The sequence below is a fragment of the Gossypium hirsutum genome, chromosome A05, assembly GCF_007990345.1.
Source record: "Gossypium hirsutum isolate 1008001.06 chromosome A05, Gossypium_hirsutum_v2.1, whole genome shotgun sequence".
Classification (NCBI taxonomy): domain Eukaryota; kingdom Viridiplantae; phylum Streptophyta; class Magnoliopsida; order Malvales; family Malvaceae; genus Gossypium; species Gossypium hirsutum.
In genome coordinates, this window is record NC_053428.1 from 44473212 (window position 1) to 44545300 (window position 72089).

At 33.5% G+C, this 72089-nt stretch overlaps 1 protein-coding gene across 2 annotated transcripts; it reads left to right on the forward strand.

Annotated features, from left to right (window-relative positions):
• The first annotated feature begins 31311 nt into the window (after positions 1–31311).
• LOC107957349 (F-box/kelch-repeat protein SKIP11) lies at positions 31312–34158 on the forward strand. Of its 2 annotated transcripts, none has more exons than XM_016892856.2 (2): positions 31312–31719; positions 32235–34158. In XM_016892856.2, exon 2 carries the CDS (start codon positions 32393–32395, stop codon positions 33641–33643), a length of 1251 nt encoding a protein of 416 aa, XP_016748345.1. In that variant the 5' UTR covers positions 31312–31719; positions 32235–32392; the 3' UTR covers positions 33644–34158. The 2 variants fall into 2 exon arrangements, with proteins under 2 accessions (XP_016748345.1, XP_016748346.1); XM_016892857.2 differs by having other exon boundaries at positions 32257–34158.
• The last annotated feature ends 37931 nt before the right edge of the window (positions 34159–72089 follow it).

Sequence of the window (72089 nt, forward strand, 5' to 3'; positions counted from 1 at the left end):
TTCATGGTTTCCATGATTCAACTAGCCCTTTTAGCATAAATAGCACAAATTATGATAGTGATTAACCATTCCCATGGCCAATCCTTGTTAAGCATATCCATACCAAATGAGTATAACATTATGCTCAAACATATATAAGCCATTTTCGCATGGCTATCCAAAATTATACAAATCCAAAGGGTCCATGACCCACAACAAAAGGGTAGTCCTATACATGCCATTTCGAAGTTCAACCAAAATTGTACCAAAAGGGGGCTTTGATAGTGTGGGTGACTTCGACTTCAAAATCCCGAGTCCGATAGCTGAAGAACCAAAATCTATAAAACAGAGAATCAAAGAAACGGAGTAAGCATTAAATGCTTAGTAAGTTTTGAGCAAAGAATTTAGACACAACCAAAGTATAGCATTCATGTAGCTAAACGGATAATTTCATATGCACAAATTTTCAATATCATACTTACTTCACATTACCAACCCTTTTTATTCATATACAAAGATCAACTTAGCCAAAGGCCGGTAGCTCATTTATCAACTGAGCGAATACTTATTTGTAAGGGCTCAACTAATTCAAAGCACATACGAAACATACCTCAATGTTGAGATGTTACAAGCGTATTAACTGAAATTTTTACAGCAAGATCATTCATTCCCAAATCACGTACCTTCGGAATTTAACCGGATATAGCTACTCGTTCAAATGCCTTCGGGACATAGCCCGGTTATAGTAACTCGCACAAATGCCTTCGGGACTTAACCCGGATTTAGTAACTCGCACAAATGCCTTCGGGACTTAACCGGATTTAGTAACTCGCACCAATGCCTTCGGGCTTAGCCCGGAATTAGTATCTCGCACAAATGTCTTCGGATCTTAGTCCGGATATGGTCACTTAGCACAAAGCCTTCGGGACTTAGCCCGGACATCATTCGAATAACCATGCACATTTAACAATAAATCATGGCACATTCGTATTTCATTTTCATTAGCAAAACTCAAACACAAGACACTTATCACTCTTGCAATTTCGGCTCAATAGCCACACACAAGGAGCATGATTTTGATTTGCTTAAAACATGATCTAATCAAATCATAATTTAAGCTCTATTACTCAAGAACTTACCTCGGATGTTGTCGAACGGTTTCGACGGCTATTCGACCACTTTTTCCTTCCCTTTATCGGATTTAGTTCCCCTTTGCTCTTGAGCTTAATTCAAACAAATTTAACTCATTAAAGTCTCATTTTGCTAGCTTATGGCCGAATATGACAAGGAGTTTGATAGGTCATATGGCCACCTTTTAGCTCAAATACACAATGGTCATACGCATTTTTAATCACATCAAGCAATTTAATACAATTCATTCGAACATCAAAAGAGAAGCTCAAGGTACTTAGCCCATATATACATTAGACACTAGAGTCACATATGTACGAAATCACGAATCGAATTCAACATACTAGCTAATATTTCCCCTTAGCCGAATTTTCTAAGTCAAGCTAAAGCCATCAATAGGCTACCTATGGTCGAACATATACATAACTTATGTACTTATTCATGTGGCCAAACACACATGTCTATGTTGGGGCCGATTGCATCACAACACCATACCATTTCAATTTTTGGTCATGGTTAAACAAAGAACTTAATGTCTCACTCAAAATGCTAAAAAGAAGATTCAAGAATCATCAATCCACCATCACATGCACCATTACAAAGCTTCACTTTTAGCATGCAAATGATATCAACACCAATCCACCTTGGCCGAATATCATCTCATGACATAGTAAAGATTTGAACCATGGGCTATTTAGAACTCAAGCTAACTACTAAAACATGCATGCATCTCATGGAACATCATCAAACATACCTTAGTCTATCAAACCACCATAGCCGATTTCCTCAAAGCTCTTTTTCCTTCTTTTTCTTTCTCCTATTCGGCCAAGAACAACATGAGAGCTTTTCTCTTCTTTTTTTTTTTGGTCATGCATGAGAATGATGAACACATTTTTTTCTCTTTGTTTTCTTCCTTCAATTTCTTATTAGTTTATTGCCCATGCTTCTTATTTTATTCTTCCATTAACACAACATGTTTCATGACATGTTTTGCCCATGCTTCTTATTTTATTCTTCCATTAACACAATATGTTTCATGACATGTTTTGCCCATGCTTCTTATTTTATTTTTCCATTAACACAACATGTTTCATGACATGTTTTGCCCATCATCCCTTGTCATGGCCGGCCACTAGTACTTAAATGGGGGGAAATTGACATGCAAGTCCACCCCTTTGATTACATGCACTATTAGGCCACTTGCATTTGCCTAGCACATTTCTAAATTTTCTCACATAATTTCTATCAACTAAATTCACATGCAATTAACTAAATCGAAGCTTAAAACTTTCACACATTTATATTCACATATTTTAGGCAATAATTATCACATTCAAATAATTTGGTGACTCGGTCTAGCGGTCCCGAGACCGCTTTTCGACTAGGGTCACTTTAGGGCTGTCACAATAACGGCTTTTAAGATTTTTGCTGTGAATTATGTTTTGGTTAATGAACAAATTAAAGTTGGTTTCAGTAATGAATACGAAAATGAATAACTTTTGCAAAACTCAGACTCTTCTTAACAAGTTTCTATACAAGGTTTTCACCAAAGTGACATTGTTTCTAAACCCTTCTTCGTAACACTCCCTGATTTGGCCATAACGTTTAGGCCAGGTTTGGGATGTTACATTTAGTGGTATCAGAGTCAGGTTACAAAACTCGAGCTGTAAATTTTGGATTCTAAAATTGTTTTTGAAAAATGACTGGTTTGTAAACAAAATTTGCTTCTTTTTTTAGTAAGTATGTGGTACACTGAGTATCCAACGCCGATCCTATATGTACTTCTAAACTTAGAAATATTGTAGCTAGAATTGTCTAAAACTATATTGATTTAGTTAGAAACTGAGACTTTTGAAATATTTCTGAAACTTTTGGTAAATATCTGAAGCATAAAACATTTGGTAATAAATACTGAAACTGATACATAAAATTTCATAATGTAGATAAACTTGAAAAACGATGAGCGCTTGTGGAACTCGCGGTCCTAGTATTCGTGGGCGAGATAGGCGCCATAAGGGGACTTGAGCTGAGTCTTCTTCTTTGGGCGGTATGCCAAATTTGGATATGAGCGAGACACCGATTTCACCTGCTATCGAGATTAGGTCTCAAAGCCGCTCGGCTAAGGATGGCTCATTGTCTCAAGCCATGCTGAGAGTTTTGGAGAACGTCACTAGATCCCATTCTAGATTTGGGGTTCGTGGGTCCGTAACTGAACGACTTCGGCCCAATGGGGGTCCATAACTGAACGACTTCGGCCCAATAAAGTTGAACTGTTAAGGGGCATTACTGGAGTCGGCTCTACTGTGGTTGAATACTGGTTAGAGCCCACAGTTTCTCTGCTTCACAATGAGGCATATCAGTGGCTGTTGTCGATTGAGGAGGGTACTCAGTTGGATAGGGTCAATTGGGAATATTTTAAGACTGTTTTTAGTGGAAGTATGTGGGAGCAAGTTATGTGATGCTTGTAGACGTAAGTTCATAAATCTCACGCAAGGTGATAGGACTGTGGCCAAGTATGAAGCTGAGTTTTTGAGATTGAGTCTCTATGCTTGAGGCATTGTTGGATCTGAATACGAGAAATGTGTCCGTTTTGAGGATGGTTTAAAGGACAGTCTGGGGGTTTTGATTACTCCAGGGAAAGAGCAAGAGTTTGCTGTTTTGGTGGACAATGCGAAGATTGCCGAAAAAGCTAAGCGCGTTGAGAGCCAAAACAGAGATCATAAAAGAGGCAAGAATAAAAGGGAATCAGAGTCCTCTAGTTTTGTTCAGATGCCTAAGAAACGGGCCAGACCTAATGGGCCTATTAGAGTTGGGGTTCTGGTTACTTCTACTTGGGTTTAGCGATACGGTGATTGTGGTAGGCGTCATCCACGCTAGTGTTGGAGAAGATTAGGGGTATGTTTGCGTTGTGGGTTGATATATCATTGAATTAGAGAGTGCCCACAGTGTTTTGATCATATACAAGCTCCGGGTTTGAGTTTTGTTCAGCCTTAAAGGGTAGTACAGCAACCATCTAGGGGTTGTGGTCTGGTTAGGGGTGGTGATGGTTTGGATAGAGGGCAGAGAGCATCGGGCAAAGGTGCTAATCAAACTGAGGTGAGGCAGATTGTACTGGTTTATGCTGCTCAACACCGTGAGGGAAGAGATGCCCCTGATGTGATTATGGGTACATTCGTTATTTATGATATTCCGTATGTTGCATTGATAGATATAGGGCCAACACACTCATACATAGTTAGTTTTGTTTTTGAAAACCTAGGGATTGTGGTTGAAAGTACTTCAGGTGAGATTTCTGTACTAAGCCCGTTTGGTCAATCTATTTAGGTTAATAGACTGTATATGAATGTGCCATTAGAAGTACAAGGGGTTGTGTTTCCGATAAATCTGATAGAGCTACTATTTGAAGAGTTCGACTTGATTCTGGGTATGGAATGGTTAATGGAGCACTGAGTCAATTTAGATTGCGCGATTAAGAGGGTCATTTTCAGAACTAAGGATAATGCGGAGGTGGTTGTGATCGATAAGCGTCGAGATTACTTATCTAATATGATCTCACTCTAATAGCCAAAAAACTAGTTCGGAAAGGGTGTGAAGCGTATTTGGCTTTTGTAAGTGTTTTAGTTTTTAGGGACTCTTCTGTCAATAACATTAAAACAATGAGGTAATTTCTAAATGTATTTCCTCATGAGCTACCGGGTTTACCTCCAAATCGAGAAGTTGAGTTTAGCATTGAGCTTGTACCAGGTACAGCTCCGGTGTTCATCGTTCCATATCAAATGGCACTGAAAGAGCTTACGGAGCTTAAGGCTTAGCTTCAAGAGCTTCTAGATCGTGGATTCATCCATCCTAGTGTGTCTCCATTAGAGGCTTCGATTTTGTTTGTAAAGAAAAAGGATGGTACCATGAGGATGTGAATCGACTACCGGCAGTTGAATAAATTAACTGTGAAGAATAAGTACCCACTTCCTAGGACCGATGACTTATTCGATTAGTTTAGTGGGGATTCGGTATTCTTGAAGATAAATCTCCACTTTGGTATCATCATCTTAGGGTTAAGGAGGTTGATATTCATAAGACGGCTTTTAAGACTCGTTGTGGGCACTACGAGTTCCTAGTTATTCCCTTTGGTTTGATAAATGCTCTGGTTGCATTCATGGGTTTGATGAACCAAATTTTTCAAACATATTTAGATTGGTTCATTGTAGTCTTTATCGACGATATTCTGGTGTACTCTAAGACCGAGGATGAGCATCTTAAAGTAGTGCTTCAAATACTTCGAGGGAAACATCTTTACGCTAAGTTGAGCAAGTGTGAATTCTGGTTGAGAGAAGTAACGTGTCTGGAGCAAGTGATTTCTGCTGAGGGGATCCGAGTTTATCCTAGAATGATTGAGGTTGTTCTTGATTGGAAATAGCCTAAGAATGTTTCTGAGATTCATAATTTTCTAGGTCTTGCAGGTTACTATCGGAGATTTGTTGAGGGGTTCTCGTTGATTGTAACTCCTCTCACTAAGCTTCTACGTAAGAATGTTCCTTTTGTTTAGACTGATGTGCAATAATTGAGCTTTGAGAAGCTCAAATCTATTTTAACTCAGGCTCCTGTTCTGATACAACCTGAATCTGGTAAGGAGTTCGTGATTTATAGTGATACGTCACACATCAATTTTGATTGTTTACTGATGCAGGATAGTAAGGTTGTGGCTTATGCGTCCCGACAGTTTAAGTTACACGAGGGGAACTATCAGACACATGATCTTGAGTTAGCTATCGTGGTGTTTGCTTTAAAGATCTGAAGGTGTTATTTGCATGGTGAGATGTGTATTATCTACACCAATCACAAGATCCTCAAGTACCTCCTTACTCAAAAGGAATTGAATATTAGGTAACGTAGATGGATTGAGCTGCTTAAGGACTATTACTGTACGACAGAGTATCATCCCGATAAGGCTAATGTGGTGGCCGATGCTCTCAGTCGTAGAGTGATGTTTGATCTGAGAGTGATGTTTGCTCGTCTTAGTTTGTTTGAAGATAGAATTCTACTAGCCGAGTTGTAAGTTAAGTGGATTTGGATTGATCAGATTCGGGATAAGCTGTTAAGGGATAATTATCTAGTTTTGTATTTTCGTCAGGTTAAGAGTGGTAGTACATCTGATTTTGGGAAGAATAGTGATGGGGTTCTGTGTTTCCAAGGACTGGTTTGTGTTTCGGATGATTCTGATTTGAGGCAGTCTATTATGAGAGAAGCACATAATAACCCTTATACTATGAATCCTGGTGGAGATAAGATGTATCGGGATCTCCGTGAACTGTATTGGTGGTCGAGTTTGAAGTAAAAGGTAACAGATTGCATTACTCGTTGTCTAACGTACTAGCAAATTAAGGTTAAGCACCAGTTGCCTTCGGGTTTGCTCCAACCCATTAAGATTCCCTTGTAGAAATAGGAATGTGTTACGATGGACTTCTTTAGTAGGTTGCCTTTAACACCTACTAAGAAGGATTTTGTGCGGGTTATCATGGATCGGTTGACCAAGTCAGCCTATTTTATTTCGATTCGGGTGGATTATTCTCTATAGAAGTTGGCTAAGCTCTACATTTCCGAGATTGTGAGACTTCATCGAATTCCAATTTCGATAAATTCTGACAGGGATTCTCGTTTCACTTCTCGATTTTAAAGAAACTCCATGAAGCTCTGGGTTTGAGATTAGGCTTTAGTACTGCGTTCCATCCTTAGACCGATGGTTAATATGAGAGGGTGATTCAAATACTAAAAGATGCTTCGAAGTTGTGTTTTTGACTTTCGAGGGAGTTAGAGGATTTTCTGCCTTTAACTGAGTTCGCCTACAACAACAGTTTTTAGTCGAGTATCCAGATGGCACCTTACAAGGCTTTGTATGGTCGTAAGTGTCGCACTTCACTGTGTTGGACTGAGTTGGGTGAACGATAGATTTTTGGTCCTGCGTTGGTTTCTGAGACTGAAGACAAAGTTAAACTTGTATGGGATCATCTTAAGGCAACTTCTGATAGACAGAAGTCTATGTAGATTTGAAAAGTAGGGATATTGAGTACTCTATAGGTGACTCCGTGTTTCTTAAGGTATCTCCGTGGAAGAAGGTTCTGCGGTTCAAACATAAGGGCAAGTTGAGCCCTAGGTTCATTGGGCAGTATTAGATTCTAAAACATGTAGGACAGGTCACTTATCAGTTAAACTGAATCCATGATGTGTTTCAAGTCTCAATGTTGAAGTGGTATTGGTCTGATCCATCTCACGTTTTCCCTGTTAAGGAGATCGAGATTAGACCGGATTTGACATTTAAGGAGAAGCTAGTTAAGATATTAGACTGAGATGTTAAGGTTCTGAGGAAGAAGGTTATTTCGTTAGTTAAGGTTCTGCGGCAGAATCATGACATTGAGGAAGCCACGTGGTAACTTGAGGACTCGATGCATCATTAGTATCCTCACCCATTCAGATCAGATAAATTTCAAAGTCAAAATTCCTTTTTTGGGGTAGAGTTGTAACGCCCTAAATTTCTTAACTTGGTTTCTGTGAATTCTGTCACAAATTAGTGGATAAGTGATTTGTTTATGTGTTTGAGGTCTTAGGTTCAAGTCCCACTTTTTTGGAAACTTCTGTTATTTTTTATCCTAGTCTTATCTATGTTAGGTGGGCTTATATTATATTTTTGGTAAACTCATATCAAAATGAGTCTGTTGGTTCGAGTGGTAAGGTGTTAGCTTGCCCTAAGATCTCGAATTTGATTCCTCGTGTGAGTGTGAATGATATATTTTTGTTGCAATCGTTTGATAGAGGTGTGGTGGAGTTGAAAGTTTGTGTTAGTGGATGAGTGAGTGGGTAGTTAGGATTAGTTGGAGTGTGAGGTCATGCCTTAATTTGGGGGATTTAATTTGAATTTAAATTTTATTTTATTTTATTTTTTATTTTCTCTCTCTTCCCAAACTTTGCTTCTAACGTTAGTTCATTCTCTTCTCTGTAACTTTTCTTCTTCTTTTTCATTTTCCTGCAATTCTGTCCATCACTTGTTGTTCATATCGTTGTATTTCAAAATTTTCAATGTTCATCGTGCGATTTTGGTAAGTGAGGTTTTACTTGTCTGTGAGTTTCGGTTTTTGTAAGCTGTTTGGGATTCTTTCTTTTTGTTTGAATTTTATTAATGGTGTGACGTAAGGGGATTTAATCTCTGTGAATATGTGTTGCGTAAGAGAAGACATTGAACTAGCGAATTGAGTTCCAACAACCTGATTCGTGTTAGAGGTCATTTCCGTCACCGATTCTGGTGGTTTCAAGATTGCTTTCACATAAAAAAATAAGCCAGGTGTGTGTAACAAAAACACGAAAAATTGATGTTCGACGAAAGCCAAAAAAGTGGATTGTCAATGCCATAGGGGCGTGTGTCTAGCCGTGTGCGATACACGGCTGTGGAACAGGCAAGTGTGGCTGTATGGGCCATACAGGCTAGGTTGATGGACGTTTAGGCCACACGGGCATGTGGCTATTCACGAATGTACCACACGAACGTATGGGCTATGGGCCAGACTGTGTGGGCCCAAAATTCTAAAAATTTCTCTAGAATTACACGTGTTGTTCCAATTGACTCTGAGCCTTTCGTGAGGTCGGTAAGGGCTAACCAAACTTTAATGCATAAGACCTGTTAATTTGATTGACTGATTGAGTGTAGGAAAATCGATGTGTATGTCTGATTAATTTGCACAAGTATATATGATATATGTATACGAGTATGTTAATTCTATTTTTTTGTATATCTAGATTTTGTATCTGTGGAGGTTTGTATATGTGGAGGAAGTGTTCTGTAAGGCGATATATCACCGATATACTGACAGCTTAGGTAATCGACCAAACCTCAAAGCAATTAGGACCAAACTAAACCCTAATATTCTCACAATGAAAATTAGATCTTTAACAAGGAAGTTGTGGACAATTCTCCTAACAAAGAAAAGGTTGCTCCTTAATCTAATCCGGAATAATATGACTTGGATCTGTCGCATCACTTTAATAACGTCTAAGAAATAAGACAACTCAATACAAGTACTTTTTATCCAATATATATTTTGTTATTATATTATATTTGTCCAGAAAACATTTATTTTGTCTGACAATTTGCTAATGTCGTATATATATACCATACAATTGTATTAGCTATAAATTATTGAAGTTAACAAATTTTTTTATACCTCATTATAGTTTATCATTTAACATGTTTTCTTAAGTTGAAAATTCGTTTTAATTTATTTATTTTGAAGATGTTAAATAGTAGAAATTTGTGAATGTAAAAACAATAATCCTATTCTTGCAAAAATAGAAAAATACATCAACAATAGTTATACAGGAATGAAGCTACTACTCTGCATAAGATGGCAAATGGTAACAAAATGAAGAGTTGAGGCAAAGTGTGCAAAAGCAAAAATGAATGGGAAGATCAAGTCAAAGAGAATACTACTACGAAATCAGATATTAAAAAGTTATATTACTTGAATCTTTTTACTTTTCATTTTTTGTTTTTCTTTTAATCATTTTGTATTTGTTTCTAATAAAACATGTATTATGCAAATCATTATTCAAAATTAATTAAATCAGTAATTGATATTTCTTCCACCCTATACCAAGTTACATTCAAGTAAACTATATACAAAAAAGAATCTCAATTACGGCACTAAATATTATACATGCTTAATTTATAAATGCAACATTAATACTCACCATTATTTCAACCATTGACATATAACAAATTAATTAATTACAAGCATATAAAACAATATACATAAATTGTGGAACATTAAAATCGATCTAATAATTAGAATTAAAAACGAATGAAAGCATAATTATAGAGTAAATGATGAAAAATTCTCTGAATTTTGAGGCCAATAACTCTCTGTCGGAATTTGAAGTTGGTAGTGGTTCTCCTGTGGATGTTGATCGAAACACCAAGAAAGTTCGCTTTAATTAGGGAAATGAAGAGGAAAGCACTGATATGCCGGTGGAATTGGGATCCAGTCCTAAGATTTCTTGGAAGGATAAACTTCTGGGGGTTAATACTAGGGCATCGGAGATGATAAGGACGGACTTTTCTGGTGCTAATGCGAATAAAGACCTAGAATTTTTGGAAGGAGATATTCAAAGATCTATTGTTAACGGTATTCCTACTATTGATTTTTCTGAGAGAATTCAAAAAATTTTGTTCAAAGAGATGGAGCTTACGGTTGTTTTGAAATTGCTCGGAAGGAATATTAGGTATGGGGCTCTTTATAGCCGAATCAATAGTCTATGGAATCCTTCCAAACCCTTTCATCTCACGATATTAAGAATGGATATTATCTGGCTAGGTTTCAGTCTAATGAAGATTATATCAAAGTTCTGTCACAAGGGCAATGTTTGATCTACGGTCAATACCTGACTATACAACCCTGGACCAAAAATTTTAACCCCCTTCAACCTCATCCAGGCATAGTGCTGGCTTGGATTAGATTACCAGGTCTACCAGGGTATCTTTACAAAAGGAAGATACTCGAAGAAATAGGAGGGATTATCGGTAAAGTGGTTTGGCTGGATTTTAAGACCGACAGCAGAATAAGAGGTAGATTTGCCAGGATGGTCGTCTATGTTAATCTTGACAATCCTCTGATTGCACAAGTCCTTATGAATGGTGTAGAGCAGAAAGTTGAATATGAAGCTTTACCCATAATCTACTTTACCTGTGGGAAATACGGCCACACCAAAGAGTTGTGTGCTTCGCTGTAACAGGAGACCACATCGGAGAAGACCCAAGACGGTGCGGTTCAGGAAAAGCAGACTAGCGGAGGAGACGGCAGCATTTACGATCCTTGGATAGTGGTCGAAAAGAAATCCAGGCACAATCACAGGAATACTGATTTTAGTAGAACGGATTCTAGGGAAAGAATAAAATTGGGGTCCCGATTTGAAGCTTTGACGAACATGGTAACCTTTGATTTGGAAGATGGACCAAATAAGGGAAGAGATGAGTAGTCGGTTGAATTCAAAGAAACCTTGAAGGCTGGGGAATTTGTTGAAAATTGAGGCTCTAAAATTGGGGAATCCTTAAATTTAAGAGAAGTAAGCAGATAGAGGGAGATATAGGGGATGTCGGGCCTTTACAACTACAAGCTACTAATCCGAATGTGGGTGGGTCAGTGGGCTGGTCTCTTGATGGACCTGCTTTGGTTATTAAAGCGGCTAGCCTTATTCCTTCTAAGGTTTCCATTGACCCATCAAGCAGTGCCTTGAATCATTCCACAAGGCGTGATAAACACGTCTCACATAAGGCCTAGTCATCAAAACAAAGAATCAGGGGGTCCTTCGAATCATTCGAGAAAATTTGTTAATCTAGAATTGCCTAGTGCAAAGAATTTTGATTTACTTTCTAACTTATCACCTATGAAAATTTCTTGTTTTAATCCGATCTTTGTTGGACAGGAGGCAAGTAAAGAAAATGATGCGGTTATGTGGACAAAATCTGTCTTGTTGGTGCCAGAACCGATTGAAGTTCAGGATGCTGACTCACCTGGTAGGTTAAATCCTAATAGGCACACTGCTGTCTCCTTTAAGGAGAAAGGTCCAGCCGAAGGTGAAAATTCTAGGAGGATGCATGCGCCAATCTCTGGTAGCACCAAGATTCGGAGCATGGGGAAAATGTTGGGAGGAAAAGATGGGGTTTTTGAGCTACAAAAAGATTAATAAAATCATGCATAGGAAAGGGAATAATTTTAAAAATAAAAATTCTTCTAAAATTCCTTTAAGTGATTCTATGACTAGGTTGGCTCAGACCGTTTCCACATTAAGGAGTGCTGACTCGTAAATATTGTCTTAGAACTTGGTAAAAAATTCTTGAATGATTTTTTATGGTTAGGAAGGTAAGGTTGTTTTTTCTGTGGATATTATTATCAGTATTTTATTGATTATTTTTATAGATTTAAATTTATCAATATTTTCTTGGAACTGTCAAGGTTATACGAGTAGTAAATTTCTTCGGGCTTTTTGCGAATATAATTTTGAGCATAAACCGAACATTGTATGTCTTTTGGACCGAGAGTTAGCGGTAAAAAAGAAAATGATATCATTGATAAACCAGGTTTTGATTTTTCTCATCATATTGAATCTATTGGTTTTTCAGGTGGCATCTGGGTTGGTTGGAAGGATAATATTTGTATAAACGTTATTCATAATCATCTTCAATTCATGCTTCTTCATGTTTAGGGCAATAATGTTTTTAAAATTTTTTTTATCTTTTTAGTGTAATGTAGCCCTGACAGAGTTAAGAGGAAAACTCTTTGGAATGATTTAATGCAAGTTGTAACTTTTGATCCTGCACCTTGGATGATTTTGGGGGATTTTAATGCTATCCTCTCTCTTAAAGATTAAAAAATGATCGTTCCACGGGTAAGAGATGTAATTTATTTAAAAATTTTGTTGATTTTTGTAATTTGTAGGATCTTGGATTCATAGGACCTTCTTTTACCTGGCAAAGAGGGAATACGCTTGAACAGATTGATCAGGCCTTAGCAAATGATCCTTGGATTTCAACCTTCCCGCAAACTTTAGTTTATCATCTTCCACGCATTAAGTCAGACCACAGACCAATTCTTATTAAAACTAATCCTGCGCTCAGTTTTCCGAAAGGGGGACCGTTTCATTTCCTCGTAGGATGGACAAAGCATGTGAATTTTAAAGATTTGGTCGCTAATAAATGGAGTTTTTCAGGTAACATGGCTATCTCTTTGTCTGAATTTACCTCACATGTCAAAGATTGGAACAAGTCCGTTTATGGCTTTATAGGATCACGCAAGAGACAACTTTTGAGATCGCTTAGGAGTATTCAAAAGGCCATGGACTAGTTTTCTTCTAGTACGTTTTTTGAAATGGAAATGGAGGTTCGTAGTGAACTGGAAACGGTGCTCAATCATGAGAAACTATTTTGGAGGCAAAAGGCTAGGGGTGATTGGCTTCAGTTTGGGGATCGTAACACCAAGGAATTTCATAGTCGTACGATGCAAAGAATGAAATTTAATCGAATTATGGCTTTACGTTTAAATAGTGGGGAGTGGTGCTCGGATCAGAATATTCTCAGTGATGAGGCAACTAGGTTTTTTGAGAATTTGTATGGTGAGATCCCTAATCCCATGAATCCACCTCCCATGAATGTTTTTCCTCTACTTTCAGAGCAAGATATTGATTTTCTTAAAAAGCCAATTTTGAATGATGAGATAAAGAAGGCTCTTTTTGACATGGCCGTGCTAAAGGCTTCCAGAAGTGATGGGTATCATGCGCTTTTCTTTCAAAGTTAGTGGGAATTAGTTAGAGGAGCGGTTTGTGAGTGGGTTCAGAGAATCTTTGTCGGCAATAAAATTGAGAAAGATCTTAACAATACGTTAATCGAGCTTATTCCTAAGAAGAATCGTCCGGAGGATTTCAGCCAATTCCGACCAATTAGCCTCTGTTCAGTAATGTATAAGTTGGTGATGAAGGTGATTGCCAACAGATTCAAAGTAGTGTTCCCTAATTATATAACACCCGAGCAAGTGGGGTTCATTGCCGGCCGCAACATTTTTGACAATATCATTATTGCGCAAGAAGTCATCCATTCAATGCGTAGTAGGAAAGCGGGTAGGAATTGGATGGCTATTAAGTTGGATTTGGAGAAAGCTTATGACAGGATTAGCTGGGAGCTTATTGATGTGTCCTTAGTTGCTACAGGGATCCTCGAGTTTCTCAGAAAGGTTATTATGGATGATATTTCTTCATCTACTATGCAAATCCTATGGAATAGGGTTCCGTTTCAGTCTTTTAAGCCGGTAAGAGGGATTAGACAGGGATGCCCTTTATCGCCTTATTTGTTTGTTCTTTGTATGAATGGTTAGGGCACTTAATTCGTTCTGAAATCACAATTAGGAGGTGGAATCTGATTCGGTTATTAAGATCGGGACCGTCTTTATCTCATCTGTTTTTTGCTGATGATCTTGTCATTTTTGGTAAGGTAGAGATGAATCAAGCCCTTTTGTTAAAAGAAATCCTTAAAACGGTTCTATGATTTTTTTGGACACAAGATCAATGCAAGAAAGAGCAATATGTATTTCTCCAAAGGTGTTGATACCAGCTCACGTGACCAGATTAGTTAGCTTTTTGTATTTCGGGAGGTTCTTAATATTAGAACTTATTTGGGGGTGCCTCTCCTTCATAATCGAGTTACTAAAAGTACCCTGAATTTTGTAGTTGAAAAAGTGAGATGTACACTACATAATTGGGAAGCCATAAAGCTCTCCTTTGCAGGAGGTGTCACCCTTGCTCAATCAGTCCTTCTAGCTATTCCAAGTTATTTTATGTAGTCTTTGTTAGTTCCAAAAGGGGTATGTGATGAGATTGAAAAGATTGTAAGATAGTTTATCTGGGGAGGCTCTATTGGGCATCATAAAATTACTTTGGTAGGATGGGAGTCCATTTGTCAGCCTAAATATCATGGAGGCCTTGGGTTTCGGCATCTTCAAGATCAGAATAATTCTTTTCTTATGAAAATTGGGCTTAATCTTGTCTCCAGAAAGGATGCCTTATGGGTTTGTGTTCTTCGTTCGAAATATGGTTGGAAGAGCCAGATTCCTTATTCCATTCAGAGAAGCAACTGTTCTCACCTTTGGCGATCCCTTTTTAAGGTGTGGCCCTCTTTTTGCAAGAATCTCATATGGTTTGTAGGGGACGGCTCCACAATCTAAGCATGGAAAGATTTTGGGTTCTTGACGTTGGCCCCCTTTCTTTGTATGTTGCAACTCATTCTGGATTTGATTTAGAAAGTCATTTGAAAGATTGGGTGCTCCCTAATGGTTCTTGGAATGTGGAATTGATTAGTGTGTGGCTGCCTGATGTTATCATTAAGCGAATTGTAAGGATTCCCTCACCACATCCAACTGGGGGAGTAGATAGGATCATTTGTGCTCGTACTAGTTTAAGGTCATTTTCTATTTGAAACACTTATTGGGTATTAAAAGAAAATTCCTAGAATCCTAATGATGATGCTTGGAAGTCAGTTTGGAAATACCAAGGTCTACAGAGAATTCGTCTTTTTCTTTGGCTTGCAGTCAAACAGAGGCTTCTTACTAATTATGAACGGGCTAGGAGAGGGATTGGACAAAGTAGTACGTGTCCTTTATGAGGGCATGACACTGAGGATCTTTTGCATGTTTTACGTGATTGTTTGACAACTAAAGAAGCTTGGATGCTCGTTGTCCCTACAGAGAAACTATCTAGGTTTTTTTTTTACTCCTTTCAAATTTGGTTTTCCTCTAATTTTTGTTGTCATGATATGGTGCAGGATAAAAGAATTACTTGGTCGTGCTTATTTGGGATAATTGCTTAGAGGATTTGGAAGAATAGGAATTTGTTCATTTTCCAAAATATCAACTGGACAGCCTATGAGATTATTAAAGCCTCGATCAGTTGGGGGCAACATTTTGAACCATTTTTATTTGGAGGCAAATCTACTACATCCAATCCAATAATTAATCACCACTGTGCAGAAAATTGGGTTCATTTATTTTCTGATGGAGCAGTTGCTAGAGAGTCTAGAAATGCTTCAGCGGGAGGTGTGGTTTGAGATCGAGTTGGTAATTAGATTTTGGGGTACAACCATTATTTGGGTAGATGTTCATCTTTGGAGGTTGAACTTTGGGGTATCCTTGATGGAATTCTCATTTTATTAAGCAAGGGTTATAAGAAAGTCCAGATTCAGATAGATAATCTTGAAGTCGTAAGGGTTTTGTCCATGGAAGAAACACTGGATTCCGACATCACCTTGCTTAGAAGAATTAAATGTCTTTTGCGATCTGAAGGCCAATGGGATGTTAAGTATGTTCCTAGGTAGTGTAACTTAATTGCGGATCAATTGGCAAAGATTAGTCTCTCTTGACAGGCACCTCTTCAAGTTTTTGAAGCACCTCCAGATTTTGTGGCTTCAATTATCCAAAAAGACAAAGCTTTTAGAGCTTCTTAGTTGTTTTTAAGATGTAATTTATTTTTTTCACCAAAAAAAATTGTGGAACATTCGTTCTTATGTGCTAATATCAAATATATTTAAATATTTTTTAGTAAACAATATATTAATTATACTAATTATTTCTTTAATAAATTCTTTGTTTTTAAATTTAAACTCATTGCTTCTACCTCCTCGTTTAAATTAAAATTATTTCATACAAAACTTATATGCATAGAGACATGCCTTACCTTCTAAAATTGTCTTTTAAAATGGATTTCATTTCCCATTTATAAATTAAATGCTAAAAATAAATTAATACTTGAATTTTAACTATGTCGTAGTTTACAAGTTTTTTTATTGGGTAACCGGGCTAAACCTTTAGCATATATAACCCCAGGATTTGCAACAAATGTTAGATCTCGTAATAATATGTATAATCCCTGATTAAACGTGCATATAACCCTAATGTCATGCCATACATATCCTAACATTTTACTAAGTTCACTCAGGCATTATTTTCGTATAAATGTCATTACTAATCCCTATACATGATTTCATTTTTCATTTACAAGTCATATAATCAATCAACATTCGTAATTACACTCTATATTGTTTCAATATAGCCAATATTTACACAAATTTACAATTTAGTCCATTTTAAGACGTATTTGTCAAATTTATTGATTCTACTTCATTATAATATATATAAATTTAAATATAATATTCATACATAAAATAAAATAGAATTCAAAATATGTAAAACAGATACTTCAGGGGCTAATCCGTAATTTTAGCTTTTCCTCGATCAACTCCACTTTAATTCGATTCTTGATCTAAACAATCATTTTATATCATCAAGCAATACCAAAAATTTCCATTCTATGCTATGATATGTATGAACCTATATAATTTGATTTTTTTGATAGCCCTAAAATTTTACATTTTATTCAATTTAGTCATTGAACTTAGGATAGTCATAACTTTCAATTCCTAGCCTTAGATTAAAATCTGATTTCATATATTCTCATTAAGGACTTTAAACTTTCTATTTCTAACATAATTTCATGAAAAGTTTTGCATTTATTCATTTGGTCTCTAATGTAACAAAGTTAACAACAAGCTAAATTAACTTTACAATCTAGTCCTTCTTTTTTTCTAAGTTTATAATTTAATTTTTTGATAACCCTAAAATTTTACGTTTTATTCAATTTAGTCATTGAACTTAGGATAGTCATAACTTTCAATTCCTAGCCTCAGATTAAAATATGATTTCATATATTCTCATTAAGGACTTTAAACTTAACATAATTTCATGAAAAGTTTGACATTTATTCATTTGGTCCCTAATGTAACAAAGTTAACAACAAGCTAAATTAACTTTACAATCTAGTCCTTCTTATATTCTACGTTTATTAATTTCAAGCCTAATTCTTCAAGCAATCAATAATGGAAACTTTCTAAAACTTTAATAGATTTACAAATTGGTACTGCTAGCTAAACCAAGCTCTCATGACTCCAAATCCATAAAAAATACAATAAAAATGCTTGAATTTACCTTCCAAATATTGGTTGAATGTTAACAATGGTTCCTTAGATTTTCTTCTTATTTTTGATGATAAGGAAGGAGGTGGAAGATGAAGATGTTATTTTTTCCCCACTAATTTAGCTTATATAGGTACATTAGGACTTAATTAACTAAGTTTATTAACTTAATCATGATTTAATTAATCTAATTAAATCATTAGTGGAAACGGTAATCACCATCCACTAACATCCATTGAAAATGGTTTGTTTATCATTTTAAATCTTTGGCTGATTGCTATATAAGTCCCTAAACCTTTGGCCAATTAAAACTCTATAGCTATAGAACTTTTATAATTTAGTCCCTAAGCCTTAATTAGATATTAATTAAACAAAATTACTAGATCATTCTCTAATATATTTTTATATTATTCTTGTAAATATTAATATTTAATAATTACTAACTTGATTTACTGAAATAGGATTCCGAAATTGCATTTTTTAGTACCACTAAAAATTACTGAAATTTGGGTCCTTACGAACAAGATATAAACCCTAATCTTTAGAGTGCTAACAAGGGGCTTAACCACTACTTTCTTATGATGTTGGCATTTGTACTAAAAATTAAACCAAATTGTTACACCTTTTTAACATAGGAAACACTAATATATTCTAATATAGCATGTCATAAATCATAAGAATCAATTAGGTAAGCATAAGGACTAGCATTCCCACTAATTATCTCAAAAATAATAGTCATTTTCCTACAAAAGTATTATTTTTTGTCACTACAGCATTATCATACTCAAAGAAAAATTTTACCTCAACTTTTCTCAGTAATCCAACAAAACTAAATTAGTTTGGATATTAGAAACATGAAACACCTCGTCTAAGGCTAAAGTCTTTCAAGATGTAAGTTTGAGAAAAACCTTATCTTTCCCAAACACATATACAATTCATAAGTCTCTAAAATAGACAATTTTTTCTCCTTCCCTCACCAGAGAGTAGGACAGAAATGTATTTTTGATTACTACAAGTGTGCTTAGCAGCACTAGAGTTTATCAACAACTCTATCATATTAGTCACAATTTGACTTGAGAAATGACCACAATAATTATGTTATCTACTTCAACCTTATTGACATTTGGCTTAAAAGGATTATCATTTCTCATTTCTTTTTTTTAAAATTTATGCACTAATGTGCATAATGGCCTAGTTTTTCAAACATGAAACATATTTTTCTTAATGATAGGATTTTTTTGTTTTAGACTTTTAATCATGTTTTTCATACCTCTTTTTGCCTTGCCATCTGCCAATTGACATTTGTAACAATCCAGCTTCCTTTGGCAACTTTTCTGATTGGTGTCTTTAATGATAATATGAGTGATTAAGTTTACAAAATAGTGTTGTTTGTGATTCTGCTTAAGTTGTTATTTGTAGTAATTCTATGATTGAGGCGATTTTCAATAAGTAGTCCGGCAACAAGCTTTTCTTATAGAGTTATAATTTTGGATGTGAGGTCCTCTAGTAGTTTGTGGTACTTACAATTTGCACTTTGATGTCTTTATTGTAAGTCATCTCCAATGTGTAGTGTTTCTTTATACCAAATTCCTACTTTCCAACATCTTCAATATTTATTAACCATAGAGTCCCAAATTCTTTTACTTTCTTATATGAATAGTAGACATTAAAACTTTCATTCAAAAGTGTAGAAATAATAATGTGCCTACATACCTTATTCACATGATCCAAAGGTCAAATTTCTTATTTGGGAAATTAGTTGGTTTGCATTTTATGAGCACGAATGCAACTCCATGCATATTTAAGACTTATAAGATGTGTTCCTACCATCTCTTGAAATTATCCCCATTGAACAGCCCAATTTTTTAGATGTTAATGAAAAGCTAGGCATAGGAGATAGTAGGTAATATCGGTAATAACTCTGTATTGGAAACAATATTGATAATTGGGTTGGCAATAACATTGACAATGTTTGTAGCAAGATTGGAACAAAGAGAAATAAAGAAAATAAAGCATAAACAATACTCAATTGAAGGGAAAACTTGTAAATATTTGTTTTGTGTTTTAGAAAGCTACCAATGCTTGGTATTTATAGCCATCAATGTAACTACTAGTTAAGACAATTCAAGAACTAATAGTTACATGCAATGAAAATTAAGGTAGTAAAAATTGTTAAAGATGGAGAAAATTAAGGAGTATTGAGTAATCAAAGTCTGTTAAGCAACAACTAGTGAAAGTTAGAAGTTCAATGTTTGTTGAAAAAAAATAGATTTTTCAAAACAAGCCTGTTGGACTATAAAAAATAAATTTACTTTAAAAAATAAAAATGATCGAATTTCATCATATTCTCATGTGCAAAGGCAATCTATTGACTTTCACTACATTAGGCTGTTGAGCTCAGTTCTCGAGGGCACGAACCCTTCATTTCTACTAGTTCTTATAAGCCCAATAATTCATTATGGAGAAGCTTATCTAAATGACATGGGATAAAATCTTTTGAAATACCCTTTATTCTAACATGATCCAATATATAGGACTTAAATTAAAGTTTAGAAGACAATTGATTCAAACTTTTTTTTTAAATTAAAGTTTGGAAGACAATTGATTCAAACTTTTTTTTCCTTATTTTCTCTCTTAAGTATTTAGCTTTCATTCTAATTCATGAACAATTCAAAATGCAATATATGAATTAAAAGCATTTATTATGTTGAAGTACAATCATTTATTATGTTGAAAATAAAATTTATCTATCATTAAAAGAAATATCTATTTTTAGAATAATTTTCTAAAAACACTTAATTTCTTTTTTCTATTGGGATCATACAATTTACAAACAACATCAAGTTCAACGTTTATACTAAATATCTGCCTACATACATCTATGTATACTTGTCTTTGTTTAGTTCCATAAATTTGTCATCTTTCTCATTTTCTACATATTCAAACTCATAACGCCATCCAATTTTCTACATTGATGTTGAACCCTTAAATTGATGTGTAGCTCACGTACTATTACGGTTGGATGAATGTATTAGATTTAATGTAAACCATACCTTGTTAAGTCCACTGGAGAAAGAAATTAAGATAAAAAATTAATCTTAAAACCTTAAGCATGCATGAAACTAAGACTGCCACATCGGAACTAACTTGTGTGCTAATTGCCCAAGTGATTGGCCTCTTTCCCCACCCCATTCTTAATTAATATATAAAGATATGGGAGAGATAGAATACTAACTAATGGATTGTGCAAGTTATAATAAAAAGAAAAGTAGTTGAGGTAACCATTCTTTTAAGGCTCTTCTAACATCCATGCTTTCTTTTTCCTTTTCAAGATAATCAATAATCCAAAACCCAAGTTATACAATAAAGTTAAATATTTAGACGAGGGAATCTTTATATATATACATATATATTCGTGATTAATTTTGACGTGGGTGTGCATTGGTTTTAAAACCCACTTCCTTTTTAATGGTATTGGATGGGCCCTTCGCCAGATAAAATATTAATATTCTCTTTGCATGTAAACCACCGTACATGTCACATGGGTAGTTGCCCCAATTTTCACTTCTCTTACACTCCCAATCAAGGTTCAACATTGCTCAAACAAAGTTATATGGAATGTAATGATAAGATATATTGTTAATTTTGTAAATTTTAAACATAAACTATAAAGTAGACATAAAAAATATAAAAAAATAATAATTTATTCGATAAATGATCTTTAAATATTACTTTCAATTCTTTATAAAATTGATAACAATCCTATATTAAAGTAATCTTCCCTCCTCTATAAGAATTGCCCAAATAAGGGATTGGATATAGAAATGAAAAGCACTAAAAAGAAAAAAGAAAAGAGAACACCTTAATTATACGAAAGAGCCATTTTCCTTTATTTATACTAATCATCCCTTGAGTAGTTATTATTACTATTATTATCCATTTAATTAGTTTACCTATGAATTTTCTCCTAACTATATCAACTTCTAAAATATGAATGCAAAATATATTCCAAGCTCATCAAACCCTAAATAAAAAAGAGAAGATTATATTATAAATGTGCATGTGACACTTTTGGACAAATTACGCCACCATTTTCTTCCTTACTAGATTGCGTATTAATAATGGCCACGACTCCTTTTTTCCATGCGGGTGTGTGTATATACATGTTTTAGCATCGTTATCATTACCATCACCATTACTATTAATTTAAACAACCAAAACCACCATCACCATTACTATTCATTCAAACTCAAATATACCTTAAGTCTCCATAATTTTCACTTTCCTAAAAAATGTATTATATAGAGAAGAAGCAAACACACATACAAAGACTTTAGTTTCACTTTATCAAATTGCATTTCCAGTCTTTAAGAACAAAAATCTAAATTTCTTACCTCCTAAAATTTCCATAACACAAATTTTTCATGTGGTTGGAAAAGCTTTTGGTAATCAAGGATCAGTGGGTCAAAATTAAATTATTATTTTCTAAGAGGATTAAAGTATAATTTTACCATAGGTAATTTTAGAATTTTAAATATGTTAATTAAAATTTTATCGTCTTAAGAGAAACAAAATACAATTTCATGGCTATATAAACTTATAATTTCAAAATTTTAAAATGAAAAATATTTTTTTCCATTTGGGGGCCAAGGCACTTGCATGTAGGGTTGAGAAAAAAAATCAAATGACCGAAAATCAATCAAAATTAAGGTATTTGAATAGTTAATGGTTTATAAATTAATAAATTATGGCTACTAAAACTGAATGAAATTCTATTTTATAATTAATTTTAATTTTGCATGATGTAAAAATAAATACTTCATATTTAAAAATAATAAAAGTAAAAGTAAACTTAAGCGAAAAATAAAAATCAAAAGTTGAATGGGTGAGTGAGTCGTGTGAGTTGCATGCAAATGCGATTAATTTTTTTTTTTTTAAAAAAAACAGGACACCTTTCTCACCATCCAATAATGCTTCAAATAACCATAAGTCTTTCCACATGTGGAAACACGTGGCAATGAAGTATTGGTTCTAGGGTTGCGTCGGTTCATCGAGGGAGAATTTTATATATATATATAGTGGAGTTGCTTGGTTTTTAGGTCTGTAATTATTATTTTGGATTTTTATCTTATATAGGGACAAAAGTAATTAATGGAGTTTACTATTTTGATTGAATATACATTTTCTTTTAAAATTCCTTTTATAAATTCATAAATTTTAAATTTTTAAAATTCAAAAGTTAGACCTTAATTTTTGAATATTGAAAAATTAATTTAGTTGTTCATAAACACAAATTTAAATTATTAATTTTTTAATCTATTACAAACGAATTATTAATATATTGTTTTTTTAAGTAATCATATATAAATGATTGTACTGTTTATTTTTAAATGGGTAATTAACGACAATGTATAACAATATGACTCAATTGGACTAACTTCTTTATTTTTGTAAAGTATAAGAACTAAATTCTGACAAATTAAAATTGAAAGATTAATTTCTTGATTTTAATAAAATAAATTAATGAAATTCAAAATTATACCTTTTAAAACCTTAGCTGAAGATAGATAAAATATTTTTTTAATTAATATGGGAAATTAAAAAGAACTCTAATTAATATGATATTTTTATATATATTAGAAATCCTATCTCATACGTATATGTGTGAAGACTACAAATTTAGAATACAGATGTGTGTTTAAGAATAACATACACTAAATAATGAAACATATGGTTCAAACTAATTAATCATAATAACACATGAAATATGTACGATATTAAAATGAAAAAATTAAATTAAGTTGTTAGTAAAACAAAATTTAAACAAAAAATACATCAGATTAACAATATTAATATACTACAATTATTTATCATGATGTTATCATCACTTGTGAATTAGTGTTGAGTTGACTTGTGAAATAAACTCAATTGGTGATATTATCTATATACATAAATTTAGTGAAAGAAAATATTTTATATTAAAAGTTAATCTTTTAAAGTTAATTCAAGAAATATTATCATTGGTACAGTGGTAAAGAATTTATTTATAAATCCATTAAACATGGGTTTAATCCTACTAAAGTAATAGGAATAATCATTTAATAAAAGATAAAAAAAACTATATAGAGATATGAAAAGATAAAAAAAAAGTCACTAAAAGTAATGTAATAATCATTTAATAAAAGGATATATTAATCATTTTCTAATAAAGTTGGTATCCAATTAACTCGTTGAAGATGATATTAAAAGGCATAAAGCATTCTACTTTATGCAATATATGCAATATATGAAATTAAACTCCACCCTACATTTTTGGTTACCTCAAAATGGAATATGACACTGGGGGGATGGATTGGAATCCATCCTCTTTGCAAGTGATGAAATTGAAAAGTACTTCCCAAGCAAAGGTTCATGCAACTATCCGTTCCTGGTAATTCTTTTAAGAAATTATAGTCATTAATTATAATGATAAAATTTAAATCAAAATAAAATCAAGCATGAAATTTTATATATCTTATCCTATCCTATCTTGTACTTGTTTCTAGATAATTGTTGTTATCATTCCAATGGCATAAACCTTGATAAAATGGCCCAAACTTTCAAGATTTCCTATACTATTATTTCTTATCGCTTCTGACAATTAAGTAATATCTATGAAATTCGATATTAAATATTATAATTTTATAATATTAACTCATTCAAAGACTCCAATTTGAATTTAAACTAAAACATCACTTAATTTTTGAATCAACTTTTATTAAGTATATTTGTTTTAATTTACCTTTTTTAAAAAAGCGTAAGATAATTGTCATGATGGATTGTAACAATTGAGTTCAAAAATCATTTAAAACTAGAAAAATATATTTAAAAATATTTCTAATTTTACCATAATATATAATTTAAACCAACAAACAATTCGATTAAAAAAAGTCTTAACTATTGTAATTTGATATTATCTTTATACACGTCTGGTTGAAATTGTTTGCTATTAAAAAAAATCAAAGATTTTTGCACAATTTGGTGAATCATTACTATTTTAGTGCCTAACTTAGTTGAATCCACTATGTGAATTTCTTTAGATGAGCAATATGTTATGCCTGCCGTCAATGTAAAAATAACAATGATTATAAAATTAAATACTATAAAATACAGTGCATTGGAAATAAATATTTATCTAAAAAAACTCAAAATATTATAAGACCCAAACAATTCAAGAATTTTTTTGCAGCTTTAATCTGGTACAAGATTATAAAATAAGAGGAAGGTTGATAAATAACTCTGAAATGGAGCAACAAAATATGTTATATGAATATGATGATAAACATCGGAATCGGAATCATGATTATGATTTGAATTTTAGGCTAAAATATGTTATAAGCGGAAGACAAAAGCCGGCAGGGACGGATATTCTCCCATGTGTAGTCTACTCTTATATTTTTTTGCTTTAATAATAATGTCTTGTTACGGATTTTATGTTGTAGTTCGTATAGCCGCCCTTAGTTTTCAAACAAAATTAAATTTTAATGTTGGAAGTTGTAAAAAGACAAAAGTAGAAGGGCTTTATTTTATTTTACACATTTTAAAAAGCTATCCTCCAGTTAGAGCGGCCCACGTGCTCCGACACGTGGCCCGGATTTCTAGACGCCGTTCATTGGTGCTGTGCTTACCCCAATAAAAATTTATTTCCCGGCACGTGTGTACACCTGTGTGCGCGCATGTTTTAGATCCCTTTTTTTTTTTTTTTTGAATTCGCAGTTTCTGTTTTACGCAGTAACATGCGGCGCAGGACGCAGCTGTTTGTTTCCGCCAGGCCGCCGTCAAAGTCATGCACCATAACATACAATACTTTTAAAATCATTATCTTTACCATTAATATCTTAAAAAAGAGTTAGGATGATAATCAATACATCCTGAGCGTTAATTGTTGATAATTGATATTTAGATTAAATCAAAATAAATTTTAAAAGAATCCACGTGTGATATTGAAATCTCATATAACTCAAGTCATCAACTCTTTACAATTACGTCAAAGTCATATTTATAATATATAAACAATGTGAGATTCATTTATAAATGGTAAATTATTAAAATAATTACTTTATTTACTTTAGGTTACATTTTAATCATTTTATGTTTGAAATATTACTTTTAGTCACTTATGTTATCGTGTTATTACATTTTACTTACTGAACTGTTAATTTTCTTTAATGGTGTAACGGTAAGCAGAAATGAATGTTATATCATCATTTTCAAATGAAAATTTTATGTTAAATTCTATAATTGGTCCATTATATTTCTTCATTTTGAGCAAGTTAAATTTTTTAATGTTCTTTTAACTTTCTTTCTTCATTTTTCATTCTCTTCTGCTTTACTAGAAAAAATTAAATTGTTCAAAAAAAAAGTATAAGGATTAGTTTTAACAAATGGAAACATAGAAAAACTACGTTAAAAGAAATGGAGAAGGGAGGAAAACAGAGAGAGAAGTAGAAGAGAATAGGAAATAAAGAAAAAAAAAGGAAAGTTAAAAAAATATAAAAGAACAAAATTAAATTGTTCAAAATGAAAAAAATATAGGGACCAATTGTATAAATTAACCTAAAATTTTTATTTGAATTGATAATTTAACGTGCCACATCAACTTACCGTTACACCGTTAATGGCAATTAATGGCTCAGTGACTAAAATATTAAAACGATAACATAAGTGACTAAAACATAACATTTTAAAAATAAGTAACTAAAATATAACCTAAAGTAAACAAAAATAACTATTTTAATAATTTATGAAACTTAAACTTATGAATGCTGGTCCTGCCCCAAGTTTTTATTAAAGATGTGTAAGCATAATCAAATAATTTCTTGTAAATCTCAAGCTTAAAATTTGAAAATTTGTGACTCATGAGAAGACTCGAAAATAATAAATTTAAAAAATAAAGAAGAAAAGAATCAAACAATTCTAAAAAAAATTGCTTCACACAAAGTAAAAACAAAACTTTTAACTTTATTCAGATCAATCTAATTTGAGTGGTCAACATTTATCTTTTAACAATTTAATTTACAATCAAACTCTATTTAGTAAACAAGAATTTAAAAGCTTTTAAAACTAATGGTAAGTTTGATAAACTATTGAAAATTTTCATTATGAAAATTTGTTTGATAATGATTTTAATTTTTTACTTAATACAAAAAGGTGTTGTATAAAATAAAGAGGTAGATAACTACTTATCACTTATGTTTCGTCTGCCAATGGTATTACTTATTCACCATGTTTTAGTATATGAGTTAGCAATAAACTAATTTCAATTAGCAACTTTTAATTACTCACGTGACTTGTTTGGGAAAAGATAAGGATTTTTTTTTTGCTTATTTTGAAGAGGTGTTATTTTTTAAAATTAGTTTTTACTCATCTTTCTAACCTCAAGTTTAAATTTGTACTAATTAGTATTTATTTTATATCTATCTATTATAATAAGTACGTAATAAATAAGCTTTTTTTTATCGATTAACTCTAAACTTAGGTGGCATCAGAACTGTTGCTTGTATGGTATGGCATGGGTTTGAGTGCACTCAAATGCAAACTCAATTAACCAAATTACCATATTTAACTTTTATCGAAAACTATAAAAAAGAAATATGTCCAAAAACTATGTAGACAAGATTCTTGAGAAATTTGGCAATGATGATTTTGGTGTAGCCAGAAATCCTATAGATATAAGTCAACATCTGTCCAAAAAAAAGGTAAAAGTGTTGACCAAGTAGAATATGCAAGAGTCATAAGCAGTCTAATGTTCCTTATGAGTTGCACTAGACCTGATATTGTTTTCATTGTAAGCAGATTAAGCAGATTCACAAGCAATCCAGAGAGAATCACTAGAAAACGATTGTGAGAGTACTGAGATATCTTAGATATACTCGAAACTACGGATTACATTATTCCTTAAATCTTGTTATGTTAGAAGGATTCTCCAATTCTAGTTGGATATCTGATATTCAAGATAACAAAGGCACAAGTGGTTATATTTTCACATTGGGAGGAGGAGCTGTGTCATGGAAATCTTCAAGGTAAACGATTATAATCAGATCCACAACGGAATCTAAGTTTGTAGCTTTAGACAAATTTGGAGAAGAGGCGGAATGGCTACGAAACTTTTTAGAGGATATTCCTAAATGGTCAAAGCCTATGCCCACAATATGCATATATAATGATAATCAAGCAACAATGGGAAGAGCACAAAACGTAATGTATAATGGTAAGTCGAGACACATGAGTCGTCGACACAATACTGCTAGACAATTGATCTCAACTGGAGTTATATCTATTGATTTTGTAAGATCAAAAGATAACACTGCGAATTCACTAACCAAAGAGTTAAATTGAGATCAAGTTGATAAAATATCGAAAGGAATAAGACTAAAACCATAAATATTGATGTTACTGAGATATTAATACTACATACAATATTTTACTATTTATAATAGTAAACTTTTTTAAAAAATCTAATAATTCCAACTCAGCCCTTAATAAACATAAATTCCATGGGTAGGACAGTAATTTGAATCGCTGCCGAACTAAAGTAATCAGTTTTTCTTTAATCATACAAAATAGTCAGTTTTGTCACAATTACAAAACTGATTATAATATTTGATGGACGGGGGGATTAGTATGAAAATCACCAAAAAAGGAAAAAGAAATATTATCTTGTTAGAAACTCGAAACATATATTTTTTTAAAAGGACAAATTACTTAGATGGTCACGCAAAACCAAAAACTTCCATTTTGGTCATTATCGTTATTATAATCTTTCAGTTTAGTCACTTGACCGTCAAGTCGTTAACGGCATCTGGTGTAGCACGCCACCTGATTTCCAGGAGTGTTCTTTTTCACGTCAATAGTACAGGTAAACTTAAAAGAAATATGGCAAGTCCCTTTTATTTTACTTTATTTACCTTGTGATGAAACAGAATTGTTTTCTCATCAACAACAGCAATGGATTCACCTACTAAAATCCCAATATGTTGTTGTGGATATCCAGCTTCCTTACGGACGTCTCCAAACATAACTCACATGTGGGTATTTTGTATGTTTGTGTTGGTGTTATGCTTTTGGGTAATGAAATGAAGGGGAAAATCTGGGAAATTTTGTGGGAATATTAAAGTTATGAACTTTTTTGGGTGATTTTTGTGGGAAATATTTGGGAATTTTTCAGAGAATGGTAAATATTGGGACTTTTGGGTAATGAAATGCAGGCAAAAAAACTGAAAATTTTGCAGGTTGTAAAAATTGAAAATTTAATGGCAATGGAATTATAGTGTTGTGTATGTTGTTTCTTCTTATCTAATTTGCAAAGTTTCCAATTGTTATGCGAGTTGATATGTTAAAGTAGAAAGTGTTGTTCATCATTTAACTTAATGTGCTATGCCAGATAACGCACAGTCGGATGAGTAAAGTGAAAAATCACATAAACGACGGATACTAGAAAAAATGGGATGACCATTTGGATAGTTTATCATAATGGTAAAAAATGTGGGGATAAAAGCGGCTACTTTAAATAAAAAAAAAAAAAGGAGTCGGTGTTGAAAACTAGATATAGAAAAGAAGTTGTTAATATCTTTGGTTTAATATAATGGGGTGGGATTTAGAAAGAATGGAAATGTGATTAACATGGATTGACCTGGGGTGGTCGTAGAAGCCAGCTCAGCTTGGCCGTCATACAAAACACGGCTGTTTGACAATGTCCAAATTCCATTATAGGAAAAAATGTCGGGACGTTTTGATTTTCACAATTCATTGTTCGGTTTTGGATTTGCCGAAAGTACCTTTCTCTCTTTCTTTTTCATTAATCAAATATAAACAGCGCATAATTACGACCAAAGCTGGATTTCATGAAATTATCAGTTTTGAATCAAACAACCACCCTATTCTTTTTGCCTTTCTTAAGCTGTTGGGATGTTTATATATATACTACGGATGTTTTTATATTAAATGTTAAATTATATTTTTTTAATAAATTAATTCTTATACGTTAGATCAAAGAGTAAATTAGTCATATATTAAAATTTTTATTTATTTTTACTACTAAAAATTGATCTCTGTATGTCAATATGAGACATTTGTAGCACATCACATGTCACTATTTAGTTATACTATTAGTAAACATGTTCATGGGTCAGGTTACCTCCCAAAATTTGAGAGGGTTTGGGAAAAAAACTTGAGCCTGAATCAACCCATTTTAAATTTATAATACTTTATATTATGTTATTTTTATATATTATGTAATTTAGGACAAGTTAAAAAAAATAAAATTATATTAAATATATAATACTATTCTAATGTAAACATTAAAATAATATTAAGATGACTATATAAAAAATTCAATAAATAAAAAATGAATAAAATTATTAAATATTAAAATAAAAATATATATATTTTTTAAAAATAATATGGGCGGGGGTTAGTCTTTATAAATATGGACAGGTTTGGACAAAATTTTTAGCCTGGATTTCGGGTCGGGTTCGGGCAAGTATAAAGTAAGTTAGTATCCTGCTTAGACTCAACTTGACCCATGAGTACCTCTAGCTATTATCCATACAAATTTTTAACAATAGAAATGAATGAAATTCTTTTTAACAAAAAAGGATCGATTTGTTCTTTAATTTAATGTGTAGAAACTAATTTATCAATTTTCTTAATAGAAGAGATAAAATGCAATTTGACACCTAATTTATCTATTTACTTATTTTTACCCTATGTATGACTTTTATCTAAATTAATCTTAATTAAGTTTGGATAATGTTTTGTAATAATTGATTTTGAATTTAATTATTAGATTGTGTAATATGTATACTTGTAATTGTGATTATAATTATATTTAAAATAAAAAAACTACAAATTATGAAACCTGCCATTTAAAAAAAAAGAAATTATTAAGAAAATTCAATTTGTTTCCTTTTATGAAAAGAAAAAAAAGAAAGAACTACAACTAATAATGGAAACAAATTAAATAAATTTAGAAAAATTGAGTGATAATTATGATTAGGATGGATAATGTTAATTTTATAGTTTGAGAAGTGAATTGGATAATTACTTAATCAGTTTTATCCTTAATATTATCCCACAAAATGGATTCTACCCAATTCACTTTTTTTAAAAAAAAATATTCTCTAAATTTTAAAAAGAAAAAAAATAAAAAGAAATATATTCTGTAAATGTATATCTGTATAAATTTTATCACGTTGTGTACGACTTTAGGAGTTAAGTGTTGTATATTTGTACTTATTGACACGTAAAAGAAATCGTAACAAACATCGGGGTAAAGGAGTATTCAAACTAAAACAAAAGAGAGGGACTGTTATCCCCTTTATATATTCTGTTCATATTCATGTATATCACTCTAATAAGGCACGTGTCTCAACCGGCTTTCACCGGTTAACAGTTGCTTCCCCTCCTTCGTTGACCACCGCCCCGCCCCACCACAACTCATATAGGGTTAGCCTTTGAACACTAGAACTATTTTATTTTATTTTATTTTATTTTTAATTAAAATAATTATTAAAAACTACGGTTTATATATAATTAAAATATTATCCATGATCTGGAGCTGTTTCTTCCAGGACTGATATTAACCATTACCAACACCTTACATTAAATGCCTCCTTTTATAATATTCCGAATACCATTTATAAGAAAAGTTTAAATTTTATTTAATAAAACAAAATCCAGATGTTTTTATATATAAATTTTCATGGGGGAGTTAAAATAGAGAGGGGGAAGGGAGAGAGAGAGAGAGAGAGAGAGAGAGAGAGGTGAGCTTTTAAAGATATTTGGTGGCAAAGCCCCCTGGCTGTGATTTGCAGAGAGAATCAAAAGGACAAAAAGGCGGCGCAGGCTATGTAGAAAAAAACCCAATGAACTCCTCACCCTAAGAAACAACAACAATACTTTAAAGCAGAGATTTGGATAGCGCTAGAGCTAGAGACTGTGTGTTCATTTTTACCCAAAAAGAACACAAAATCCATACCCAATTTTTTGCTTCTTCTCATTTCTTCCTTCTTATCCATTCAGTAAGTCTTTCCACAACCTTATTATTATTAGTATTCCTTCTGTCACTTATTTCCTTTTTTTTGTTTTTTGTTTTTGTTTTTGTTCATGTATATGTTTATGTTTTTAAGCACTGTGTTTTTCTCTAATGAAGATTACTGAAACTATCAATAGATCCAATTCGTCTTTTTTTTTTTGGTATTCTCTTCGTTTGGATCTAGCAGTCCAATTTTTTTCTCGGTTAGTGCTTATGTTATTTGAAATTCTGAGATCTGGTACCTCTTTTTCTTCAGATTGTTTGATCATAAATTTTTTTTCTTACTTTCTTTCCTCTTCCTTTTTTTACTGAATTTTAAGGTTTATTTTTTTTACATAATACAGACCAGAGAAAACGAAAAGAAAAAAAAAACCTGCCTCTGAAATTTCGTTTTTCTTTTAATTGACTTGGATCGCCTTTATTTAATTCAATTTTCTGTTTGTTTTTTTTTCTTTAATGTTCAAAATTGAAACTGTTGTTTATTTTTTGGTTCTTGAATAGGTTGAATTGCTAATCTTTGCAGCGCATAAATATATATTTTCCCGGCTGGGCGAAAAAAAAAAAAACTTTCTGTTTCTACAGTGATTTGAAATTTCTTCCCATTGTTGCGATTTTGGGAGTTATTCCCTTTTGGAAATTGGGAGGGGAGCGAAAGTGTGATGGTGGAGAATCGATCCTGCAAGTCGTGTTTGGTGTTGGCAAGCTCCTCTCAACAAGAAACCGACTGGCCTTACATGTTCAATGGGAAGCGTCCGCTGCCTCTCGAAATCTCCGGATCCGATGCTTGTCATCAGGAAACCAAGTTGCCTAAGCTCTTCTCCAACGATACTAGTCGATATGAATCTTCTTCGGATTTGGATGTGTTAATCCAACCGATTGGGAGGGACAACTCCATCAATTGTCTGATTAGATGCTCGAGATCCTATTATGGTTCCATTGCCTCGTTGAATCGGAGTTTCCGATCCGTAATCAGGAGCGGAGAGATCTACAAGTCAAGGAGGCAGAAGGGTGTTACTGAACATTGGGTTTACTTCTCTTGTGACCTCCTTCAATGGGAGGCATTTGATCCAATCCAATGCAAGTGGATGCATTTGCCACCGATGCCTCCCAATGGTTGTTTCATTTTTGGGGACAAGGAATCCTTGGCCGTGGGAACTGAGTTGCTTGTATTTGGGAAGGAACTGAATTCCCAAGTGATATATAGATATAGTATTTTGACAAACTCTTGGACTTTCGGGACTAGTATGAATTCTCCTAGGTGCTTGTTCGGGTCAGCTAGTCTTGGAGAGATTGCGATTTTAGCTGGTGGTTGTGATTCTCAGGGTAACATCCTGAGCACTGCAGAAATGTACAATTCCGAGACTCAGAAGTGGGAGACTCTCCCAAGCATGAATACCCCAAGGAAGATGTGCAGTGGGGTATTTATGGATAAGAAATTCTATGTAATTGGGGGAACTGGTGGAGCGGGAAATGATGCAAGGGTTCTCACTTGTGGGGAGGAGTATGATTTAGAGTTAAAAAAGTGGACTAAAATTCCGAACATGTCTGTGGCAGCTGGTGAGGCTGAGAAGCCTGTGGCACCTGGGGCACCCCCACTGGTTGCAGTAGTAAACAATGAACTGTATGCTGCTGACCATGCCGACATGGAGGTAAAGAAGTATGATAAGGAGAAAAAATCATGGTTGACTATCGGAAGATTGCCCGAAAGAGCTGTTTCCATGAACGGTTGGGGTCTTGCATTCAGAGCATGCGGTGATCGTCTTATAGTGATCGGAGGTCAAACCGCCTCAGGCAGAAGCTTTATAGAGCTGAATTCGTGGGTTCCAAGCGAAGGGCCTCCACAATGGAACTTGCTAGCCAGAAAGCGGTCGGGTAACTTTGTGTATAATTGCGCGGTGATGGGTTGCTAAGAGATGGATGTTGCTGGCATCATGTGCAGTGGAATGGTGCCCCACTCTGCCGCTGGGGTTCAACGACTCTTGCTAATGGTAATTTCCTCTAGTTCCATTTTTATATCCTTCCCCATTTGGATAGGGAGATGATAGAGGGGGGAAGAGTTTCAAATTTACTCAAAGATTCAAAAGAATATTTTACTGCTAGGATTGTCTTATTTCATTTTACAAACATGACTCAAAGTGTCTTCCATTCCATTTGTTGCGAGAAATCGCAGCATGTAACACACACAAGAATAGGTTTTAATAATTTGAAGTAGCAAACACAGTGGTAGGTTGGCATTAGAGTAAGTTAAAGCTTTTCCTAAGAAACAGACAAGTAGTTGTATCTTTAATTTTGTTGGGAATTGTGTTTAAGTGGAGGAAATAAGTTGTTGTTATCTTGGATGTTGGCTGATGTACTCTGATCACATTGATCAATTGTAATGGATGGGCTTACATAAATTATATATGTTCATGTTCACTTTTTGGAATCCTTTGTTGTTTTTAGCATCTTTGGTTCGGCTGACGATGGTGTTTGTTTCTTCTCTATTTGCAATAGTCAGCCAATTTTCAATTCTCTAGCCAAGCCGGGTCAGATACCTAAAAGAGTGGGCAAAGGTCTCCCACCCCAACTTTTATCGAGCTCTTTGCAACTCAATCCTAGAGATGTTGGTTATTCATTTTCGATTGTGTTAGTTTCACAAGCAGCATTCGAGCTGTAAGCATAGACATATACAAAAAAGGAATACATAAGAAACAGTGTTTGCTCTTGAGTAAGTCTCGTACATACATGAATGGATTAATGGTATTTCACAACAGAAACTAAAAAAACAAAAAGAAGGTATTTCACAAGAAAATTCCTACAAAAAGAAAGAACAAATTATATGGAAAAGATAACACTTGGATATCAGAGCCAAGTTTCAATCCTGGGACCTGTGGGTTATGGGCCCACCACGCTTCCGCTGCGCCACTTTGATTTGTTGATTAGGTTTTATACATTATAATATATATTTGTACAAAAAGAGTTAGGATTAATTGCATCAGAGACCCCATTAATCAAACTTCAAATTGATCCTAAACTTCAAGATGTTTCAATTAAATCCATTTTCGTTTCAATCACCTCCTATCAATCTAATCATCAACTTTAATATTAAATGGCATATTGGATCTAAGTATTTAAAATATTTATTAATCCATGTTGAAAAGAAATTCATGGTAGATTCAAAAAAGATACTCTTTTGTAGGATTCAACTGAAATATTTTTTGAAGTTTAGTTACTAATTCTAACTCATAGTTTGCGGACATCTTTCTGTAATTAACCTAAAATTTATTAAACATCTGTTTTTTTTTCTTTCAACTTTCAAACTGTGATAATAATTTATGAGGGTTAAAATGTGCTCATGGTTTATAATTTTAAATTATCATCTAAAATTAAAACATTTTAATTGAGTTTTTGAAGTACTAAACATTATATTAATCAAGTTATTTTACCATCTTAATGTCAATCGAAATGTCCAATGCTAATTCAAATTTGACATTTCACACATTTAGAATACGTGAATCAACTTTTAATCATATATACCAACTAAATGGACTGCTCAAATTTGATGTGTTAAAAAAATAGTTTTGTTAAATTTTGAAAAGACTATTTTTTTAAGAATTCCGTATCCAAGTTGTCTATGCAATAAAAATAAATGTATTTGATTCATGCATCTTAAATATGCTTTATGTCAAAACTAAGATAATGTTTAACTCCCAACCTAACAGAAGAATTTAATTAATACAATATTAATTCTTTATGGACTCACTTAAATTTTAAAAACTAATTTAAAATATAAACCATAATATGAGGGTATACGATGTGTAATAACCATATTTTAATTGAAAGTTTAGATTAAATTTGAATTTGATGCATTTTATTATTATTATTTGATAATGTTTTATTATTTAATTTAATTAGTATTGACATATATGCACGGTAGCATGGCTTCAATTTGGATACCAATGAGTTCATCTGTTGTTTTGGGTGGCCTGGTTTCAACTTGGGGTATATGCATGCTTATATGCTTCAATATAACATATGAATACGTGAATGTTACGGGCCGTGGATCAAAGTTCGTGACTGTTGCACACGAAACATTTCATAGAGGACAACTTATGAAATGGTTTCAGATTCTTAGGTGTTTTTTGTGTTCTTATGAATTGATTTCTAGTAAACAATCTTAAAATAGTTTTTTTCTCAAAAAGTTTTCGGGAAAAAATATTTTTTAGTGGGTAAATGTTTTTCAAACAATCTTACATTTTACATATTGAGTCTTGGCACTCTTTTAGAATATTAAAAAAATATTTTCTACATAAAAGTGATTGAAAAAGTGAAAAAAATAGAAAAAACTAAAAAATAAAGAAAAAATTTAAAAATATTTTTTTGGGTTGATTTTTGTGCCGAAACTTTCCAAATCAGATTTACATTCTTTGAGGAAGCTCCAGTTTAAATTCCGTGATTTTTGCAAATCAAGAACACCTTGAACGGAGTTTGTCAAGTTGCTTCGCAATTTTTCGGGTTTTCGAGTTTAAAGGATTTTCATTGACTCTCGGGCTTACGTTTTTATTTGTTTTTTTTACTTTTTATTTTTACTTTACGCATTCTAACACTTTATTGTTTCTTATGTTAGTAGGTTAAAATACGCTGTACATTCCTTCCTTCGTACAACGCAATTCTTTGGTGTCTAACCAATTTTGGACTCCTAGTGCCACTAGGTTTGCTTTGCTAGTTTGATTCTAAGACATTTAGATTAGTTGGTATAAACACTTTTAAAAGACTCACAAGATTAATTCTTACCTCATTGACAATTTAATTTTTATTTTTGAGTGCATAACAGTGAAGTTTGCTTAAATTTCCTTTTCCTGAGTGTTGTATTCTTTTCAAGCTTTCATAATGATTCGCAATACTATGATTGGAAAATTGCAAAGGGATCAAGAGGTTCAATATGCTCAAGATCAACAACGAGACACTATTCTAGACACAATTAGGAAAAATTTAGAAGGTCTAAGTACTCAACTTGAGTGTCTAGGGAGATAAGGTTAACCAGCCTCGTCTTCTTGCAAATAATGTTAGACGTGCACCTTACACGAATGATGAGATTTTCTTCAATAATGATAATTAATAGCCTTCTTTGGCTAAACCAAAGTTCTCAATTCCACAATTTCGTGGAAAGAATGGTCTTGGAGCATATTGTGAGTGAGAATAAAAAATTGGACTTCTGTTCCGTTACATAAATGCCCAGAAGAGAAAAAAGTCTCATTGGTGACCATTGAATTTTTAGATTATGCATTGAGTTGGTAGATTCAACTTGGAATTAATCGTCAAAGAAACTACAAAAGGGAAATTGAAACATGGGTCAAGTTGAAGCAAGTGATGTGAAAGCATTTCATTCATTCTCATTATTACAAAGAGGTCAAAACGAAACGTTGATGCCATGTTCAAGTTAACCAGTCAATTGATGAGTACTTCAAGAAGAGATGGCCAAATGAAAAAAGGAGTATAACTAATCTCTCACATGTTTTGAAATGTTATTGATGTAGTTCAAAAGATCATGAGGGTTTTCGATGTCCAATTAAATATCCAAACAGAGAGAATATGATTGAGCTATCACTTTTTGTGAAATGTTATTGGTATAGTTCAAAAGATCATAAGAGTTTCCAATGTCTAATTAAATATCCAACTCGAGAAGAAAGTAAGTATGACTTTGTACCTTTTGTTAACTTTTCCTCTAGTGGAAAAGAGACTTGCGATGGCAAACTTTGTGAGCTGGAAAAAGATAATAGTGAGAATTTTTTTCTTTGAATCTATGGAGTTAGATGAGATAAAAATATCATGTTATCCTATTGGGATGTATTGTACTAAATTGAATATTCATAATACTTGTGAGGGGGATATAGGAAGTGAGGAAGAATCATGTGAAAAGATTGAGAGAAAAAAGACCTTGAGTGATAAAAGTCTACTTGCTGGTCCAAATTTGGTGAGTGAAAATCCATATGAGGTAACATTGGAGAGTTCTCAAATAGAAAAACAAAATGAAAAGAATGAAAATACCCAAGAGAAGAATGATTATGTTTTAACTAACTCTAACTCAAATTTTTTTAATGATGTTTCTTTGTTACAAGATTTCAAGGATCCATTGACGGGCTCTCAATTATATTACTCTACCATCGATAGACGATTTTACTTGTGGGAAAGAGCTAAGTTGAACATTGATAATTCTCCACAAGTTCTAAAAGGTAAGAAAAGTAAGGATACATTGGAAATTGAAATATGTAGGCATACCTTGAATGTTTTTTTTTATAAGTATGCTACTAATTTTATTTTTCCTTACGACATGCTTTCTAATTGGTCAAAGTTTCAATAAACAATGGTCTGAAAGTTCAATTGATTTTATGGGTTTATCTAGATATGTAAAGGTTAATTTTGTTGCATTCGATAGGTTTATTAAAGAACCTTATGCATTTGATCTTGCAACAAAATTTTCTACTTTAGACTTTAAATATGAATTTTTACATAATAATTTTAAACTTTTGGATTTTGATTATTATGTGAAATTATTAACTAGTCTTTAGAAATTCTTATGGATGGTGATGCATATTCAAATAAAATTACAGATTATTTTTTACTTGAACATTCATGTGCCTAATATTTCTTTGTTTAGTGTTGATGATTTGTTTCTAAAGGAGAGGTATTTGATCCATACTGATTTGGGGGATCAAAATCATATGTTTGATCCTGGAGATAGTTTTGGTGCACAAGAAACCTTGGGCAAGTATTTGTTTGCTTTTGTTGTTATTAATTCTAATCCCTTTTCTTTTTCTACATTTAAAGATTTGAGGATGAATCTTCTTGAGGAATGGGGGAATGAGATGAGTCTTAAGGCCCAATTTCAAGTCTATAGATGTGATGGGCTTACACTACCTTAGGGCCCAATAATAAGGTCAAAGGTCAGGCAAATCAAACCAAGATTCAATCAAAGCTAGTATGTGAGGATGAATCTTTTTGAGAAAACGAGGAATGATACATGTATAGAATGAGTGAAATGTATTAAAGCCAATTCAACTAAGCTGTCAATTTTCAAGCTGAAAAGATTAGTCAACCAACAAATTTTTGGATGGGATCTAGGCATTTCTAGATTAAGATGTCTTCATAGCGTTCGAAGATCTATCTCTTAGCTTCAAAACAAACATTGAATCACTCAATTTTGAGTTCAAAAACGTAAGTTATGATCGTTTTAGTGAAGACTGTGAGAGCAAAAGTTTTGGACTGGATTATTACGAAAATTAAGAGTTTCAGGCTTTTAATTCGAATTTAAATCATATTAGGTTTGGGTTTTAGGCTTAATTTTTATTATATATGAGTCCAATATTGTATTTATCAGCTTTGATTAATTTATTATTTATTATTCTTAATTTTTTATAATTATTAAGTATTGTAAGTTATTTAGGAGTTTTATGTCAACTAGAAAGTTTATTTTAAAACTACTTCTTGTTTAAGTTAATTAGAGCTCTAGTATACTTAAGAGTTTTATTTAGATTTATTTAGCTACCCCTATATAAAGGCCTTTGCATTGTGCACAACTGAATCAATTCATTATTATTCAACAACTTCTCTTTTAAGTTAATAAATTCTCTTTGAGTTTTTATATTCAATAATTTTTCTTGAGTTTTCTTGTTTTTTATCCAAATAATATAAAAAAAATAATTATGAAAAATGTATGGAAAACATATTAATTACAAAAATAGACATTTGCTACAATGTTCTAATGGTGCCGCTTGATATATTGGCGACACCAGACTGAAATGTGATAACCTAAAAATTCAGGTACCTGATCTGTAAATTTCATGTTTTGATTGGCAACTAAAAGAAAAGGCTTTAAGGGTGCCGCCTGACAGTATAGCGGCACCAAACTTTAAATAGGATAAATTACTTCATAAACCCCCATTGTTTATTGTTTTCTTTTATTCTCCTTTAACACCAAAAATAGAGACCTCTTACCAATTGTCCAAAAAAATTTTCTACCAAAAAGTATTTTTTGTAAAAAAACGATTTCAACTGAAAATAAATTTCATTTATTATTCGAAAAATAATTTTTTATTAAAATTATATTAGATATAAAAGGTAACAGTATTTGTAGTAGTTTTCTTTCACTCATATTATATTTGAAAACTATAAATTTAACTAATAATTATAATTTATACATAATAAGATAAATTGATAATAAAATTATAATTATTTTTTAAAAAATAAATAAATTATTTTCATACAATATATAACGAGCTTGTACTGTGTATACGATGGGTGAATATATGCATATTTGAATTTCATAATTTCAAATTTTTTTGTTTGACGATTAAAATATTGAAACTAAATATTTTAAATTAATCCAAATTCATTATTTGGAAAATTTAAATTTAGATTTGAATTCAATAAATTCTAAATTTTAATAACGCTTTTTTAATTTAATTATTTAGGAAGATTTTGGACATTATTGTTTGAACCGGATTGGACTGACCAGTCAGACCAGTAATTAGTCAAGGTATCGATCTAGAGAAAGGCATTAGACAAGTTGACTCAGGAACTGGTACAAATCTGTTAATTGAGTGGTTGAACCAAAATTTTTTATTTTTTAATAATTTTATTTTTATGAAAATTTAAAGATTTATTTAATAAAACCAGATAAATTGATCAAACCGAACGAACCAGTTGGACTAACAAACCAGTTATCTAATCAGTTTGATCACGAGTTCGATTATGAAAACTTTAATTTTGAATGAAAAAATGTCTTTTCCACTTTGTTATGAACAATTTAGGATAAGATTGTTTGTTTCTGTATATTCTTTCAAAGATTTTTTTTTTAAAAATTATGAATTGGCCAACTAAATGTAACTTTCTATTTTTATATATATATATATATATATAATTTTTTGGGTTAAAATATTAAAAAGAACTCTCAACTTAAATTAAATGCTTGAAGCTTCATCACTGTTTTAAAATCGGATCGGCTGGTCAAACTGATTGGATCAGAGACTGATCGGGGTACCAGCCTGGAATAAGAGGTTAGATTGGTTGACTCGTAAATCGATTGAACTTGTCAAGCTAGTTGAATCAATGATCGAACCAATGATTGAACCAATTTTATTTATTTTTAATAATTTATTCAATTGAACAAATTGGATCAGTTGAATCGAGAATCGGTGATCTGAAAATTAATTAATTATTGTTTGAATTTTGAAGGAAGTAAGAGTAAATAAAAAATTTCTCATGGTTTCTTAATCAATTTTGGATTTTGAAAATTCCAAGTTATAAAATAGATTTTAAAAATCCAAAATTTAATTCTTATAAAGTTAGACTTGAATTTGCCCAAATTTAAATCCAATATTTTATTCATTATCCAAATAAAAATTTTGAATTTTCAAATACATACAATAATGTAATTTGATTTAGTTTTAGGTGCAGAATTAAGCTATAATTGATTTAATTATAGTAAATGTAGATTTTGTTACTTTTATTGGTTATAGTTAAATCAATTATTAAAATTCATAATTCTAACCTATCAATGTAATTGGATTAATATTTATTTTTGTTTGTTTTTAATATATAATTAAAGGGAGAAATTCATTTTCATTAAAGTGGTTTCAACCGCCAATGAAGTAAAAAACTCTACAAACATGTTTAGGATGGTACCAAGTGTCCTTTTTATTTTTTTTAATTTTTATTTTACTACACCAAAATAAAAATTGACATCATCCTAAACTCATTTGTGGAGCTTTTACTTCACTGGTGATGTACAAGGTAACAATCCATTTTGTAAGACAACGACAACAACAATAATAATCTTTAGGGGGACCAATCAGCTTTATTGGTCGATTCAGTTGGGTTTTTTTGGGAACCGACTTGAAACCCATACATGGCATAGGCACATGGTGGGGCTTTGAAACCTATATATATAATCATATATAATGGGTTATGGGTTTTGAACCTGAGTACTCAAGACTTAGGGCCTCCGTCTTTGTTGACAAGTCTAGGCTTCATTGGCATTTTTTTATAAAGTAAGAATTTGTTTTAATAAAAATATTATATAAAAATTAAAATAACATTATTACCTTTTGGAGGCACTTAGTTCGAGAAATCTCACTTTAGAGGGTAATAAAAGATTCCAAAATGACATTCTCCTTTTGGATTTTGAAGATTACATATTAAGGTTTTCTTGGATTACCAATTACTTCCAACGAAATGGAATCTTAAGGGACAATCCTTCTTTATTGAATTTATTTGGTGTTTGGAACACTGATGGTGAATCACATTTGGATGGTTTAAACACATTGCACCCCCACAATATAACTTAGGGCCAGTTTAGCATTACTTTTGAAAAATGTTGTAAAAAAATACTTTTGAAAGTGTTATTGAGATTTTAGCGTTTAGCATTGCTTTTGAAAAGTGCTTTCAAGAAGATAAAAGGTCTATTTTAAACATGATGTTATAAAGTATAAAAACATGCATTTAAATGATATTAGAATTCATTAATAATTATGGTATATAAAATATATCATCTTAAATTATAATAAAATATAGAAAACAATTTATTATAACTCTTTATTAATATTTTGATACATAAAATATAAATTTTAAAACATTTAAACAATTAGTATGAAAAGCTTGTAAAATATGTTACGTATTAGACATTATAATTACAAACAAAGATAAACATTACAAATTAAAATATGTTACATATTTTAATTAAATTTTAAAAAGGAAAATAATCGCACACTCAATAGAAATATTACAAATAATACATTAGTGTTTGCAATTTAAATTGAATTCATTAAATTACAAGTTAAGACATTCATTGTTAATTCCATTTTATAATCACCTAAATTGTTTGATTCACTACCACCACTATCACCATCACTTTCTCTATCATGCACGTATTTTGGGTTAATAATATTCTTATATGCTCTATCATTATTTTCATATATCATAAAATCTGCATCATTTAAACCTAATTGTTTTCGAATAAAATTGTGTATCGCCATTATAGCAACAAGAATCATCGTTTATTTTTTTACAACTATAACTTGACATATACTTTAAAATGACCCATTTTTTAGCACACCAAATGTTCATTCAATAACACTATGTAATGATTGAATATTTCTTCTTACTAGATATAAGTCTACCCTTACGAAAATTAAGTAAATGATATCATTCTCCTTTATATAATCCGAGAAAACCTTTCATTTTAGGATATCCAAAACCAACAAGATAACATTTCCCTTCATGTCATAACATAATAAACAAACAATTAAAGAGCTTATACTTTATTATTTAAAAGAAAAAATAGATCAAATAATTTACCATTTGGTGGGTGTGGAAAGTTTAATCTTGGATTTCGAATTATATCAAGAAATATTCTAGTGTCATATGTTGGTCCTTCCCATCCAGCTACGACAAATGTGAAGAACATATTAAAATCACATACTGCCATAACATTCTGAGTTAAGACATTTTTTGTTCCTATGTAGGGAATTTGTTCGTTTGGTGGAAGAATAACTCCAACATATGTACTATCAATTGCAGTAATGCAATCTTAAATAAACAATCATATTAGTATACATGCATACTTTAAGTAAACTAATACATTAAAACATAGTATTATAACTTTAAACTTTTACCTTAAAATGTAGCATATCTGTAGAATCATTACATATTTGTTCCAACATTGAGTTAAAAGTATAATCATCTGGTGCAATTATATCAATGGTCATCTTTGAAATTTTGAAATCTCTAGACGTTTGAAATCTCAAGCACAATAACAAAGTATAGACTTATTGTCCCTTTAGGCCTTTGAAATTTCTCTCAATATTGAGTAACTGTTACACCAAGGCCCAAGATGTGCAAAAAGATACCCAACATTTCATGAGAAGAAATGTTTCTTGAACTTTTCATATCGTACTAGGTTTTCAAAACACTCAACAAACTTGTGAATACAATTCTTGACATTCTAAAATTAATCATACAATGTTATTCATGACCATTAAAGATCTTTGGAATCCATGCCTCTTTAGATTGATTTGATTTTGTTCATGTTTGCTTTAATATATATTTCTCATAATATAATTGCACAGAAGAAGATGCAACACAGAATAACCTATTAAAACTTTTATATGTTGTAAAATCTTATTCATTTTCCTTTCATCATCACTTCTATCACTAATGAAATTGTTGACCACACTGGTACCTGATATTTGTGACAGTTTTAAATATTTATAATGAATCGTCCTTGAAACTAACTATTATCACGATTAAGGCAAGTGCACCTATCGAACAGTAGTATAGCTTTAGCAAGACCGGATTGTCGAACCCAAAGGAACTAAAAGTACTAGTAATGACTACCTTTTTATTATCAAGCCTAAGAATAACAGGGTTTGTTTTAACTAACTAATTAACTAAACTAAGAATTCACAGAAAATATAATTGGGGAATTACTTTTGGAAAACTTGATTGATTGAGACAATACCTAAGGAAAAATCTACCTAGACTTCACTTGTTATTTGACTCTGAATTGGACGATTTATTCATTTGACTTGATCCGTAGAAATTCCTAAGTTATATTATTATCTCTCTCGAGACTAACAACGTCTAAACCTAGGTTGAATAATTAAAATCTCTTTCTAATTAACTCCCTAGGGTTGTATTAACTCGATCTATGGATCTCCTTATTAGGTTTCACCCTAATCCGGCAAAATCTTGTCACCCTATCTCTAGGCGCGCAACCAACTCCGCTTAATTATGACAAAATTACTCTTAGACAAGGTCTATTCCTCCTCTGAATAAGAGCGTAACTTGAATCAATATCCTGGAATATCAAAACAAGAATTAAGAATACATAATTAAGAACAAGTCAAATATTTATCATACAATTCAGATAATAATAACAAGATCCGTCTTAGGTTTCATTCCCCTTAGGTATTTAGGGGTTTTAGTTCATAACTAAAAAGGTAAACATATTAGAAGAATAATGAATACAAAACATAAAGAAAAAGCCAAAACTCCTGAAGGGAAATTGAGGGGAGATCTTCAGTCTTGATGATGAATCCGGCTTCTAAGATGGATCAATTGGCTTTCCTTAAGCAGTTCCCTGCTTCCCTCTCTGTGTGTCCCATTTTCTCCTCCTCTAGGGTGTATTTATAGGCTTTGGAATGCCTAAAAGCCCTCAAAATTGGCCTTTTCCGAATTGGACTAAACTTGGGCTCGGCAGGGACACGCCTGTGTGCGATTACTTCAGGCCGTGGTCAAGCCTGTTAAATAGGCACGGGCATGTGGTCCACTCGTGTGAGTCGTGCTTCGATTCTGCCAAATTGACACGGCCGTGTGGCTGCCTGTGTGAGGAGGTCCAGGCCGTGTTGATTTCGTACCTTGGCCCATTTTCTCCATTTTTGGCCCGTTTCTCGTTCCTTTCACTCTCTTATGCTCACTTAAGTATAAAACATGAAATTAAGGCATTAGGAGCATCAAATTCACCAATTTTAAGGAAAAATCATCCATAAAATATGCTAAGCATAGGATAGAAATATGTATAACTTACGGTTTATCACACACTCATTACCTGTGAACATATATTATATTCAAAAACCAAAAACCAAGTAAAAATTTCACAACAAACTCATGTGCTAAATATATTAAAAAATCAAACATAAAAAACAATTCATATAATAATTTAGCAAAGATAAATAAATAATCAAACAATGTATTTAACATATATGAATTTAGAAGTGCCTAAGCAAACCAAAGATTAATCATAAATGATATTTGTAGTTGTCTAAGGAAAAACTAAAATTAAACATAAGTGGCACTTATAATTATCCAAGGCAAACTAAATTTTAAGCATTCTACTTAACTAAAATAAAAGTAGCCCATAGAAGTTCAATAAAACATATCTTAAGACCCTAGAAGCCTAGAATTTTTTGAACTCTCCTCCATTTTCATCTTAAGCCATCAAACTCTAATCTTGAGATCAATTGATAAAAATACAGTTTGCTTTTCCTTATTGATTAATAACTTTAATCAGAAAAAGTAAAGTGGAGTGACTTTTGTAACTTGCTCTAACAAGCCATCAAGCATTTTGATTGCTTGAGGAATATTTTATGGATCCATAGCAGGAGTTAGAGTAGATGTGGCTTGACTCATAGTCTCAGCAAGATTGGATAATTTATAAAATTGGCTGGACAATTGTGCAACCCTTCCAATTTTCTTTGAGGAATTTTTCTTCCAATTTTAAAATATGAAATTCCTGCCTTAATTATTTTCCTTTTCTTAAGTAGCTCTTACACATGTTTGTAACATCCCGAAATAAGGCCTAGTCGGAATAGTGGTTTTGGGACGACAAATCTGACATCAAAATATTTATTTTGATAATTGCTATGAGGCCTAGAATATGAGTATAAGCATGTGTTAAATTTCCATGAAGAAATTCTAAGTATAAGGTGTCAAATTGGAAATTAGGGACTAAATTGAATAAATTACAAAACTTGGATTCTAGAAGCAATTTGTATGAAATTGTTTTAGATTATGAATTAGAAGGTCTTGGGGATCAAATTGCCCAAATTCTAAAGAAAGGGCATAAGGACATTTTGGTCATTTGTCATTTTAATGAATTAAAATGGGAAAAATCAAGCCAAAATCAACCATTTTCTTGTCCATGGCTGCCAAAAATTGAAGAGACATCATAGCTAGGGTTTTCAACATTTTCAAGCTTAATAGTAAGTGCTCTCAAGCCCCGTTTTTCTTGCTCTTTGTATTTTCGACATCCCGGTAGCTTGCTTTCTCCATTTCTACCCATATTACCCATATTTCATGCTAGGGTTCATGTTTAAAAATTTACCCATACATGAGTTGCTTGTATTTTGATGGATTATGGAGGAATATGAAAGATGAATGTGTATTAAACATCTTTTCGTAGTTGATTTTCATGAAAAACCCTCATAGGGACTATTTTGTAAAAGATGTAAATGTATGGTAGAAATGAGAAAATAATGGATAATGTGGGCTACCATAAGAAGGAAAAGTGTTCGGCTAGGCTTGGGTAAGGTAGAAAGTGCATGTGTTTCATTATACGAGCCTAGGGACTAAATCATAAAAATGTCAAAGGTTTGGGGCAAAACGGTCATTTAGACCGGGGGTAGATATTAAACTTGAAAGGTATAATGTGGGGTATTAATGAGTTAATTTTGCTGTTATAGACCCCGAGGAACAAATTTCGGAGGTCGATCGTGGTAAACGCAAGGTTTCGAAATAACCGAAACATATCTCTGAAAAGAATACCAAGTAAGTTCAGATAACTTAAAGTAAACCCCTAATATGCATAATTGTATGATTTATGAATGCTTAATGATTGCATTTGTTATTGGTATGAAATATCATAGAAATGCATATTTGATGATAACATGTGAAAAATATATCGGTTGAGGTTGACAAAGGGAATTCGATGGATAAACCCTCATTGATATGTGAACTGAGATCCTACATGTGTTGCAGTAAGGATTTAGCCCGGATGGGTAATCCAAGATCTCAAGTATGAAAAGGAATCTAGCCCAGACGGTTGTTCCTTGAATGATCAAGCCTTCCGAAGAATATATGTGCATGATGGATTCAGCTCGGACGGGTAATCCGATTAGGGTCTGAATTTAGCTTGGACTGGTAATTTAGATCTGAGCTTATTAAGGGTATTTTTCGTTATAAGGGATTTAGCCTAGACTGGTAATCCCGACAACACCTTATGAGTTCATATAATGGGGGACTTAACCTGGACTGGTAATCCTGCCCTATGATGTGAGGTTCACGTGAGTGTATATATGAAATGATCATCCGTATGAATTGACGGATAATGGGTATTCCATCGAGATTTCCTAGAAACTCAACGAGATTAACGTGGTATTCATATGTGAATGAAATGTTGAATGATGGACTCATCTAGTTAAATTACATGATACATGATTATGTGACTAACTCATTGATTGAGTGCATGTGATAGGAAATTATTTCATAATGGATGATTTCATGATTTAAGTATGGATGTATGCTAATTACTCTGTAAGTTTAACTTCCGATTATTCGAGCTTACTAAGCATGAAAATGCTTACCCCCTCTCTTTTTCCCTGTCTCACAGAGCTCAAGGACTCATAAGGTTGGAAGACTATTGGAGAAGCAACATACTATCAATTAGTCAAGTTTTGGTATAAAGACACTTCTATTTTGTTAATGACATGTATAGGGCTTTGAGTATTTTGTTATATGTGTCATTTGAATTGCCAAATGAAGGCATGTAAATATGTATTCATCTTTTTGTAGAAGGCCATGGAAATTGGCATATTTGGAAGTAGGCCATGACCTACCTTTATATGCATGTTTATGTTCTTATATGATGGGTCGTTACCAATTGAAAATGAGTCACATGAACGAGCCAATTTTGGACGAATTAAAGAAACATGGGAACTCATAACATTAAAGGGGAAATAACCATTTATGTATGAAACCAATGATATGAGGTTTTCATACAACCATCTTTATTAAGATTATTTACAAATGTAAAATTATGTTTTCTCTCAAACTTGGTAACCACTAAGCTCAAGTAGTAAAAAAAGGGTGACTAAAGGCCCTAAATTTAAGATCGATGCCTGTAGTTCTAAATCTTTGAGCTTTAAGCACAACCTACATATAAATATATAGTTTAGTGAGAAATTATCAATAACATTACAAATAATGAAAGAAAAAATGATAAGAGTTATTAATATACCTTTAGCCTTCTATTCTATTGCTCATCCAAGGCATTAACAGTTCCTTTTATAAGATTTCATCCTAGACTAATGAAATTATTAAACTATTGCTTGTGAATAGACCAAGTGCTTGGAAAGAGTGACAGGGAAGTTGGCACTTCTTTGGCACCATATTCAAAAATTGAAAACATAATATGAAAACACAGTTCGATTTCCTTATGTCTACAGAGCCTAGCTCAGTGAGAAATATTCACTCTCTTCAATAATTACAACAACTGAACCTAACCTCTTACACATCCCTTGATGATTCTCTTCACTTTCCAACCTTAAAGAATAATATTCTCACCACTTAGTTCACCCCAATGAACTCAGTAAGTAAAATCAAAACACATTTGATTTCATTAGCAATTTGCAATCTAAGAATAGTTCCTTAACTTGAACAAGATAAGTGCTAAAAACTCTTTGTATAAAAACCTATACAAGTTTCTCCCTCAGATAGATATATGTTCAGACTTGCTAACATATATGGTGTACCACAATCCCATAAAATAGTAACACAATAACCTATTTACAATATAATAATAGAGAATAAACCAAATATTGTAACGACCCAAAGTTTACGAGTATCGAAAAAGTGCATTTTTGAGTCTCTGTTTTTGTAAAACGAATGTGTAAATATTTATTAAAAATATTTACGAAGTTAGTTGTGTGGTTAATTAGGATTTGGTTAGGAGAATTAGCTTGAATTAAGGTTAATTAGGTATAAGGATTAAGTTGAATAAATGGTGAAAGTTTAATTATAGAATGGAGAAAATTTAAAAAACTAAATCAGTAATTAAGCCATAAGTGCCAAATGTATGTAATTGTGAAATATATGTGGAATAATTATATACATATATTAGTAATTATTATATATTTACTTATAATATAAGTAAATGTTAAAATATATAAAGTAAATAAAAGAAAAAGAAATAAAAAGAAAAAAAGCAAGGGACGAAACAAAGATGAAAAGGAGAAAGAAAAGTGAGAAAAGAAAAAGAAAGGAAAAACTAAGGTTTTAAGGTTCAAAGTTGATTTGGTAAATCAATTTAGTCTCTTTTCTTGTAATTTTGATGTTTTTGTAATCCTAGAACAACATACTACTTGATTTAAGGTGAAATTTTAAAAGTTAGTGAATTTTTAGAAGCCGTTCATGTTGAATAAATTGAAGAATTAAGGATTAAATTGATAGAATTCCAAGTTAGAATATAGAAATGAATTGAATTGTAAGTTAAATTATAATTTTTTAGTAGTAAGGACTAAATTGAGAGATTTTTGAAATTTGGGTTTTGGTAAAATTAGGGAGTTGAAATTAGATTAAAGTGGAAGTTGAATTGAGATATGGAATTAGTTTTGTAAGAAAAAAAAGTTAGTTTAATTTAAGGACTAAATTGGAATTTAGGCAAAAGTTATGTATAAATTGAAATATTTAATGTTAAACTGTGTTGTGTTGATGATTTTCAATTATTTTAATTCCGTAGCAAACGTTGAGCCGGAGACCTTTGTTAGGAAAGGAAAAGACAAAGTCAATGAGGATTAGCTCAAAAATTACAGTTTGAATTTCTACAATCCGAATTTAATAATTAATTATTGTAATTATTATTTCATTTGTATCGTAAGTGGATAGAGGTGAGTATTGGTATTATGCTATTAAAATGAATTGAATTGAATTTATGAGTATTTGTGATTATTTTAATTGAAATGTATATATTGGTTTGAAATTGAAAAATGAATTGAAATCCTATTAACTGTGTCGGGCTGAGTCGGATATAGTTGGCATGCCATAGGATTGGAAGTGTTCAGGGATACTTCGACTTCGAGTCGATGAGACATTGGGTGTCAAATTATTGCTTCGGATAAATTCGATGAGGTATTGGGTACCAATTTACTTCGGCATGGCCGATGAGACAGTGGGTGTCACTATATTACTTCGAATTATCCGATGTGGCACTGGGTGCTATACTGGTGTGTTCTAGTTGGATCCGTGTATCCGCCAAAGTCCGAATCATGTTAATAGGGGTAAATAAATAAATCGGCAATAAGATTGATATTGAATGACAATAAATGTGAATTTGAAATTGGATATTGATTTGGATTGTACAATTGTAATACATGGACTAAGAATTCATGAAAAATATTGTTATTGCCAATTGATATGCGAATTTTATTGAGAAAAGTCTATTTGAATAGCAATTATGAGATTTATGCAGTAAGAGATGAGAATTGAAAGTATTGAAAATGATATGTTATGAAATTAATTATTACTTGAATGATCTTTATTATGTGTGATTATATATATATAAATGTTATAAGTTTTATGTTTAAGGTGGATTATAGAAATACCACTAAGTTTTATACTCAGCGTACGGTTTATTTCTGTGCCCAAGTTGGTAGTAAAGACAAAAAGTTGAATCAGCATCCAAGGCCGATCCCGAACTCAAAGTGGTGAAGTACATTTCTTTTTGGTAAATGGCATGTACCTAGGATGTTGTATTTGTCATTTTGGGAAATGCTTGTAAATGATGTTATAATATGATAATGGTTAAAATATATAAATGTTAAAGTTATCAAATGACAAGTTTTAGTAGTAAATTTGTATGAAATTAAAAATATAGTTTGAATGAGTTCTAATTGAATTAATTTGATTAGTATATGTAAAATACTTATGTTATTATATTAATTAGGTTTTTAGATTGATGAATTTGGCATGTATTAAAGGTATTTGAATGTGTTTTGAATTGGTTGAATGATTGGTTTTTGTGTTGCCTGTGGTTTAAAGTTTGCTTGGTGTATTTGATGTTAAAGGCTCATTTTGAGTCCATACGGCTTGGCACACGGTGTGTGACCAGACCGTGTGAGACACATGGCTTATACAGGGGCGTGTGGATAGGCTGTGTGTCCACTGCAATTTAAAGATTCAAAATAGAATGCCTAGGAATCTCCACACGGGCAGAGACACGGGCGTGTGTCTCAACTGTGTGAGGCATACAGCCTAGCACACGGGCATGTGTTCCGACCGTGTGAAAACTTTATTTAATTTTTGTTTAAGTTAAAGAGTTACCCGGGGTTAGACACGGCCTGAAGCACGGGTATGTTTAGGGTCACACGGGCATGTCCCTAAACCACATGGGCGTGTGAGCCTTGTACTTAGGAAAATTTTTTTAAAATTTCACAAAAAATTTTCTAAACTTTCGACTAAGTCCCGATTTGTTTCTAACACATGATTTAAGCATCAAGGGCTCAATAAAGGGACACTATTACTAAATTATGATGCGTATATTGTAATATTATATGATTGTTCGTATTTATTCTGAAATGTTCGGTAATACTCTGTACCCTATTTCGGTGACGAAAAAGGGTTGGGGGTGTTACATTTAGTGGTATCAAAGTTACTCAGGTTTAGCCAATTCTCAAACTAAATTGAGCTTGGAATTGAGTCTAAAGGTACATGCCATAATTGAGTCAGACTTTGGATGCTGCTATATTGTTTGTTTCTGTTTTATAGTTAAAGATGTCGGACGAATATATTATTGATACTGATCAATAAATGTACACTGGAGGTGATGAATCATATGAAACGGATGAAACCGAGTCAGCAACACCTAGTGTAAATCCGGTAAGAAATCAACCACCTAACGTTGAAAGAGGTAATGTTAGAGAGAGAGAGATGATTCACAGCTACTTACAGTTATAGCCGATGCCTTTTAATGAGTAGCAAGAACTGTATCTGCTACGACATCTGCATCTACTTCCCGACAAGCCCCGATTAAAAACCTACATAAGTATGGAGCCACGGAGTTTTTGGGCTTAAAGGGAGTCGATCCTTCTACTGTTGAAAATTGGATGGAATCAACAAAAAGAATTCTACAACAACTGGAATGCACTCATCGGGAAAGTTTATTGTGTGCTGTATCTTTATTACAAGGGGAGGTTTATGTATGATGGGAATCACTAATTCGACATATACCAACAGAATAGGTAAACTGAGATTTATTTCAAAGAGAATTTCAGAAGAAATATATGGGTGAATTGTACATTGAAGATAGAAAACAGGAGTTCTTGATGCTAAAACAAGGTGAAATGTCAGTAGTTAACTATGAATGAGAATTCTCATGACTTAGTAGATATGCAATTGAATTTGTACCAACCGAAGCTGATAGTTATAAAAGATTTCTATGGGGATTACATGATGAACTACGTGTGCAGTTGGTATCTCTCAAAATTATAGAATTTTCATATTTAGTTGGGAGAGAAAAGATGGTTGAACAAGTACTGGGTCTCGAGAAAAAGCCTGAAAATACTCGTTTGATTGAGAAACGTACTAGAACTACTAGTTCAACTCTGCAACCTAAAAGATTGAAAGAATCTCATGGTAACTGGAGACCGAGTTTTAGATCAGACAGAAGTGTAAAAATTCATGGAAGGTAGATAACAGTTTCTACTGGAAGTGTCTGTTGTGGATCTACAGAGTATTTCATTAGAGATTGTCCGAATAATGAAAATGTTGCACCTGTTACATCACAGAGATCAATGCCTACTTCTAGAGGTCGAGGATTTGATAGAAGTGGTTCATTTTCTAGAGGTGGTGCTAGAAGAGGAAGTGATGTAGTTACTCAACAATCAGAAGCTAGAGTATTAGCTTGAGCATACGTCGTACAGAGATGTGAAGAGGGTGATGCACATGATGTGGTGACAGGTATATTTTTATTGCAATCAGAACCTATTTATGTTTTAATCGATCCGGGATCTACACACTCATATTGTAACATCCCAATTTCGGTGAAATCGGAACAGTGGTCTTGGGACCACAAATCTGAGCCGAAAAATAAAATTTATTTTTATTTTATTATATTATCCGTATTATGATAGACATGTCATGTGAAAATTTTGATAAGAAAATTTTATCGATTAAGTGTTTAATTACGGGAAGGACCAAATCGCATAAAATGCAAAAGTTGAATTCTAGTAGCTAGAAGAATTAAATAGCTATGGAATTCAAAAATTGAGGTTCTTATATGGTAATTAGACCGTTAATAAAAGTTATTAGATATTTTTGGATGATTCATCCGTGAAAAATGAGAAAAAAGGCTAAGGACTAAATTGGAAATCAAAATTATTAAAAGATGATAAATTATTAAATAGAAATAAAAATCATTTTTATCATATTCTTCCCCAAAATATTCAATGGAAACCATACGAGAGAGAGAAGAAACTTTCTTGGCCAAATTGGGTAAGTTTTCTTGTCCCGTTTTTAGTAGTTTTGATATTTTTGGAACGAGGATATCTTAATCTATCTATTTGAGGGATCAATTTGAAAAGTTACCAAAGCATGAAATTTGGGTCATGGATGTATATGTTGTAAATTAGAAATTTATGATAGAAAATAAAAGGTTGTTGATAGATAAACAACTTTTACAAAGTGATTTTTGATGAAAACATGATTTAGGGACTAAAATGTAAAGTTGTGAAATTTGATGAAAAATTCTAAATTTTTGTGAATACATGTGCTGTAAATTTTGTAATGGGATTTTGTTTAGGCTTGGAATAGAGAGTAAATTACACAAATTTTATTTTCCGAGCCTAGGGACGAAATGGGAATTTATGAAAAAGTTAGGGGAAAAATGGTAATTTTTCCTAAGATGAAAATTAAATCACTTGAATATGAAATAAGGTAAATTGATGAAAAATTTACTCATATAGATCCGGATTGACCAAATTTGGAGCTAGAACGAGGAAAGAGAAAAATGTTGAATTAGTAGATTTTACGTACACGAACATTGTCGAGGTAAGTTCGTGTAACTAAATTGTATATTCATATGGTTGAATTAGTTTTGTGTATGTAATTTATATAAATATCACACACACAAACACACACACATATATATGACGTTGAAAACATAACCGAAAAAGCTTGATTAATGATAATGTCCGATAAATGATAAATGATAAATGATAAAAATGTTACTTTTATGGTTGAAATGAATATGGAATGTGTTTACTTGAATTATATAAATGTTATGGATGTATGAAATAATCACATGCCCAATAATGCTTGAAAAATGTTTAAATCCCGGTCGAATAAATGGAAAATTAATGGATATGTGATTTCTCGAAATGAATGAGGTCCTGCATTTGTTGCTGACAGGATTTAGCTCGGATGAGTAATCCTATTAACCTTATTACAGAAAGGATTTGGCCCGGACTGGTAATCTTGATAATAGTCCTCTCGAGCATATGTTATGGATTGGATTTAGCCTGGACGGGTAATCCAGATCAAGCTCCTTAGAGCATGTCATAAAAAGGATTTAGCCTGGACTGGTAATCCTGTTGTATACATGTGTGGCTCGAGAGTGTACTATCTGATATAGTACCTTATGGGTACCATTGGACATGAATTGGTGGATCCTGATTCGTACACCTCGAGTGTACTGCCTGTGTATCCATCGATATTCTGAATAAATTTAACGGGTTACAATTCTAGACATAGGAAGATATGAATAATACAACGAGTTATTACACGTATCCGTCTGAAATACAAGAAAATCATGATACATAAAAAGTGACATATGAAAGTATGGGATTATGATAATTGTACATGGAAATATTTGATGAGAATGTTCATCCTTGATTATAGATTTGTACACCTTGAGTGTACTGCTACTCGTGTGATCTTGATGTTTCAAATGATATGAAATAATCTGAACTTGAAATAAACTATTATGAAACTATACTTGTAATATAAGAGATGATTTATACATGTTAAGTGAATACATGTTATGGAAAGCATATGTGCATGGAAACTTAATTGATTTATACATGTTAAGTGAATACATGTTATGGAAAGCATATGTGCATGGAAACTTGATTGTTTGTTGAGCCTATATATTTTTTGATGTTATTATGGAATATATGACTAACAAGGGCAATGAGGATATGTGTAGGGCTTGAGTTTAAATTGATTGAATATGCCTTACATAATCACCTCAAAATAGAATGAATGGAAAGTTAAGTACCAAGTTATACGAACTTACTAAGCATTTTATGCTTACTTAGTTTTATTTCTCTGTTTTAGAGTAAATCGAAAGCTCGTTGGATTAGAAGCTTGGCGGAGACCACTCACACTATCCATCGGCCCATGTTGGTACAATATGGTAAAGTAATTATGGTTATAATGGTTTGTATAGGTTATATTGGTCATGTTGGCATGTAAATGTAAATGATTATTGTAATCTAGCCATTGGAATGACTAGTGATGATTATGTTTTGGTATATGTATATATGTATTAAGTTTATTCTATGGAGATAACATAAGTGTTTAATATTGATTGATTGGGAAAGGTTAAATGAGTATGCTTCTAAAAGATAAGATTAAAAGCATGAATGCATGTAACAATATGTCATGTTAGATGCTATAAATTGCTTGAATTCAATGCTTGTATTGGTTGGTAATTGGATGTAAGTTGGTGCAGGAATTTGGTAAAAAATTTTGGGTGAGAAATGAAGCTAGAAGTGGCTTTATTTTGTCCACATGGACAGACACATGGGCGTGTGTCTAGACCATGTGTGACACACGGCCTAGTACATGGGCGTGTAGTTAGGCCGTGTGTCCCCTGCATCTTAAAATTGAGAAAATAGAATACTCAGAATTGGGCATACGGGCAGAGACACGGTTGTGTGTCTCAGCCTTGTGTGCTACACAGCCTAGAACACGGGCGTGTGTCTTGGCCATGTGAAACCTGTACATAATTTTGAATTGAATTAATTAACCACACGGCCTAGCACACGGGCGTGTGGTATGATCGTGTGCACAAGTCAGAAAGTTACACGGGGTCGAACACGGCCTGTAGCACAGGCATGTCCAAGGGTTACACCGGCGTGTCCCTTAGACCACACGGGTGTATGAGCCCTATAACTTTGAAAATTTTTGTAATTTCGTGCAAAATTCTTAGAGGTCCCGATTAAGTCTCGACTCGGTTCTAATGCTCGTATCGGACCTCGAGGGTCCATTTAAGGGACGCTATGAATGATTTCAAAATTTGAATAGTAACTTGCATGATTTATCTGTAAATGTTTCTAAAAGTTGCGGTACTTCTCCATAACCCTGTTCCAACGACAGATACGGGTTAGGGGTGTTACACATATGTAAATACAAAATTAGTTGAGACGGGACATTTAAAATCTGAAACATCTAGAGTACCAATAGTAGTGTCTAGTCCATTGGGGCAATTTGTGTTAATAGATCAGGTGTGTAAGAGGTGTCCTCTAATGATACAAAACATAACCTTTCCTGTTGAATTGTTGATAATGCCATTTGGCGATGTTGATATAATTCTGGGAATGGATTGGTTATCTGAGCATGGGGTGATTTTAGATTGCTATAAAAAGAAGTTCATTGTTCAAAGTGAAAGTGGCGATAAGATTGAGGTAAATGGTATTCGAACTAGTGGGTCAACTCGTATTATCTCAGCGATTCAAGCTAGTAAACTTCTTCATCAGGGTTGTGCAGTTTTTCTGGCTTATGTTATTAATTCTGATTCTGTTGAAAGTCAATGCAGTAAAATTAGAACTGTTTATGAATTTCCTGATGTTTTTCCTAAAGAATTTCTGGGATACTGTAACACCCCTAACTCGTATCCGTTGCCGGAATGGGGTTATGAGGTATTACCGCACAAAACACATGTACTAATGAAAAGTACACCTATTTTTTTTTGCATGCTTATTATTAAGCTTATGTACATTCACATATCAAATAAAAAATAACCATATTAAACAATTTATTAATTATCTATGTAAGAAACATTATCTAGCATCAACAAATGGTCAATTATAATTGTCATATAAAATTTACATAGTAATTAATATACAATAACAAAGCCACATATAAACTTATATCAAATCATCTTGTTTAAAAAAATAACTTATCATTCAAAAGTCATTTACCAAAGCTTTAGCTAAATATATATATATAACATATTAAATACATATACCTATTTAATGTCAACTTCCATTTTTTTCTATAACACTTAGCAAGCATGAAACATATCAAAGATTTAAACCAAATAATCAAGCATATTACTTTATCTTTCACATGAACACATCGAATATATATATACATATATAATACATAAAAATATTTGTCCAACATTCTAGCATACCAAAACCAATTTTTAACATGCTATTATCATTTATTACATATAGTAACAAAAGTCATATTTTAAACTAATTTTTTATTATCATATTCGGCTATGTACATATATAAACATATATATATATATATAGTCGAATCGAACCACTTTTAATCACAAATACTTGTTACTCCAATTATCTAATATCCACCTAAAGCTAATTCACCCTGTTTGCCAAATTTAAACATGGTCATTTTACAAGCTATTCATTATGCTTAACATCTCATTTATAATCAATGATCAAAGGAAATAAACTAATATCTATATCTATTTCATTCCACAACCGAATATCAACACTTCAAAACATAGTTATTTACCTAATATATCCCACTTATAAATCATGTAATTTACTCAACAAAATATACATCCACAATTTCCCTTCAAATCAAATTTACCATTTACATATACTTTGGCATAACCTTATCACCATTACCACATGTATCAACCATGATTCACATATATATATATACAAATACCGAACTATCAATCAAGTATACTCATTACCTCAATTCAACATTTAGCCAAATATATTCATCAACCAAATTTAACCATTACTATCTAATACAAGACATATCCAAATCATTTTAACTAAAGATAACATGACAAACATAATTCACACTCATGTATATACAAAGCCGATTTAACCAAACCACATCCAAATTCACCAACCATTATCAATACATATAACACGTATAAAACTTGACTAAAGTCTTATATACTTTCATAACATATTAGCCATTTTCACATGGCTTAATATATACACAACTTCAAATAAACTAACATAAAGGCTAGTCTATACATGCCATAAGTTCGAGTTCAAATTATAAAAGTATTGAAACAGTCGATAGTGTGATAGATTTCTCTGACGATCCCTGAGTCTGTTACTAGGTCCAAAAACTATAAAGAAGAGAGTAAATATACACACAGTAAGCTTTCACAGCTTAGTAAGTCATAAGCAAATATATATATCTAAGAATGCATATTAACATTATTATAACAAGGTAGAATCAACCTATTTTCATCCAATAATACATATTCATGCTCGTAACTCATAAATCATCTCATAAAAATTCACATTTTATAATCATAAGGTTGAATATGTTCAATCATATATGCATAGAATTCCATTTGCATCATATATAATTATATCAAATGTCTATCTTACCATATTTTCATATAAGCATTTAACAAACACATACCTGAACTTTTTAGCTCGATTACACATTCGATCATAACTTATCATTGCGTTGAACTTTTCAGAATTAATAGGATATTTGGATAATCACATATTTTGTACAATGCCAACGTCCCTGACGTGGTCTTACATGTAATCTCATACCGATGCCACTGTCCCAGACAGAGTCTTACTTTTAAACACATATCGATGCCAACGTCCCAGACGTGGTCTTAAACGTAATCACATATCGATGCCAACGTCCCAGACATGGTCTTACACGAAATCACATATCAATGCCTCATATACATCCATATATCAACTTTAACTTGGCCAAAATACACATATGTTCATTAACAAAGTTATCATTCAGTTCCAAGGTCACAATATCATCGTATAGTCGAATATATATCTATATATATATCCATGATTCACGCTTTAATATCACATACATATATCATTTAGCCGAATATAGATTTGCAATTAATATACATATAATCAACATTTTAACATGTATAGCTCATGTCATCACTTCAAATACCAAAACTTATTCATTACTTTATCATCAAACATAAATTATTTTTCATTACTCAATGTTGACTCATAATTTGCTTCTAATTGTTACAATTATTTATAAATCACATATATTGAAATTTAATAACATCTATTTGCTTAGAAACTTACCTCGGGGAACGAAAAATCGAAACGGGACGACTAGTCGACAACTTTAGTTTTCCCCTGATCCAAATTCGATTTCTTTGGCTCCTGATCTAAACATATTCAAATTAAAATCATTCAACATATGTTCACTCAATTTAGTCCAAAAACACATAAATGGGCAAATTACCATTTTACCCTTGATATTTCACACTTTTTACAATTTAGTCCAAATTGCACAAAACACAAAACATGCAAAATTTGCACATACAATGCTTAGGCCGAATATTACCCATGTTCATAAAAGTCCATATATTTCATTTATTTCACATTTTAGCCCTCCATTTATTATTTTTGCAATTTAGTCCTAATTACTCAAAATCATCAAAAATTCCAATACAAAACATATCAATCCAAAACATATCTTTCATATTTCATCAACTAAGATCACAAAACTCAAATATTCATCAATGAGATAACTCAAAATAATCATCAAAATAAGAAATTCAAGCATGGGCTTTGTACATTACACTGTAACAATCGAAAAACGTAAAAATTATCGAAATCCGAGCTAGTTACATACCTTAATCAAGCTTCAATATTGCCGAATACCTAATCTTTCTTTCTTTATTTTCTTTTTAATGTTTCGGTCACCAAGAAATAAAATGAACACTTATGTTTATTTTATGTTTTATGATAACATGTATGTTATTTATTATTTTACATTTTTAACCTTTAAAATAAAATATTAAACCATTATGTTTAATGGCTATAACCGTCCACTTTAAGCTAACATGGTAACATTGCATTATAAATGCCTCCATTTTTAAAGACAACAACAATTCGGCCCTTACAAATTAAACCATCAAATTTTCATTTTAAGCGATTAAGCCCTTTTTATTAAATCGGACACTCAAATGACAAAATTAAATCACGAAAATTTCACAGATATTAATTCACACATAAAAAAAATATTTTTGAAATATTTTTTGACTCGGATTCGTGGTCCCGAAATCACTGTTCCGATTAGGGTCTAAATCGGGCTATTACAATTACCACTAGATCGGGAGGTTGAATTTGCTATTGAAGTTTATCCTGGTAAAGCTTCGATATCAATTCCCGCATATCGTATGTCACCTACTGAGTTAAAAGAATTGAAAGTGCAGTTGCAGGATTTACTGGATCGATGATTCATACGTCCTAGTATTTCACCTTAGGGAGCTCCAGTGCTGTTTGTTAAAAAGAAAGATGGTTTAATGCGATTGTGTATAGATTATCAACAATTGAATAAGGTGAAGATCAATAATCGATATCTGTTACCTTGTATTGATGATCTATTGACCAGTTGAAAGGAACTTCTGTGTTTTCAAAGATTGATTTGAGATCGGGTTACTACTAGTTGAAGGTGAAAGAAATTGATGTACCAAAGAAAACATTTTGTACAAGGTATGGCCATTATGAATTCTGAGTAATGCCTTTCGGATTGACAAATGCTGTAGCTACTTTTATGGATCTCATGAACCGTATTTGTCAACCGTATCTGGATCAATTTGTGGTGGTTTTCATAGATGATATTCTAGTTTATTCGAAGTTTGAATCTGAACATGAACAACATCTCATAATTGTTTTGCAAATATTATGAGAGAAACAGTTGTATTGAAAGTTAAGCAAATGTGAATTTTGGTTATCAGAGGTTGTATTTCTAGGACATGTGGTTTCAGCAGATGAAATTAGAGTTGATCTGAAGAAGATTAAAGCAATTGTTCAGTGGAAAGCACTGAGAATTGTGTCAGAAGTATGTAGTTTTCTAGGATTGGTTGGTTACTATTGGAGATTTGTAAATGGATTTTCAAAGATAGCTTTGCATATGATAAATATTTTGCAAAAGAATGTTCCATTTTTCTGGGATGATGAATTCCAAGAAAGTTTTGAGAAGTTGCAGCAAATGTTGACTGAGGCACCGATTTTGACTTTGCCAGAATCGGGAAAAGATTTTGTTATTTATAGTGATGCTTCTTTGAATGAACTTGGGTGTGTTTTAATGTAAGATAGAAAGGTGATAGCTTATGCATCTCGTCAATTGAAAGCGCATGAACGTAATTACCCGACGCACGATCTGGAACTAGCTACCGTGATTTTTGCATTAAAGATCTGGAGACATTACTTGTACGGTGAGAAATGTTATATTTATACTAATCATAAAAGTCTCAAGTATCTTTTATCCCAAAAGGAGTTAAATTTGAGACAATGTCGGTGGATAGAGCTTTTAAAAGATTATGATTGTGTTATTGATTATCACCCGAGAAATGCAAATGTTGTGGCTGATGCATTGAGTGGAAAAGCAGCAATTGAATTACGAGCAATGTTTGCCCAGCTTAGAATTAATGAAGAATGAAGCTTATTGGCTGAATTAAGAGTTAAACTGTGATTTTTGATCAGATCAGGTCGACACAGTTAGAAGATAATGAGTTGATGAAGAAGAAAGAAATGGTTCAGAATGGCACATCAGAGAATTTTAGCATCGATGAACATGATTGTCTGAGATTTCGTAATTGGATTTGTGTTCTACCTGTTTCTAAATTGAAAGAGTTGATACGTCAGGAAGCACATGATAGTCTTTTTGCAATGCATCCGGGAGGAACGAAAATATACCGTAATCTACGAGAATCTTATTGGTGGCGACATATTAAAAGAGATATAGTTTAGTATGTAACTAAATGTTTGACTTGTCAAGGAGTAAAAGCTGAGCATCAGGTTCCTACTAGTTTACTTCAGCCTATTAACATTCTTGAATGGAAATGGGACTATATTACGATGGATTTTGTAACGGGGTTACCATTGTTAATGAATAAGAAAAAGCCATTTGGGTGATTTTTTATCAGTTTACAAAATCGGCTCACTTTTTAGCTGTTAGAACTGATTGGTCGCTTCAAAAAGTTGTTGAAGTTTACATTCGGGAAATTGTGAGATTGCATGGTATTCCCATGTTGATAATTTTTTATTGGGATCTGCGGCTCACATCTAGATTTTGGAGGCAATTATATAAATTACTTGGTACACGACTCAACTTTAGTACAACTTTTCATCCAAGGGCTGTTGGATAATCTGAGTGAATTATTTAGATTTTGGAAGATATGCTCCGTGCTTGTGTCACTCTTTCTGACTTGAAACTCGAGAGCATAACACTGAAACATGTCTTCTAAGATTTGAATCACTCTTCCTGATTGACCCTCGGTTTGGGGGTGAAAAGCCGTGCTAAAAATCAGTTTCATTCCCAATGCCTCTTGCAACTTTCTTCAAAACTGTAAGGCAAACCTCGGATCTATATTCGAAATAATCGACAAAAGTACTCCATGAAGTCTCACGATGTTGAAAATGTACAAGTCTGCTAGCTTATCGAGCGAGAAGTCTCACCACGAAGTCTCATGATCTCATACTCACATTAGGTTAGTCCTAGAATCGACTAAACCATAGCTCTGATACCACTAAATATAACATCCCTGACTCAAGTTTGACTCTGATTCCGGGTACGAGGCATGACCGTTCACAAATCACATACACACATACAAGTCATATCATACGAGCCCGTTAAAATTTAAAAAATTTTCAAACTTTGTGTTAAACTTCTTACCCTGGGCCTGCTAGGCCCAAAACATCTCTTGGAAACCATTCGGGACCAACTTGGGTCCTTTAACCAATACTAGGAAAATGACCTTTGAAACATGGCACATGCCTGTGTGGATGGGAAACGCGTCCGTGTGGAACTTGAACATGGTCGTTCTGATGGCCCGTTTGGCAAACACGACCTAAGCACCTAGGGACACGCCCATGTCCCTTACCCGTGTAGATTTATTTTAATTCGAACTTACAAGGGTTTTCACACGGCCTAGCATACGCTCGTCTCCATGGCCAGTGTCCCTCACATGGTCTCGACACGCCTGTGTCTCAGCCCTTGTTCGAAAACCTTGGCATTCTATTTCTTACATCAACAATCCTTAGGGGTCATACAGCCAAGGAACACGCCCGTGTGCTAGGCCGTGCCCTTCACACGGCTAAGACACACAACCGTGTCTCTGCCCGTATGTTTACTACCATGTATACTGACTTGCAAAATTTAACGTGCAGGGGATACACGACCGGACAACACGCCCATGGGTCTGGCCATGTGTCACACACGGCCTAGACACACCCCTGTGTGCCTACCTGTGTGGACAATATAAGGCTATTTACCAAGCCTTTTTGCCACCCTTACTTGCACTAACCTACGTAACATCTAACATAACAAATCCACACAACAATATAAGGTCTAATCAGCCACACAAGACATTATCTCATTCATGAAAATGCCATCATTTGCCCAAATCAATAATGAATATTAGCCATTATCCAAGGCTTTATACAAAACAAAGGGATTCATCCCAAGCCAACACTTTGGCTAAATTAACATTGACACAAACTCAAAAGTCTAAGCCCTATACATGCCATGCTTAAAATAATAAAACCAACTATACCAAGTGTTTTGGTTGATAGTGTTATCGATACCTCCGACATCCGATGATCCTCAAGCTAATTAGGCGGCATTATAAGAAAATGGAAAGGAGAAGGAGTAAGCAAAAAGCTTAGTAAGTTGCATGCAAAGAATATAACAACAACTTTACCATTCATCATTATGCTCATAGTACAAAAGTAGGCATAAGCATAACTTATCACCATCCAATACAATTCACATAGCATTTATTGAGCTCACATCTCATACATTTCAAATAGGTACCTGTACAACTCACCACATGGTTATACTTTTCTCGTTTAACTTAAACTGTAACTTTCATCGTTGAACCATTTAGAATGCTATCGGATATTCACTAAGCCTTAAACATAGGGTGTAATGTCGATGCCTTGTCCCAGACATGGTCTTACACTAGCTCATCCATCAAGTCGATCCCACGTCCCAGACATGGTTTTACATTGACTATCGAAATCGAGGCCGACGCCATGTCCCAGACATGGTCTTATACTAGCTCTCACATATTCGTGCCGATGCTATGTCCCAAACATGGTCTTACACTAGCACCTCTATGCGTGCCGATGCCATGTCCCAAACATGGTCTTACACTGACACATCTCGTAGCCAATGCATGTCCTAGACATGTCTTACACTGGCTTACATCTCAAGGCCGATGCATGTCCCAAAAATGTCTTACACTAGCTCTCGTCTCAATGCCGACCATGTCCAAGACATGGTCTTGCATTGGCTCTCATAATATGGTCGATGCATGTCCCAGACATGTCTTACACTAGCGCACAAATGACCCAAATGTCACGGCACGAATATCCGATTTGTTCCTAAGGTTCACTCGGAAGTTCTATTATCTTAATTATCATCATGTATTTTCATTACTACAATTAAGAAATTTATGCTACAAAAATTCATGCACAATTGATAACAATGTAGTTGCATCATTTACACACAGCTTACCTCGGTATACAAAATGTAGACGACTAGTTCAGCTTAGTTCGCTTGCTTTGCTTTTCCCCGTTCTAGGCCCAAAATTTGTAATTCTTGATCTAAAATGATATAAATTCATTCATTTCATCAACATATTAATCTAGGCACTCGAAAATTCATAATTGGGCAAAATGACCATTTTACCCCTAAGTTCGAAAATAGATTTTTATCGAATTTCCTTATTAGTGAAGCCTAACAGACCATTTATCTCTCTTATGACAACCCCAAATTTCCAATATTTCACAATATTACTATCTATTTTGCAAACTTTACAAAATGGTCCTATTAGGGTTTTCATAAGAAGTCCCTTCACAAAAGTTGCTTATTTCACAACCATGATTCATTTTATTCCATAAAATTTCAAAAAACAACATGAACAAATTAATGGTAAAACCCTAGACTTTCAAACATTTCGCAAAATAGTCCCCTTGTTAGAAAGCTCATGTTACAAAGATCTCAAAAGTACAAAAATATTCAAGAAAAGCCCTCAAAGTCACTTACTTGCAAAGGCTTTAAGTTGCTGAAATTTTTCAAACTTCCATGGCCATTTTCTTGAAGGAAAATCGGTGGAGAAGAAGGAGCAAAACAAAAAGATGATAGCCTTTTTCTTAGGTTTTATTTTAATCAATTTAGGCTACCTAACTTTGACTTTCTCATCCCTTTTGTCTCTATGGCGGCCACCACTATTTTAAGGGTCTATTTTCCCTTTAAAGACCCCTAATTTTGGTTCTCTAGCTATTTGACACCCTTAACTATCAAAATAGGACTTTTGCACTTTATGCAATTTAGTCCTTTTTCACAATTAAGGATGCAATCGCTAAAATTAATTCACCAAAATTTTCATGCACTCGTATAATTATGCCATAGCACATAAAATAATTCCAAAATAATTTCTTCGACTCCAGATTTTTGGTCTCGAAACCACTATTCTGACTAGGCCCAAAATCGAGCTGTTATAATTTTCCCCTTTTAAGGATTTTCGTCCCTGAAAATCTTACCGGTGAATAGGTTCGGGTATTGGTCTCTCATAGTCTCCTCGGGTTCCCATGTGGTTTCTTTGACCCCATGTCTATGCCATAATACTTTAACAAGTGCAATACTCTTGTTCCTCAATTGTTTTACCTCCCAAGCCAAAATCTTAACCAGCTCTTCGCCATAAGTCATGTCTGGCTGAATCTCAATTTCTTCAGATGAAATCACATGTGAGTGGTCAGATCGGTAGTGGCACAACATCAATACATGGAACACATCATAAATTTTCTCTAGCTCACAAGGCAAGGCTAATCGGTATGCTACCGGTCCAATTCTCTCGGTCACCTCATAAAGTCTAATGAACCGCAGACTCAGCTTGCCTTTTCTACTGAATGTAAGGACTTTCTTCCACGGGGATACTTTTAAAAACACCTTATCACCGACTTGAAACTTGATCTCTTTTAGTTTCAAATCTGCTTAGGATTTCTGTCTATCCGATCCGGCTCTCAGGGAACCACGAATCAACTTAACCTTCTCTTCGGTCTCCTTGACCAAATCGACCCTGTGAATCTGATTCTATTTAAGTTCCATCCAATATGAAGGCGTTTGGCACTTACGCCCATACAAAGCCTCATAAGACGCCATTTTCAGACTTGATTAATAACTGTTCTTATAGGCGAATTCGGCCAGCGGTAAATACCTTTCCCAACTACCTTGAAACTCGAGAACACAACACCGCAACATGTCTTCTAAGATTTGAATCACTCTTTCTGACTGACCGTCGGTTTGCGGGTGAAAAACCGTGCTAAAATTCAGTTTCATTCCCAATGCCTCTTGCAACTTTCTCCAAAACCGCGAGATAAACCTCGGATCTCTATCTGAAATAATTGACAAGGGCACTCCATGAAGTCTCACGATCTTAAAAATGTACAAGTCGGGTAGTTGATCGAGTGAGAAGTCTATACGTGTTGGGATAAAATGAGTTGACTTCGTCAGTTGATCAACCACAATCCAAACGACATCTTTCTTCCTTGGGGTTACCGACAAACTCGTCACAAAGTCCATAGTAATCCGATCCCACTTTCACTCGGGGACCATGATAAGCTGAAATAAACCCGAAGGCAGCTTTCACTTGTTGACAAATTAGACACTTAGAAACAAACTCAGAAATGTCTCTTTTCATCCCTAACCACCAGTACATTTTCTTCAAGTCATTGTACTTTTTCACACTACCCGGGTGGATAGACAAACAACCACTATGTGCCTCTCGTAAAATCTTCTGAATTAGCTCATCATTCTTGGGTACACATATTTTGTCTCGGTATATCTACAACCGTCGGTACCAATACTAAACTCTAATTCATTTCTCGTCTCACACTAGGCCATTTTAGCTTGTGAGTCCCTATCACCTTTCTGAGCCTCACAAATCTCTTGAAGGAACTTAGGTCTAGCTCTCATCTTGGCTAGTATCGAGCATCATCAATCATGGTCAACTAAGTATTCATAGCCCTCAAGGCGCACAAGGATTTCCTACTCAATGCATCGGCAACCATGTTCGCCTTTCCCGGATGGTAGTCGATAATCAACTCATAATCCTTTATCAACTCTAACCACCGATGTTGTTGTAAATTCAGCTCCTTTTGAGTCATCAAATACTTTAGACTCTTATGGTCAGTAAATACTCGGCATCTCTCGCCATACAAATGGTGCCTCCAAATTTTCAAAGCGAATACAATGGCAGCCAACTCTAAATCGTGCGTCACGTAATTCTCCTCGTGTGGTTTTAGCTGTCTCGAGGTGTAAGCTATCACCTTGCCTTCTTGCATGAGCATGCACCCTAACCCATTCAAGGATGCATCACTATACACCACAAACTCCTTTCTCGATTCCGGTTGCACTAAAACTGAGACTTTGGTCAATAAAGCCTTTAGTTTCTCAAAACTCAGTTGGCACTTCCCCGTCCATTCAAACTTGACATCTTTTTGTAACAAACTTGTCACTAGAGTAGCTATCATGGAGAATTCATTCACAGATCTTCTGTAGTACCCAGCTAAACCCAAAAAGCTTCGAACTTCTGACATATTCCTCGGTGATTTGCACTCAACAATAGCTGAGATCTTACTCGAGTCAACTTTGATCCCGTCACCTGGCACAATATGTTCCAAGAATCTGACCTCTTGTAGCCAAAATTCGCTCTTACTGAACTTGGCGTATAACTGCTTATCTCTTAAGGTTTGTAAAACCGTTCTCAAATGCTCCATGTGCTTGCTCTCATCAAGCGAATAAATCAATATGTCGTCGATAAAAACAACGATGAACTTATCCAAATATGGTCAGAAAATGCGGTTCATTAAGTCCATAAATACCTCAGGAGCATTCGTTAAACCAAAGGGCATGACGAGGAACTCATAATGGCCGTATCTCGTTCGAAAAGAAGTTTTCGGTATGTCTTGCTCCTTAACCTTTAACTGGTAGTAGCCAGACCTTAAGTCGATCTTAGAAAACACAATGGCCCCCTTCAATTGATCGAACAAATCATCGATCCTTGGCAAGGGATACTTTTTCTTCACAGTCGTTTTGTTGAGCTATCGATTATCTATGCAAAATCTCATCGATTCATCCTTCTTCTTCACAAAAAGTAGCGGAGCACCCCACGGTGAATAGCTCGGTCTCGCAAAACCATTATCCGTTAACTCTTGTAATTGAGTCTTCAAATCCTTCAACTCTGTTGGAGCCATTCTATACGGAGCAATCGAGATAGGTGCCACACCAAGGACTAACTCAATACCAAACTCAACTTCTCTGGTTGGAGGCAACCCAGACAACTCTTCCGGAAATACATCTGGGTACTCGTATACCACAGACACTGTCTCAATATTCACTTCAGACTCTTTGGTGTTCAACAAAAATGCTAGGTAGGACTCATACCCTTTCCTCAAATATTGCTTGGTGGTCAAACACGAGATCAGTACTGATGAGTTATCCGATTCACCTGATTCAACCTGAATAATATCCCCATTCTCACATGTCACTTCAATGAACTTGTTACCATAATTTACTATCACATTATAAGCAGTCAACCAATCTATGCTAAGAATTAGATCAAATTCATCAAACGGTAGTAGCATGAGGTTAGCCGAAAAGAAATGACCTTTAATCATTAAAGCACAATCTCTACACACTTTATCAACTATCACATGCCTGCCTAACGGGTTTGACACTTTTATCACAAATTTAATGGACTCAACAGACATATTCATAATGGGTACTAATTTCATGCAAACATAAGAATTGGTAGACCCCGGATCAATTAAAGCAACAACAGAAATTTTGTGAAGAGAAAAAGTACCCGTAATCACATCTGGTGAATATGCCTCTTCGTGAGCACGGATGGCATAAGTTATTACAGGTGCATGACCCTCGGACTTCACAGTTGAATCTCTAAGGGCACCTCAACTGCTAGCCCCACTGCCTGGATTTTTTTGTGGCCTACCCCTCGAAGGAGCACTACTCACCCTCACCTCTTGCTTTTTCTCTTTCTCATGTAATTCAGGGCAGTCTCGGATGAAGTGGTCTAGTGACCCACATTTGAAATAGCCTCTTTCATTCCCTTGGCACCACCAAAATGATGCCTATCACACTGCGAACACTCCGGCCTATTTGGCCGAGCACTACCAACACTTGTGATGGAAGTGGTTTGAGCTTTAGACGCCATGTACTGCTTGTTCTTGTTTTTACTCGAGAATCCCCCTAAAGCATTCGACCGGGTAGTGAATTCCCTCGATCTCTTAGATGAGGACTGATGCGACTTCCCATTTTGTCTTTTCTTCAAATCAGGCGACTCAATAGCCGCCTTTCTCTTCTCTTTAACCAACTCTTCTGCTTTGAAAGCTCTCTCAACCAGTACTACAAATTCCCTTAACTCTAGGATGCAGACAAGTACTCAGATATCTTCATTTAGACCATCCTTGAACCTCTTACACATTATGGCCTCGGTAGATATGTACTTTAGGACGTACTTGCTGAGTCTTACAAACTTACATTCATATTCCGTCACTGTCATACGGGCTTGCTTCAGCTCTAAAAATTCATTCCTCTCCTGGTTTATAAATCTCTAGCTAATGTACTTCTTCTGGAACTCTTCCTAGAAGAATTCCCAAGTTATCCTCTCTCTCAGTACAACTGATATGAGAGTATTCCACCATTGGTGGGCCGAGTCTCGTAGGAGCGACACTGCACACTTCACGCACTCTTCAGGCGTACACGATAGCTCATCAAATACCCTAATGATATTTTCCAACCAAAACTCTGCTCTCTCTGGGTCGGCATCAATATTAGCCCGGAATTCCTCGGCCCTTTGCTTTCAAATTTTTTCTACCAGAGGTTTCTCTCTCCTAGCCATATCTACTCCTTGAGGAGTTACAGAGGCATACTGAGGAATCAGAGGAGGTGGGGGAGGTGGGGGAGGTGGGGGAGGTGGAGTGTTCGAGTTCGCACGAACAAACTCCATATAGCAAGCATCCATCATACGGAGGTAGGCTTCTCTAGCCTCTCTGCCTTGGCCCATTTTCATTGGCTCGCTTTCAACAGCGCGGTCCCTTTAGCGGGAGCCAGCACATTACTCTCCACATCGTCCGTCGTAGCTTTATCGGGGTCCATTTACTATATGAAAACATAACTTATACTCGTCAGGAGTCGTCACACTATCATTATACAACCATGGCATGTATAGCTAGACTCGTACTCATAGTAGGTTAGTCCTAGAATCAATTAAACCATAGTTCTGATACCACTAAATATAACACCCCTAACCCGACTTTGACTCTGATTCTGGGTATGAGGCATTACTATTCACAAACCACACATACAAGTCAAATCATACAAGCTCGTTAAAATTTAAAAATTTTTCTAACTTTGTCTAGAACTTCTTATCATGGGCCTACTAGGCCCAAAACATCTCTTGGAAACCACTCAGGACCAACTCGGGTCCTTTAACCAATATTAGAAAAGTGACCTTTGAAACATGGCACACGCCAGTGTGGATGGGCAACACGCCTGTGTGGATCTTGAACATGGTAGTGCTGATGGCCCGTGTGGCAGACACAGCCTAAGCACCTAAGGACACGCCCGTGTCCCTTACCCGTGTAGATTTATTTTTCAATTCAAACCTACAGGGGTTTTCACACGACCTGGCATAAGCTCGTGTCCATGGCCCGTGCCCCTCACACAGCCTCCACATGCCCGTGTCTCAGCCCGTGTTCGAAAACCTTGGCACTCTGTTTCTGACGTCAGCAATCCTTAAGGGTCACACAGCCAAGGCAGACGCCCGTGTGCTAGGCCGTGCCCATCACACGACTGAGACACAGGACCGTGTCTCTGCTCGTGTGTTTACTACCATGCATACTGACTTGAAAAATTTAATATGCAGGGGACACACGGCCAGAAAACACGCCTATGGGTCTGGCCGTGTGCCACATAAGCCCTAGACACATGCCCATGTGTCTACCCATGTGGAAAAAAATAAGGCTATTTACCAAGCCTTTTTACCACCCTTACTTGAACTAACCTACGTAACATCTAAGATATCAAATCCACACAACAATATAAGGTCTAATCAGCCACACAAGGCATTATCTCATTCATGAAAATGTCATCATTTGTCCATATCAATAATGAATATTAGCCATTATCCAAGGCTTTATACAAAACAAAAGGATTCATCCCAAGCCAACACTTTGGCAAAATTAACATTGACACAAAATCAAAAGTCTAAGCCCTATACATGCCATGCTCAAAATAATAAAACCAACTATACCAAATGCTTTGGTTGATAGTGTGATCAATGCCTCTGAAGTCCGATGATCCTCGAGCTAATTAGGTAGCACTATAAGAAAATGGAAAGGAGAAGGAGTAAGCATAAAGCTTAGTAAGTTGCATGCAAATAAATATAACAACAACTTTACCATTCATCATCATACTCATAGTACAAAAGTAGGCATAAACACAACTTACTCATCACTATTCAATACAATTTACATAGCATATATTGAGCTCACATCCCATACATTTCAA

Bases quoted from the DNA above. Each gene is read 5' to 3' on its own strand.
- LOC107957349 (XM_016892856.2), top strand. From the start codon at position 32,393: ATGGTGGAGAATCGATCCTGCAAGTCGTGTTTGGTGTTGGCAAGCTCC.